Genomic DNA, 54,451 nt, shown 5'->3' on the forward strand with positions numbered 1-54,451 from the left:
CGGTTCGCGTTCGCATGCCAGCTGCAGTAACACTGGCCTCCACAGTGGTGCTGCTAGCAACAGGTGCATCAACGACGTTTGTCCCTGACCCAGTGCTAATCGCATCCCTACCCGTTAGTCTCAGAAGCTGCATTGGGTAAAAGAAAATATGACATTTTTCGAAGTTTCAAAAAAAAACAAAAAAAAACATTTTTCGAAGTTTCGAAAAAAAATAACCTACCTTCCTCCTCAGTGATAACAGGGGCCTCTTGAGAGCCCCAGGTCTTACAGATGTAATAGGAGCCAGCAGCGGCTCCTATCAGGCCAGCCGCGATGACAAATTCGCGTCTTCTCAGCTGGTTTAGAACAAAACTCATCTTTTAATTAATCGTCTCTTGTCTAGCTACTTCTTACATCTCCTACTGTCAGAAGGCTACTGAAGTGAAAGACTGTCTGAAACGGCTTTGCTATATGTCACCTATGATGTCACAATGTACAGATCTATGTTAGAATTATAAGGTTCTATCTCCATTTTTGGTCATTATTTTTATTTTTTTACATAATCGGATCCATTAGGTGTTTATTAATGCCTGTGTGGTGTTATTTTAAAAATGTTTAAAATAACGACGCGCACCATTAATCTCCTGTGAATGACAGTAGGCCTGTAAGGGTCTCTCTCTCTCTCTCTCGCTCTCGCTCTCGCTCTCGCTCTCGCTCTCGCTCTCGCTCTCTCTCTCTCTCTCTCTCTCGCTCTCGCTCTCTCTCTCTCTCTCTCTCTCTCTCTCTCTCTCTCTCTCTCTCTCTCTCTCTCTCTCTCTCTCTCTCTCTCTCTCTCTCTCTCTCTCTCTCTCTCTCTCTCTCTCTCTCTCTCTCTCTCTCTCTCTCTCTCTCTCTCTCTCTCTCTCTCTCTCTCTCTCTCTCTCTCTCTCTCACACTGCGTCTCCGTGCGGCTAGGTGGTGGGCCGAATGCGTTTATCGCGAAGTTTATCTTTTTCCATCTATAGAGTAAACGATCTCTTACATATGATATTAAGTAATTGATTTATTTGTTTGCAGCTGATTTTCACGAACTTATTTTTTAATAGTCTGTCTGCTCAGGCACATCGCTGGTCGCTCTAGTTGATAAACCAATCAGAATTCGAGTACGGCTTCATTAGGACCCCGAAATGTAAACACTGGCTGTTAACCCTAGCAACTGACTGGATGTTAACCCTAGCAACCGTGGGGAAATAAAGAGATGTGCTGAATTATGGAGTGTTGTATGCATTTCACAAACCGAACGGACAATATTATTATTATTATTATTATTATTATTATTATTATTATTTGTACATTGTTCTCTACAGTGGGTGATTCTTCACACTGCAGAAAGCCAAATTACCAAGTTACATTCCAGATGTGCCAGCTAATATTGGCTACCATAGACAATGCTATATAATAATAATAATAATAACTTTATTTGTATAGCGCTTTTCCTGCAAACGTTGCAGCTCAAAGTGCTTTAATCATTATATAATCTTAATTTAATTATTTTGTAACTTAAATGCAATATTAAAAGCATGGGTTTTTATAATCTTAATTTAATGATTTAGTAAAGATGGGTTTTTAGTCTTGACTTGAACATATTATCTGAGGTTGCATCCCTAATGTATATGCAGTATGCCAACATACGAAACATTGAAAGAGCCCACAAGAGAAGGGAAAAATCAGTACAGGAGGCTGCAGGTTTTTTATAGCAATATAAGTTATTTATAAGAACAAGATGATATAAACAAGCTAAGATATGACGTGAACATTATTAACAATATGATATAAACAAGCTAAGATATGACATGAACAAGATGTGAACAAGGCATCAATGGGTCAGGTTCAGCCCTGCCAGGTCAGGTCCAGAAGATGTGCAGTGCAGTCCAGGGCTGAGCATCTGGGGTTACCTGGGTAAACAGATTAGGAGAGTTTTAAATAAACTAGGCTATAACTTTGGAAGCATTACTACTTTTACTATTGTTGTGGGAACAGTGAGGAAGATAGACATTGGGGAAATGCTGGTCTACAGTCTGGGACCCTTTCCTGCAGCAATTGCGAACATAGATGGCTCTCTTGTGAAAACGGACAAAGCCAAATTAATGCACTTTCTAGAAGGATCAGTAAATCCACCAGCCACAGTTGAAATCCCTGATGGCTCAACCTGGGTGTGGGATGCAATGGCACTAGTACAGGCTATGAAACCTCAAGATACATTTGGAAGATTTGCCAACAGTGCACTAATGTACCTGATCAACACAGCCAAAGTGAGTAAATCTAAAGTGGTGCATTTTGTCCCTGACACCTACAAAACACTGAGTATAAAGAACGCAGAACGAGGTCGACGAGCAACAAAAGGATGTCAGTTGACAACAATATATTCAGCTGACCAGAAGACACCAAGACAATGGTCCAAGTTCTTGGCTTGTGGCCAAAACAAAGAAAATCTACAACAGTTTCTTTTTGAGACATGGTCCAAGTCCAGGAAAGACCAAATTCAAGACATCACTTTGATTGTTGGACATGGGTCTGAGTGTCATGTGATCAGAGTCAACAGCAGTGGCACAGAACTTGAGGTTTTACCACTGCTCACACTGTTCTCAATACAGGAGGAGGCAGACACCCGGCTGTTGCTTCACTGTGCACATGCCTCACAGTATAGCTCACATGTTGTGATCAGCAGTCCTGACACAGATGTGTTTGTACTGGCTATCGCTTTCTGTAAGGAAATAGGAGCAAACCTGTACTTCCACACAGGGAAAGGGACAAACAAACGCACCATACACGTACAGAGAATACACAGCCATCTTGGAGATGAAGTCTCTGATGCGCTAATTGGATTTCACTGTTTCACCGGCTGTGATACAGTGAGTGCACTGCACGGCAATGGAAAAGTGAAGGCCGTAAAAACACTCCTGTCCAACAAAGAGCATTGTGCTACTTTCCAAAAGTTGGGAACAGCTTTTCAACTGCCAACAGAGCTTTATGAGGAAATTGAGGCATTTACATGCGACCTCTACGACCACAAAGGCTGTAGGGATGTAAATGTAGCTAGGTGTCAAATGTTTAAGAGTAGGAAGTGCAATGACCGAAGTCTACCACCAAATAAGGATGCCTTGCACAAACATACTCAGCGGGCAAACTACCAGGCAGCCATATACAGGAGGTCCCTTGAGAGCCAGCCAGACATCCCTCCGCCAATGAGCCATGGCTGGAAGATAGAGGGAGATTTCTTTGAGATTGACTGGATGTCACTTCCCCCAGCCCCAGTCGCAGTTTTAGAGCTTGTATACTGCTCCTGCAAAAAAACAAAATGTGTGAAAGGGAGATGCACATGCAAATCTAACAACCTACCATGTACAGACATGTGTCTGTGTTTGCAATGCGAAAACACACTAGTGTTATAAATGTTCTCTAACACTTGAATCTTTGTCTAGTCTCGTCAATTATAGGCAAGGCAAGTGAAGATACACTTAGTCTGGGTTTTGTCTTACCAGCTCACCTCGTAAAAGTGAGACGATTGACAATATCAAAAACATGCTTGCACACAAGTTAATGTTACTGGTCCCAATTTGGCACAATTATTACTGAAATAATTGAGAATAGAGACATTGTTGACATACGTAAACTAGCTGTTGTAGCCTTTAAAGTTAGATAACTAGCTTGTTAATTAATTAGCTTCACAATCGTGGGTGACGTTAGTTCGGATTCTTCACTAAAATAGCATATAGAACATGTTTGTATTGACACAACATGACATGGACTTGTTCATTAATATGTGATATGAATTAGTATGACATGCAAATCTTACCTGAAACATTACTTGACAGTAAAGTTATCCGAAACAACTCAGTCTTCTCGTCTTTCCAGATAATAGTTGTTTACTTCCTAGTTCCGTATTTTGAAGGAATATCATTGGCAGACGTCAAGTCAGGTGACGCTTTAACGGGTTTTGATTGGTTAGCGGCATAGTAGCCCCAAGCATTCTCCTTATTAACTTATGGATCGTAAGTTTACTTTTCATAAAACGTCGATCGAAAATCGGCTGCCAACCGACGGAAACATGTTCCAAAAAAAACTATTTAGCTTATATGAAAAAATCAACTAGTCTGTAGTTGTAGATCGATCATTTCACAAACGGAAGCAGATAGACAGCTTCGGCCCACCGCCTAGGCAGGTACTTCCTGCCCTTCTCATCTCTCGAGGGAACAAACACACACAGGTTAAATAGACCAGTGGGATAACGAGTCTGATCACTGACACCTGTCCGATAGCCTACTCCCCCCCCCCCCTGCACGGGAGAGGAAATCGGCCACGACCATCTGCGCCCCCGGCCTATGAACCACCGTGAAGTTGAAGGGCTGCAACGCGAGGTACCACCGGGTGATCCTCACGTTGGTACTTGGTATCCTTCATGCGGTGGAGCCACTGCAGGGGAGCATGGTCGGAGTAGAGGGTGAACGAGCGCCCCAGCAGGTAGTACCGGAGGGCGCCGACCACCCACCGAATGGCCAGACACTCCTTCTCCACCGTGCTGTACCTGCCCTCCCGCTCCGACAACTTTCGGCTCAGGTACAGCACCGGACGGTCGGCTCCCTCCACCTGCTGGGTCAGCACCGCTCCCAGCCCCCTATCCGACGCGTCTGTCTGCAGAGAAAAAGGAATGTTAAAGTTAGGAGCATACAAGACTGTCTCCCCACACCATATCGCTGGTACCAGTGCAAGTAGGCCCTGGCTTGCAGCATCTCTCCAGCACGCTGAACAACATGGCCCAGCAGACAGGAAACGCTGCTGTGATTGGAACACACAGTGAGGAGGCGTGAGGAAGCCGAGTCTCCCAGTGTGTTGTGAGGGTCTGAAATCAAATACAATTTGACACAAACACACCTTCAATACTTTGGAGTCGGACAGCCATTTTACATTGCTAATTTACCACTCACATACTTCCTAATGTACAGAATCAACTCAATTGCTGTTAAGCTGTTAATCGTATCTGAAATGGATCATTTGAAATACAGGCATGTTCATTGCTCACCAGTCCAATGGTCCACAGGAAATGGGTTCCAAGAGACACAGCGGTGGCCTTTTTTCAACTTCTGAATGGCATTTGACACAAGGAAAGAGTTCTCCTTTTCACCCCTGGCAACAGCCAACACTGCCCGACTACTATACTATACTATACTACCATGTAGGACTAGATGAGGGATATCAACATCTAGTCCTACATAACAGATCTGAGGGAAAAGTAGAGTCAAAGATATATGAAGAAAGGAGATGAGATATCGTCAGTAAAACAAAGTTCAGCAGATATAATGATCTCGTTCAGCAGGGAAAATGGGTATAATAGAATAGAATAGTTTGTCAAAGGATACAGATGTCCCTGCGGACGAAAGCTGTGGAACTGCATGGAGGGTGCGGTTGGCCAAGGAGTCCCAGTGTGACTTCTCACTGAAATGTGGACAGCATCAATAAAACACATCTGCATGGGTAAAAATGTTTAAACTGAACCCTAAAAAAGGACAAATTAATTGATGCTGCTGCCTGGTATTCACGATCATACAACAAGACGTGTAACACTACACCGAGAGTAGGCCTGGGTGGTGGACAGGAGTTTAGCTGCAGGCGAGGGGCAGACAGACCTCATCAGCTCCCAGGGCTCTATGCCTAAACTCAACCCACTGGAGATGCAGGAAAGAAACGACAAAACATCAGCGAAAATAAGACAGACAGAGACAATGGACATACAAAGTGAACATCATTAATCAGCGATGTACAATGTGTTGCCTACGCCGACGACAATGGTGAGGTCACCCTCCTAGAGTGTGTGTGACTGTGGACACCTGCAGGGGTGCAAACTGGTGATGGCCCAAAAAGGTGTTATGCTATATTTAATGTGCTTTGTGTATAACGTGTTCAATTATGAGGATTGATGTATCTGGCTGATCCTATTTGCTGTAGATGGGTGGTTTAATGTGATGATCACACGATCGGTCGGTCATACTGTATCGCTTTTGGAAGTGCACTGATTGCGTGCCAGTCTCCTAATTTTAGTTACGTAGGCTATCCCTGGCATTTATTTAATTCTTGCTCTTGTAAGTGTGCCGGGTTGGTGCCAATTATTGACCTGTGCGCATTGTAATGAACAACTTGGCCTCTCCATGCTATAAAGTAACTTGCATTCAAATAATTTTAGCTCAGGCCTACTCGGGTCGACAAGGCCTTGTAATAAACCAGCTTCGCCTGTGTTTATTGTGTGCTGCATTCTGATAATTGTAGGTCTAGTCTTCATCGGTAGGCTCCGTGTCCAATTTAGCCTCTGCAACCTACTATGCATGTCAGTGTTGCATGACGAATACCATAGCATATCGGATTATATAGAATAGTTAATAATAATTGTGCCCCCCCATGCAGTTCATTGGCCCACCCTAAGACTGGGCCCTGGTGACAGGTCTGTGTACTCTGCCTTTGGTTTGGAACACTTACAAAGTGAGGTTATACTTAGCTGTAGCCAGGGGCGCCGCTAGGGGGTGGTAAGTTAGGACGATTCTAAGGCCCCAGCACTGACAGGGGCCCATGAGAATATATTTTTTAAATACATTATATTTATAAATAATATTATTATTATTATTATCATAAGGACGTTAATGTAGCCGACTTCAAATTATAATTCTATGTATTAAAAAAAGTCACAAAAGAAACAAACTGGAGTTTTGTTTCTCTATGTTTAACAAAATTGAGCCTTATTATTTACCCCTCTATTTATTCATTGCATGGTTCAGTCCACCGCGCGCGAGCTGCTAGACTAGACGCAGTGGTTCTCAAAGTGTGGGGCGCGCCCCCAGAAGGGGGCGCAATAGCAATACTGGTGGGGCGCGAGAGACTGGGGAGGTCAACAATTAACACTCAGGTGAACTCTTTGACTTGTTCTAATTGTAGCTTCATAATCTTCGGAATGGAGTCATTTCTGATGACTGTGCAGGAGCAGCACGCCACCAACGTGCTGATGGAGACGGTGTCGCGCTCCCTGGAGCTCCTGTCTGAGTCGGTGCAGCAGCTGGCCGAGACGCAGCAGGAGTTTGTGCGTGAGTCCCTGCAGCTCCAGAGAGAGACTGTGAACGTGCTCAGAGACTTTGCCAGCGGAGCCCTGAACCTCATGCACGACAAGCTCAATGGACGACCGGCGCTATAGCAACAGAGGGGGGCTGAAGTGACGGTGTAACAGGCAGCCGAAGTCAATATGGTGCCTAGTATCAGAGCTCTCCTTTAGGACAAATGCATTTAGTGATGTGAATTAAGGTTGTCAATGCTTTGATCGAAAATGTACCTTAGTATAACGTGATTGAATGACGGTTGCCTCTACAACGTGTTTGAAGATTGTAACTTATAGTTACATCGCCTCACTAATTGTGTTTGTCATAATCAGGCAAAATCTGATCAGTTTACATCAGATACCAAGCACGATCTTGACTTGTCACCTCCAAAGACTTATCTGCCCCCCCCCACCCCCTGGTGCTGGACTTCTATAATCCTTTTACACTGGGCACAAGATTGACGCTTGGTCAGTACTTTAGGTATTTCCAGGGGTTTGTGTTCTGAATTACTGTATGTAGGGGTCATCTTCCTGTCACCCTAACCAGTCCAAATAATAACTGTCACATAGGAAAACTAATAATTGGATTTTACCATTTCTAGAAAGACTTATGCGTGCAAAACGTATGCATCCATTTGTTTCGTCTGATCTCAGATGGTTAATGGGGTATAGTTGGTGACAGAGCAGCTTAAATTTTAAGGCACTTTGCCAGTTCAGTTTTGTTCTTTTAAGTGGCTTGTTGTATCATGTGAAAATATGATAAACCTGTTTCTGAGAGTTTTTTTTATTTAAAAAGACATTTTAAGTTAACTCTTGTATTAACTGTCCCGGTGTACTAATGTAAGGAGATTTCGGAGATGGTGTGGTACATGTAAATAAATTACATTGATTACCTTTGGGGATTTAGGTCCTAAGCTTGGGCAAGATATACTTGTTTGTTTTCCCTTCTAATGCAATACTTCAAACTAAATCTTCAGACTTTTCTGTTTTTATTTTGCACATTATTGAACATGAACATGAATGTGAAACCAAACAGAACTTCAAACTAAAGAACATTAAGCATGCAGTAATGCTGAAATTAGGCACAAATCACAAATTCAAACTCCTCTTTGAAACAAAACTACGCTCACACCCATGGGACTCAGTGGCTGAAGCTGTCGACCAGGTGTTTGGAGTCCCAGGGTCCTGCGCCATTGGAGAGGAACTGGTGGTTGACAACCATCTTGGCATTCTGATAGAGACTGGCTTCCAACTGAGGGAAGAAGGAACACATCACACAAAATTCACATTCATGCTGTCAACACAATCTTGGCCAGATGATATTCGGTAGCACATGATATGGCTACGATGTCGCCTATATGCAGTGCAGACAAATACAGGTCCACGGGTGCCAGGATATCTACTGATTCATGGCTCAACAACTCACCTTGGCACTGTGACAGGTTTGGAGGTTCAGTAGAGAACTTTGCCCACTCAGCTTTGCAATTTTGCAGAAGTTACAGTAGAGGGCTCTCTTGCACAGTCTGCTGGAGAAGCCAGGCCCACTCACAGTTGGGGAGCTAAGGGGCCAGAGAGAGCATTACGCCTACATAGAAAGCTCCCTCCACAATGAAATTATACATTTACATAATTTGTTTTTAAATGTTTGACATTTACCAGACGCTTTTATCCAAAGCAACTTACAAACGTGTCTAACAAGTAAGTGAATCACATCAGTCATCATAAGAACAAATCAATGCTAGGAGCAGGTGCTATTGGCAGTCACAATGCTAGAAGAAGGAAGGATCTTTTTTATATATACAGTAGAGGAACTGTACAGGGTAGTGGGGAGTGAAGAGGTCTTTACAGTCAAGATGGACAGGCAAGATGTAGTCTGAAGAGATGGGTCTTCAGTACCCATCAGACTTCATTGTAATAGTAGTATACCAAGTACGTAAAGTATGAAAGTAGTCATCGAGATCATCTATGTTTCATAAAAAATACTTAAATTGTTCCCATGTTACGAGCATCGTCTACCAGTAGCACCATTGACTTACCCATCGACAACAAAGCCTGTTGTGCTGTCCAGCACCTCGATGCTCAGGTCCCCGAGGCACCAGTTGATGCTGAGGTCTTTGCAGTGGCGAGAGCTGTGTTGAGGCGCCACCCCGTCACAACCGAGGAAGAATATCCTCTGTTTCCTAAAGGGTGGGACCAGCTGCTCCTCCCAGTCATCCCCCAGGCGATTGTTGATTGCGTCCGACACGTTGTCCGAGTTATAGCTGGAGTCACCTGAACGGACCAGTAAACCAGAACCAAGTTCTCAAAATTCCTTCTTAACCAGTTAAGGCCCCAATACAATTCTAGAACACTGCTGTAGATTGCTGAGAATTGTCAAGATAAAGATAAAATATTAGAACAAGCCTGAGAAAAGTATCACACACCAGTATTACACAGCACATTATTCAGGGAAAACAGACTAGATTGAGAAAGATTCGGTGACTATTTCAAAATGTACCAAAAGTCAGCATTAAGATTCTGGTTGTTGTGTTTGTATTATGGTTTGAAAACCAAAGCCGTCAACGGCTACTTACCGTAGAACATAGAACAGCCATTCCTGGCCGGGGGACGGGGGGGACTAGAGGCTTAATACCTCCCAGTGTCACTGGAGCACTGTCCGTCAGTCCTACAAGGGAGGGCGGCCTATGCTACTGTGATTGTAATGCATCCTTGGTTACTTACCTAGGACCACATTGATGATGTAGAGTGGCTCAATTAAGTGGCTCAGCAGCGCCCCCTGGACCCCGGTGACGGCCCAGCGGCAAAGTTTGTCACTGTCGGACATGCAGCAGACCCGGGCGGGCGCCCCACACACCCGGATGGAGGAGAGCCACAGGGATCAGAGAACCCTTAGCATGGCACTGCAGCATCAGGGAACTGTAGAGATTCAGGGAGTTCCTATGGGGACAGAGGATGCACACAATCACTCTCACTGGGTCACTCAATTAGATCACTAAATTAGTGAAATGTCCATCCAATACTTACACTTCTGAGTGGATGCAAGCAATTAAGATTTCCGCATTGGACACTCAACAACAGCAGCCAGTATGAAAATGCACACACTCACATGGAACCGCACTATGCTGCCCCTCTTGGGGTCTGGTTGGTGTAGAGGTGAAGGTAGGTTTTGGGCTTGAGCTGTAGCAGTTGGCTGTCTGAGTTTCTCTCGTAGATGGAGCGCTCCTTGCACTTTGGGTCATGGCTGAAGAACAGCAGAAGCTGCTTGTACAAGAACCTGAATAGAAATACAGGATCGGACACATCATTTGCTAGTCTCCAGTATTAATAGCTAAACAAACCAAACAAGTGAGTGAAGTGAGTAAGTAAGTCCAGACGATCCAACAAAACTCCTGTCAGGCTGATATACCTTTGGAGAGCCCGTCTGGCGATGACCATGGCATGGCAGTCATGCACCATGGTGCCACTGAAGCAGAGCCAGTCACTGCAGCTTGACTCGCCCGTGCCCAACGCCACAACGTTGTAGCGCACATAGGACTGGCCCCAAGTGTCACACAGCTCTGGAGAGGGAATAATGTGGGAGAATCACATCCATAAACTATTCACAATCTATAGACACATATATATATATATATATATATATATATATATATATATAACACACATGGACAACACATAAACTGTGTGTGCGTACATTAGACATGCTCATCAAAAATAGGTGTCATTTACAGTCGTTAACATATTTTTGTAGTGTATTATTATTGAATAGATTCCAGGGACGGAGTTGAAAAGGTGAGAAGGTCAACGAGAGTTGTGGAAACAGACCTTCTTGGGGGGTTCGGATGCATAAAAATAAAAAAAGACGTGATTTTGGATTAAAAATCGAAAAGGTGACTAGTTTGCATCCCTGAGATTCCCCAGTGAGCAGAGAGAAGACCTCACCTCTCTCCAGGACGAAGGCAGCCAGGCTGCTCTTGCAGCTGTGGAACTGGGAACACTCCCCCAGGAGGTCGTCAAACACGTTACTGGACACTGCTGCCATCCGATGCATGTGCCAGTCAGTGTAACCCACTAGAAAAGCAGATGCTTTCAGAGTCAGAAGATGAGATGTACTAACCCTGACTCTTGGCAGATCATGCAGTATGTAGGCTACAGTATGGAAGACTATTCAATCAAACTGTTAGAAAAGGCAAACAGGTTTATGCCCCATGTTATAATCCTCAAGCCTAGCTGTGAATGTTTCCACTGACTTCCATCACAAAATAACCTGTTCCCTTCTAAATACACTCACAAGTTGTTTAATATGAATTCAATATCAGTTTGATCATCAAGTGAGAGCACCTGGCCCCTAACCTCCACTCTTGGGGCTGCTCTGCAGGTTGTCTGACTGGTCCTGGAGCCCCAATTTTAGGAAGCTGTTGTCCAACTTGGGTGGGGATGTGCCAAGGAGGGAGAGGCCATCACTGTCGTCATCATCATCAGAGTCGTCCTCCTCCTCCTCCAGCATTGGGTCAGGCAGTATAAGGCTATGCAGGGGTTTGGCGAGGGAAGACCTCATGGGCCTATAGTCCTCTGGTAGCAGAGCCCCAGAAACGTCTGGGTTACTGGAATCAGTGTCACCACTTACACAGAAATGTCGTCCAAAAGCGCCGCTGCTGCTGCCCCTGTGCATAAGAGAGGCCGCCTTTCTAGGCAGCCGGCTACGTACAACATCTTCATCCACCATGATTAGTACCTGCAGTGAACACAGAGTGCATGGGAATTCATTTAACACATGCATCAGTTGTTAGAAAGAGATGCCATTCGTAAACTAAAGTAAAGGCTAAAGGATACATCTGAACGGTAGGCCATTGTGATGGTAGTCCGTGTTAAGACCTAGCATTGTAGTACCACTGCACTGGACTGGCATCTTATGAGATGCTTTCGTGGATTTTTTCAACATTTTCTGATACAACAACAACACTAGAACCGTGTGTATGATTATCTGCAAATGTCTCCCTCACATTAAAATGCTGCTGGCATCCCGAACGACATCTGTGGTTGAAGTATGGTGGAAGAAAAAAAAGCGCACGTGCAGTTTTGGCTAAACTAATTAGCTCGCTATCCTACTCAACCAGATTTTTTGTTGAAATATAATTAATTTCAATTGTTCTTTGTTTCACTCTATTCGACCATTATGTATGCCGGTTAGTCTCGTTGAGTTAAAATAAAATGTTCTGGTCTATATTTCAATTTGAGATAAAAGTTATAGGTAGCTAGCAGGTGGCGCTGTGCAGACTCATTTACTGTATGAGTGAAGTTCATTCCTTTACTGTATGAGTGAAGTTAAGGAGCTAATATATAACATTACTCTGTGTTGTAAGAATGATCTCTGTGAGAGATATTTATCGTGTTATCTTACCTGGCTTGTTAAGGGCTCATGATATGACAACGCAGGGATGTGACTGAACATAAGTTATACTGCACATACAGGGTCGCCGCTAAGGGGGTGGTAAGTTAGGACGATTCTAAGGGCCCAGCACTGACAGGGGCCCATGAGAATCTTTTTTAAAAATACATTATATTTATAAATAATATTATTATTATTATTATTATCATAAGGACGTTAATGTAGCCGACTTCAAATTATAATTCTATGTATAAAAAAAAGTCACAAAAGAAACAAACTGGAGTTTTGTTTCTCTATGTTTAACAAAATTGAGCCTTATTATTTACCCCTCTATTTATTCATTGCATGGTTCAGTACACAGAGTGCGAGCTGCTAGACTAGAGGAACGTTACCGCAAATAGTCTGACAAGGAGAGAGACGATGTCGTGAAAGCCAAAGCCAAAGTCAGGGTCTCAAAAGAGAAAAGTAAAAGTAAAGAACGAGGAGAGTGACAAAAAAGGGCGACAGCTAGTCACAAAGTAAAAAAAAGAAGAAGGGTAGGCCTATTCATTCACAGACCTTCTTTTGGGGCCCATAACATGTAGGCTATCTAGACAACAGTGGTTTAGTGATCTAATCACTGCGTGGATGATCTAGTTAGCTCGCTATAGCTAATTAACATTAACTTCAAGTAAAGTTAACTTACAGTGCACTGTCAGTATAATTTCAGTTAAATGTATGAGATGAGGGCAATTTTGGTCCAAATATAGGTTATTAGAGCTCAGTGAATTTGTATCCAGCAGCTATGCACTCTTGCTATAGCTAGCTAGCTAACTAGTATAATGTTACATGCTAATGACGTCATGCACAGATGCTTCAGGATCAGGACTCCTTCCCTCAACCCACCTCCCAGTTGAAGGAGAAGGAGGTGAGCAGTAGGATTTTGGGGTTAACATTAAGATTTTGAATATTTTAATGTATGGTGCATTACCATGCAAGCATTGAATACAACTTTAGCTAATATTCATATTTAGTTAATAGTTCTTCCAGTAATTGCAATAACATTGACCACTGGCATCTTAATAATATTGTTAGCTAGCTAGATAACATTTAAGTTAGCTAATCTGGTGTAATGTATGTATTACTATGTTAATACTATTATAGAACATATTATGAATTATGTACCTATGGATACTCCATGCCAGGGCCCTCTTCAAGCAAGGCAGCCAGAGAGGAGAGCAGAGGCCAAGAGGCAGAAGAAGAAGAGCAGAAGTAACAAAGGACAATGACAGCAGCACAGCAAGTTGGCTTTATCACTAGATTTCAAGGATCTTATTAAAGATTTTGCTACTAAGAAGGCCCAGCGTTTAGTTGATTTGATCTCTTTACTCCTATCTTGAATCGTTGTGCATTACTCTAGATATAGTTTTTAGCTCTCCAGGTATACTATTCCACAGTACTGCCGCAGTGTAAAAATGACATTTCTCCCATTTCACATTCAATTTCGCTGGCACCATGTCTGTGTTGCTCCCTCTTGTATAAGACACGTTTGTCTTTGTGTGAAACAAGCAATGCTGAGTCAGTAAATATCTCTCTGCTGTAATTCTTCATTGATCTAATCCTGACAGTATTATGGCCAACTGATCTTTACAAGATCTACATTTATTTAGACACAATACCACCCCATTAAAATTATATTTTTTACTTTTTGTGTGATTTATACTTTTATAATTGGGTTCAAATCTTCATTTAATTATACTTTAGTCCTTGTGTTGTTCAAGTCTTAATTTAATAAGTTAAAGAATGTTGAGATTTCTTTGCTGAATTGTTGATTCCTGTATTAACTGTAATTTTAAATTACATTTACAAAAGATGTCCATCATTGGATTTCTTGCAGTGCATCAATAGTTCATCAACTTCAACTGGGTTTAGGTTGATGGGTGGTTTAGGTGGGGGGGGGGGGGGGCCCAAAATGATATTCTGTCATGGGGCCCAGAATCTCTAGCGGCGCCCCTGCTTAGAAGAGTAGCCAAAGAGCCAAGGACCACTAGAAAAGAGCTCCAGAAAGACTTGGAGGCAGCAGGTACAACTGTGACAGAAAGGACAGTAGGCAATGCACTCCACCGCCATGGCCTCTGTGCACGCTCAGCCCGCAAAACGATAAGCACAAAGCACAGCCGTAATTCATAGACAAACGCCTACCTTTTAACCGAATCGCGGTAAATCCATTCCAATTATTGGATAAGCAGACGCCCTTCCAGATAAATCCAGATACAATTCCTGATTGGTATGCAAAACATATCAAATGTTTTGTTTTGCATAGCTGATATGCCAGATCGATGTCATGTGTCACCAATCAGTCAACGTGGATGAAAAATACTCCATCCATTCGTGTTACTGCATTCAGCTACTGAAGCTAAATTGTTTTGCAGCCAATTGGCTATTGCCAGAACTTCATCTGGGAGTAATGACTGTATTTTGAAGTTACAAACATAAGGCTTGGAGTTATTTGACTGCATCTCTGCGTTGATATCTGCCTGCAGCCTGGCCAGCTTCTCCTCATACTCCTACAGGGGACAGGGGGTCAACAACAACAACAACAACAACAACAACAACAACAACAGCTGGGGGGTATTCCATCAACGTCGCTAAAGATCAATCCAGGCTTATTTTGATAAATCCCACGAGATGTATACAAAAATCAAGCCTTATTGTGTTGAGTCTCGCGAGACAACAAAACAATCATGTTTTTGAGCTTGTAATAGAAGCCAGTTAAGAAGAAAAAATCTGCTTCCCAATAACCTTGCTTATCACTCGCTAGTTTAGCCAAGTTAAATAGCAAGATATCATATTGACCAGAGAAGCTTGAGCGATCAGAAATCAGACAGGTTGTCAATTGGAATCCAAGCTCTTAACAACCATCCGCCAACTATAAATAGCTACACTTGGCGGATGGCATCATTTGTAGATAAATAAATACTACTACTACCCGTGCCGTGCTATCAAAGATAAACCAAGGTTGAGCAAACACATCAGCTCACTACGTGCTCTTATCTCCCCTGCCGTCCTCTACCTCCCATCCTCTTCCTCCCCTGCCATCCTCTACCTCCCATCCTCTTCCTCCCCTGCCGTCCTCTTCCTCCCACAGCGTACTAAGTTGCTTATAGTACAGCGGCTAATCTGTCATATTATGAGAAATTGTGCACTTTTTGAAGAAAGCATGACATTTCTACCATAGCTAGTACATACCATAAGGTTACGGTAAATGTTTACCTTGACCTAATTGCATTTCTTGAATTCTGGCAATCTCAAAAGTATCACCAAATGAATGGGCATCCCTAACTTGGAAATGACACCTTAAGTGTTTTTCTACTCTGTTTGGTTCCAAAATTAAGCGTGTTTTAACATTAGGCCATCTTGAATTTGACCTCTCCCGGGCCTCTGGGGTCAAATCTGACTTCCCTCCACATCTGAAAATAATAAACCTTATAATATGTACTAACTATGGTAGAAATGTCATGCTTTGTTCAAAAAGTGCACAATTCTTGTGCTAAGCCGCTCCACTATTTATATAATTAGCAACTATAAACTTCAGCCGTCAGTTTGATTTACTACTACTACCCTCATTCACCTTCACTGGCTGCCGGTCAAGTCCCGCATCACATACAAAATCCTCCTCCTCACCTACAAATCCCTCCACGCCTGCGCCCCCCAGTACCTAACGGACCTCCTCTCCCAACATACCCCTTCCCGGAACCTGCGGTCCGCAGACATGGGCCTGCTGTCCACCCCCCGCACCAACCTAAGGACCTTTGGGGACAGAGCCTTCAGCGTGGCTGCACCTACCCTCTGGAACTCTCTCCCCATAGTGATCCGCAACGCCCCCACCCTGGACTCCTTCAAATCAGCCCTTAAAACCCACCTGTTCACCAAGGCCTTTGGCCCCTAGTCACTGTTTCTGGTTTGCTTGTCTATCTGACCATTCCCCTTTAGAATTGTAAAGCATCCTTGGGTTTTTGAAAGGCGCTATAGAAATCAAAGTTATTATTATTACTACTACTAATAATAATATACGCTATTTATCTATCCAAAATCTATCCATGTTTCATTATGGCCACTTGTATAAATAAAAGAACCCCAAATTGTTGTACCAAACAAATTGATTGATCAAGGTAAACAAGAGACTCGGATCAGAAGTTGTTTGTGCTGTTTATGCAGTACAAAATAGTTACACGGTATAATAAAAAAAACATCTATAATCTTCAGAATAATAACTTCAGGCATGATATTATGTAATAGCCCAGTTAGAAATGACAATGCATTGCAACATTAAACATCAGGACAAAGTTTAAAATCTGCATATCAGCTTTGAAAAAACATGATACAAAAAAGCACGCTCACATAGAATATGTCATTGTACAATCTTTAAATGACTGTAGCATATATGCTGTATATAGCAGACTGTATATATGTACTGTACATGCAATTTACAGCAGAACATGGGGCAATGTCAGAGAACATCTTAAAAGACACCCAGACAAATTCAACCACAAAGTTCAATTTAAGAGGCTTAAAAAAAAGACCTAGTCTGTATTGAAGAATTAATACAGATATTTTACCTTACCGTTACTTTTTAAAAGCAATTTTAGCTGTGTCTAAAAACCCATAGGGTGAGACAGTGTGAATCTCAAACATACATGACACATGACAAAACATGACAAAACAATCGTACACGTATGTACAAGTGCCAACATCTTCTTCCACCCCAACAGTCAAGCAAGTGATTTGTGCTACTAATATTCCCATCTAATAACATACTCACCAAACAATAACCAAGTGCAGTAATGTGGCACGGTAAACTGCTCTGTCACGTCCGGGTGTCAGATCTAGTTTCCTCCCCTAATGTCACAGAATGAAGATGACCTTCTCACTAGCGATAGGTTTGGTTTGACACTCGCAGCTTAAGACGCTGCACACACCTCGTCCGAGACATCCTGTGCAGTGTCGTAATTCCATTATGGAGGACAGGAGGAGACAGAAACAGCATGAAATTCAAAGGAGGATATGGACAGGTGTGACAGGGAAAGGACCACGTATGTGACCACTTAGGCGAGATGAGGAGTCCTGTGCCTCCCCCTCGACCAGAGAGTCTAGGGGAATGAGAAAAGGAGTAGGCATCCACCCTCACCCTCCCACCCTCTCTCCCTTCCACCCTCTCTCCCTTCCACCCTCTCACCCTCTTTTAGTGGTTTTCTCCCACATATTCTAGAGAAGAGAATGCTGGGCGGTGTTCACAGTTTCCTTTTCCACTGACACACACACACACACACACACACACACACACACACACACACACACACACACACACACACACACACACACACAGACACACAGACACAGACACAGACACAGACACACACACACACACACACACACACACACACACACACACACACACACACACACACACACCAAGCTGATTGAAAGAATGCAAAGCTGTCATCAAAGCTAAAGGTGGCTACTTTGAAGAATCTAAAATATAAAACATATTCTGGTTTGTTTAACACTTTTTTGTTTACTACACAATTCCATATGTGTTCTTTCATAGTGTTGATGTCTTCAGTATTAATCTACAATGTAGAAAATAATAAAAAATAAAGAAGTCTCAAAACGTTTGACTGGTAGACTTTGAGCAATATATGTTATCCATTTGTTTACACAAACACACAACCATAATAGGTCAGATATTGGCTTTGGGTGTTCTTGAACTGGTAGATAATTCCTGGAGATTTTGACAAACAAGGTCTTAAGCGGTAGTACGGTACCAGTATCAGTGGGGATAGACTGCCCCCTGCTGGTTCGGGACTTCTTGCTCTCGCTCCGTTGAACGTTCGAAAGGTTTGAACGTTCGAAAGGTTTAAACGTTCGAAAGGTTTAAATATCCTAACCGCCGTCATAATTCTGTTAGCTTCTCCGTGGTCTTGTGGTTACGTCCGAGGACACTAGTGGTTCTGGCCTATTTTAAGGTCGCAGATACGAGACGGCACTATGAACTCGAGTGCGACCTACAGGTATGTCAGAACCTTGATCTGGACCGTTGATCCATAACAATAAAGCCAGAATACACCGAGAAGCTACGTTTTTATATTTATTGACCGTGAACTGTCTTCTTAAAGCTACTTTATTGTGTTGTCAGCCATGTCATCTCAAGGTCGCCGGTTCGAATCCAGCCGCGGACAGAACGAGCCTGTCATCCCTGCTCTCTCTCACCCATCTTTCCTGTCAATATCTACTGCCTCTATCCCATTAAAGCAGAAATGCCCTAAACATTGCGTCCATAGTTACTAACTGACGCTATAGGAGTTAGAGCTATAGTCCTGATAGGTCATAGTCATAAACATGCTCACACTGATCGTTAGCCTAATGAATAATAGCCGGCTAGCATTAACGTCAGCAGAGTTTACCAGCGGTAAAGAAGTCGCATAATATATAAGACCCTGAGTAATTCCCTATTCTTTAGAGAAATAATACCTACATATGTGAACTCATTTATAGGCTAGCTCTCGGGTGATACGCACTCACCCCGCCCACGCCGTCTAAGTGCTATCCCTTATCACTTATCAGACCCCTGAAATGCCCCTCATGATCTTCATATGACGTGATATCCCTTCAATCCCTCAATGCACAATTTGCACTTGATCAAATAGGCTAAAGACTACAAAATAAATCAAATAGGCAGACAGATGAATTGAGAATCAAGGACCCCAATTGAAATAAGCCAGTGGCTTTCTTGGGTGTTTTATCCTTTTAGTTGACCTTGTATGTAATATGTACTTTCATGTACCTACTTCTGCAAATCTTCTAATAAAGTTTTCAATCAATCAATCAATCAATCAATCAAACACATCCACAGACCAAACGATAAGCACAAAGCACAGCCGTCATTCATAGACAAACGCCGCTACCTTTTAACCGAATCGCGGTAAATCCATTCCAATTATTTGGATAAGCAGACGCCCTTCCAGATACATCCAGATACACTTCCTGATTGGTATGCAAAACATATCAAATGTTTTGTTTTGCATAGCTGATATGCCAGATCGATGTCATGTGTCACCAATCAGTCAACGTGGATGAAAAATACTCCATCCATTCGTGTTACTGCATTCAGCTACTGAAGCTAAATTGTTTTGCAGCCAATTGGCTATTGCCAGAACTTCATCTAGGAGTAATGACTGTATTTTGAAGTTACAAACATAAGGCTTGGAGTTATTTAACTGCATCTCTGCGTTGTTATCTGCCTGCAGCCTGGCCAGCTTCTCCTCATACTCCTACAGGGGACAGGGGGTCAACAACAACAACAACAACAACAACAACAACAACAGCTGGGGGGTATTCCATCAACGTCGCTAAAAATCAATCCAGGCTTATTTTGATAAATCCCATGAGATGTATACAAAAATCAAGCCTTATTGTGTTGAGTCTCGCGAGACAACAAAACAATCAAGTTTTTGAGCTTGTAATAGAAGCCGGTTAAGAAGAAAAAATCTGCTTCCCAATAACCTTGCTTATCACTCGCTAGTTTAGCCAAGTTAAATAGCAAGATATCATATTGACCAGAGAAGCTTGAGCGATCATAAATCAGACAGGTTGTCAATTGGAATCCAAGCTCTTAACAACCATCCGCCAACTATAAATAGCTACACTTGGCGGATGGCATCATTTGTAGATAAATAAATACTACTACTACCCGTGCTGTGCTATCAAAGATAAACCAAGGTTGAGCAAACACATCAGCTCACTACGTGCTCTTATCTCCCCTGCCGTCCTCTACCTCCCATCCTCTTCCTCCCCTGCCATCCTCTACCTCCCATCCTCTTCCTCCCCTGCCGTCCTCTTCCTCCCACAGCGTACTAAGTTGCTTATAGTACAGCGGCTAATCTGTCATATTATGAGAAATTGTGCACTTTTTGAAGAAAGCATGACATTTCTACCATAGCTAGTACATACCATAAGGTTACGGTAAATGTTTACCTTGACCTAATTGCATTTCTTGAATTCTGGCAATCTCAAAAGTATCACCAAATGAATGGGCATCCCTAACTTGGAAATGACACCTTAAGTGTTTTTCTACTCTGTTTGGTTCCAAAATTAAGCGTGTTTTAACATTAGGCCATCTTGAATTTGACCTCTCCCGGGCCTCTGGGGTCAAATCTGACTTCCCTCCACATCTGAAAATAATAAACCTTATAATATGTACTAACTATGGTAGAAATGTCATGCTTTGTTCAAAAAGTGCACAATTCTTGTGCTAAGCCGCTCCACTATTTATATAATTAGCAACTATAAACTTCAGCCGTCAGTTTGATTTACTACTACTACCCTCATTCACCTTCACTGGCTGCCGGTCAAGTCCCGCATCACATACAAAATCCTCCTCCTCACCTACAAATCCCTCCACGCCTGCGCCCCCCAGTACCTAACGGACCTCCTCTCCCAACATACCCCTTCCCGGAACCTGCGGTCCGCAGACATGGGCCTGCTGTCCACCCCCCGCACCAACCTAAGGACCTTTGGGGACAGAGCCTTCAGCGTGGCTGCACCTACCCTCTGGAACTCTCTCCCCATAGTGATCCGCAACGCCCCCACCCTGGACTCCTTCAAATCAGCCCTTAAAACCCACCTGTTCACCAAGGCCTTTGGCCCCTAGTCACTGTTTCTGGTTTGCTTGTCTATCTGACCATTCCCCTTTAGAATTGTAAATCATCCTTGGGTTTTTGAAAGGCGCTATAGAAATCAAAGTTATTATTATTACTACTACTAATAATAATATACGCTATTTATCTATCCAAAATCTATCCATGTTTCATTATGGCCACTTGTATAAATAAAAGAACCCCAAATTGTTGTACCAAACAAATTGATTGATCAAGGTAAACAAGAGACTCGGATCAGAAGTTGTTTGTGCTGTTTATGCAGTACAAAATAGTTACACGGTATAATAAAAAAAACATCTATAATCTTCAGAATAATAACTTCAGGCATGATATTATGTAATAGCCCAGTTAGAAATGACAATGCATTGCAACATTAAACATCAGGACAAAGTTTAAAATCTGCATATCAGCTTTGAAAAAACATGATACAAAAACACATTCTCACATAGAATATGTCATTGTACAATCTTTAAATGACTGTAGCATATATGCTGTATATAGCAGACTGTATATATGTACTGTACATGCAATTTACAGCAGAACATGGGGCAATGTCAGAGAACATCTTAAAAGACACCCAGACAAATTCAACCACAAAGTTCAATTTAAGAGGCTTAAAAAAAAGACCTAGTCTGTATTGAAGAATTAATACAGATATTTTACCTTACCGTTACTTTTTAAAAGCAATTTAGGTGTGTCTAAAAACCCATAGGGTGAGACAGTGTGAATCTCAAACATACATGACACATGACAAAACATGACAAAACAATCGTACACGTATGTACAAGTGCCAACATCTTCTTCCACCCCAACAGTCAAGCAAGTGATTTGTGCTACTAATATTCCCATCTAATAAAATACTCACCAAACAATAACCAAGTGCACTAAAATAAGGCACGTGAATGAACAAGCTATATACAGTACCAGTCAAAAGTTTGGACACACTTTCCCATTCAACTGAATGGGGAAGTGTGTCCAAACTTTTGTCTCGTAAGTGCAAAGTAAAAAAAAAAGAATAAATAAAAAAAAAAAAAAGTAAGAAGGTATTGTACAGAATTGTACAGAATGTCACATATAAGGCACATGAGGTCGAGGATACTGCGATCACTCCGTTGACCAGAGAGAGATGGTGTTCAAACCCACTGCTTCCTCTGGGTACCTTTTCTAGCGCTTCTTTTGCGGCCTGAAGTCTGCTGCGCCTTGCTGGCGTTCTCGTCCCACTCGTAGCAGTGGTTCACCCTGGCGCAGCTCAGCTTGCACTCCAGCTCCGCCTTGGCCTCTGTGTAGTGCTCGATCAGGGACGTGATGCTGCTGAACTCCATATGGCAGTTCTAGGACAGAAGAAAACATTCCAAATCATGCACAGAAAAGCACACACAACAAAAAGCTCAGTTAGAAAGAAGCACACAGTTGTGAATGAAAACTGAAATGGTTGTCACGGGAGAAAGAGACATGTTTTCAACTATCGTTTGTGTCCACAAAGGCAACCCGTTGTGTCTTCACCTCCAGGACGTATTTGCCGCTGGTCGTGTTGTCGACGAGGTAGGTGACCAGGCCTGACGGGAGGCGGATGATGAGGGAGCCACAGCTGGGTCTCTTAGGGTGGGAACACAGGAGGTACGAGCCCAGGACGTCCTCGGCCAGCAGGGATGAGCTGCTGTCACTGCAACGTCAGGATAAAATGGTAAACGGACTGACTTATATATATAGCCAGGGGTGCACATAACTTTTTGGGGCCAGTGCTCAGAGGAGCACCTAGGGATGCTGCTTGGTGCTCCCCGAGCTCGCGAGTCACGACCCGTCCCACAGGATGGATGAAAAAGGGATGCATGGATAACGTATATTAGCAAAACGACATTTATTCATAAATAAAGATGAACGAACAAATGATTGTGTGCAAAACAAAATAAACAAATCAAAATCAAATGACTGCTCTTTAAGCATGAAAGTCTGTCAGACTCCTTTAAACACAATGAAATCAACTGACATCTCTTTAAGCACTGCTCTGTTCTGTAAACACTGAAATCAACTTTTCAACAAAAAGTTACAGCCTAAGCATTTACTTATGCTACAAGCTTAATCATCATCACTGCTCTCTTGACTGCTGTAAGTTATCACTGTCCTCAATTTCAACCATGGTATTGGTAGAGGATGTTGTAGGCCATCACTTTAAATAGCTCATTATTTTGATTGTGCAACAAAGTCTTTTTTTTCTTCTTTCTTCTAATAGAATTCCCAACCATATTCCCTGGGTCAGGGGTCGAGGTGCGATAATGAAGCTGTAAAACAAACGTCTGAACGTTTGAAAGCTTCAGAGAAAAGAAACGTGAAGTCCCTTGGTGTTGTTTTTCCTTTTAGCGACGAGTCGTTCGGGACTGAATTTTCACGTGTCGGCGTGATAACCGTGCGATACGCGATACGCGGAATGAAAGTACGAGTTACGATACTTTCCGAATGTTTTCGTGAGGGGAGTCGCCGTGGTCGTCGGGCCTTCGGCTGAGGGGACGGCAAATAGTTACTTACTTGGTGGGGCTTGCTTCTTGGACCCAGCTGTTGGTGCGCAAAAGCGCTGATCTGCCGCTGATCTGCCGCGCAGCATGCATTTTGGCGACGCATGCGCACTGGCGCACCAGTTATGTGCACCCCTGTATATAGCGCCTTATTCCAAAGCGCTTTACAATGGCCTCTCATTCACCTATTCACACACACATGGCGGCAAGCTACCATGCAAGGTGCCGGCCCGCTCATTGGAAGCAATTTGGGGTTCAATGTCTTGCCTAAGGACACCTCAACATGTGGTCAGCCGATCTACCTTGCGATCATTAGACGCCGGCTCTACCTCCTGCACCACAGCCACCCCCTACACAAGACAAGGGCGAAGGCTTGAAGTCTAGTGGCAGCTAGACCAGCGATACTCAACCCCCGGTCCTGGAGAGGTGGGGAGCGGTGGGTCAATGTTTTTGTCCCAGCCTAGTGAAAATCCATCGCACCAGATTTAACTAATCAACTGATCTTCAGAACCACCGCTGAGCTGGGACAAATGCCTGCAGTACCGCAGCTCTCCAGGACCAGGAGTGAGGATCCTTGCGCTATATACAGTATACTGTATATAGACTATGCTCAGCAATGAAGTGAATCAAATGAGTTCTCATCAAGCAAGAACATAAAGGACCTGGGCTGTGTTCGGATTGTATAGAAAAAAATGCAACCTTTTAGACTTTTGCTTGTGAGCAAAGGAAGGATTCTAGATGATCCAAACACAGCCGTGGTCTGGGTTCAGTGTACAGTCGTGAGCTTAGAATTATACGTTTCTATCTCCGTTTAGGGCAGTTCAGAGATATTGAGCGTCAAAGTTTTTACATTCCATTATGTTTTGTGAGATGGAACCTTTGTGTTTTATTAATTACTAACTCAAACATTTAAAAAATAACACCACACAGGCATTAATAAACACCCAATGGATCAGATTATGTAAAAAAACTAAATTTTGACCAAAAATGGAGATAGAACCTTATAATTCTAACGTCACGCAGTGTAAGTGTAAACACCAGAGAGGGTGGCACTCACGTGGCGATGCCAGCCCAGCACCACACCGCCTGCGCCAGGGCTTCTTCCGTCTCTGCCAGGCTCGGGGCCCGGGTTCTCCGCACCGGCGTTTTGTCCCGCCCCTTTGCTGTTTCACACACAAGGGAGATTTCCTTAGAATTCGAGTTTTCTGGGATTTTGAAGACCACAACATTCCAAAGAAGTCCCTCGGGGGATGGTATTATATTTCAAGAGGGATTGTTTGTTTTGGATGATCTCCAAGTGGAAGTCAACCTCAAGTGGAGAGTCACAGTGGATCAAATGCATAAAATGTACAAGAGTTGAGATGAACAAGGATATACAAGAGTGATAAAAAACAGTTTATAAAAGAGTCAAAAGTATGTTCATGCTCAAAACCGTGTGTCGTTAAACATGTGACCGGGTTACAGCACCCAGTCAAAAGTTTGGACATGAAAGTGTCCAAACTTTTTGACTGGTACTGTATGGTAACGGTGAAAAGCTTTCAACATCACCACAATATCGGAACCCCCACTGTGACAAAATAAGTGCCCATCACCTCGTCGACAACGACGGTGAACGGATAACACAGACTGAACACCACGACAGACGGTGAGTGAGGGGCGCCCCCCCCCTCCTCCCCCCATCACACGACACAGAGGGTTATGCTTTACCTCATCAACTGTTTGACTCTTGAGAGTGCTCTGTGCACACTTAGCCCACCTGGTGGAGAAGGGGAGCTCAGCTGATCCTGAACACGCCGTTGCTTGACGGGGGTGTACGTGAAGGAGCGATACGCCCCGGAGCGGATGCATTTATTGCGGATGGCTTTCTTGCGCACCAGGGAGGGGGAGGAGGAGGAGGGGGTGAAGACCTCCTCTTGGCCGCTCTTCGGTTCCCGCTCGGGGGGCGGGGGGGGAAAGACCTAGAGTAAAAGAAAGATATCTAATCAACAATCTATCTAACAACATGCCAACAACATCTGTTGTTGTGGATCTACTTTTAAACGGACTGCACTTATATAGCGCCTTATTCCAAAGTGCTTTACAATGGCCTCTCGTTCACACACTCACTCATTCACACACACACATTCACACACCAAATGGCGGCAAGCTACCATGGAAGGCACCGGCGCCGCTCATTGGGAGCAATTTGGGGTTCAGTGTCTTGCCCAAGGACACCTCGACATGTGGCCAGCCGGGGTTCGAACCGCAGATTTGTCGACCTTGCGATCATTAGACGCTGGCTCGACCTCCTATTGTTCTGTGATAGGCCTATCAGCTAGTTGTAATGACACAGCAGTACGTTGGTCAGTACTGGTTTATTCTTTTGTCCCTAAATACACCAATCAGCCGCAGAGTGATCATTTCCAAACAACCAAATCAATAGTGGAGAGCCATCCAGTGGATCCAATTACATCCAGCCAGTGACTCAGAGGGTAGGGTGGTCTAGTAGGGGTAGTGGTGGTCTAGTAGTGGATAGTGAGTCAGACTAGTGATCGGAAAGGTTGTGAGTTCAAATCCCGCCTGAAAAACACCACCACTAGTGTGCCCTTGAGTAAGGCACTTAGCCCTCAGTTACTCCAGGGGGAATGTCCTCTGTAATCTGTAATTGTAAATCTCTTAGGATTAAAAGCGTCTGCTAAATGGCTAACTCAGTGACCACTCGGTTAATACACTGCCAAGACCATACCAAGTCAGGTGGGTGTCCAGGGTCCATACCTTCTCCCCTGGTAGTAAGCCCTGTGTCGGGGCCCTTCTGAAGGACACGAGGGCGCTGACGCTGAGAGGGAAGCCGTGGTTGAGGAGGGAGGGGGCGCGGCGGGGGAGGGCTCCAGCACTCTCCTCCTGAGCCTCCTCTGGGTGCTTCTCTAGGTAGGAGAGCTGGAAACACCTGCACAGCAACAGGTTCAGGAACTGGGCCTAGGAGAGATCCCAACCCACAGAGACACAATTAAGACCAGCTAAAGCTACAGTACAACACTTCAACACACTGGCACTGACACCAGCACTGCCCCCCTTCCTTCACACTTTTTATTTTTAATGTCTGTGTAGTTTAGAATCATTTGTTTTCTTTCTTTTCTCTAGCACCATGACGGCTTGTGGCACTTATTCTTAAAGAAAGACTTACTCACGGTGATTGTGATCGTAACATTCTGTCACTTTAGGACAAATGTAATTATTGTAAGTCACTCTGGACACACTGGAAAGTAAAGTACGTAGCCTTGAGAACCGATGGTTTGAGCCTAATGGCCCATCGGAGCAGGAACCTATCTCCTGTTTCTGTAGCGTGAGGCGGCTTGAAGTACACCCCCTGGACATGACACTGGTATGTTGCAGGGTCCTACCCCCAATCCAACCCTTAATGCTAAGTGCCAAGCAGGGAGGCATCGGGTACCATTTCTATAGTCTTTGGTGTGACTCAAACCTCCCAATCTCAGGACGGACACTCTAACCGCAAGGCCACTGAGTTGTTTCTCTGGATAAGAGCGTCTGTTAAATTACGCGTAAAGACTAAAGATTGAATTGGTAATCATCTTGCAAGACAATGAAGCTACAATTGAAAATGTACTTTTGGACATGTTACACATTAGTCAAAGGGGCTGAGGCACAGAACAGCCATACATTACAGACCATCCACAGGTGAGTGCGGGCATGTGTGTGTGTGTGTGTGGGTGGGTGGGTGTGTATGTGTGTGTGTTCATACCGCTCTGGCATGCCTAGCCTTGAAGAGGTGGCAGTAGAGCTGGGCGTCAGGGCTGCCTGGGTTGTGGGAGACAAAGGCGAACTGGGCGTCAGACGGACGGGCGGTGGACAGGGAGACGCGGCGCAGGGCGTGGGCCATGAGGAGGGTCTGCAGACAAGGGAGAGAAACAGGACCGGAGTACAGGACCAATCAGTCAATGAAATGGTACTGTACTGTACTCCACAGGGAAAAGGAAGAGTTGAGTCCATTTTATTATCCCATTGGGAAATGTCCGAATCAGAATCGCTTTTATTACATCAATGTACGGGTACGAAGAGTACAATTCTTGGGTTCAGGTTCATTCAGACATTGGCATGGCAGCAGAAATACAAAATCAATAATAGCATAAGCAGGATATAAGTAAGTAAGTCAAACTTTATTTATATAGCGCCTTTCGTACATGAATGCAACTCAAAGCGCAACTATAAACAACAAAATCAATAAAAGAATAAGCAGGATATAAACAGTCGACAATCAACAATAGCTGTATATACAATAGCATCAATAATACATACAACAACACAAAACCCCCTCCTACAAAACACAGATACACAAAAGCTAAACCAAGTTTTCCTGAGTGTCCCTCAGGAACAGAATGTGTGCACAACCTTTGTTCCTGGAAAGAAGACACCAGTTCCTCAAACTAACTAACAATGACACGTGTACTTTGCACTTTATACTCACTAGGAAGTTTCCATTCTTACCGTCTCATCTTCATCATACATTTTCACCCCTTTGATGGAGAACTTCAGGGACACAGACCTCCTCCTCTTGCATGTTTGCTACAGTCGCAAAAGACAAACAGCGAAAGGGAGGCGTTACGCTTCACGCCTGGGGGCCCAATTTCATTTAAGCATCTGTAAGTGGCATGAGCAGTCAGGACTTGTTTTAATGTACTAGTGGAACAGGCAAAGCCATGCTGCTGCTACTTCACTCTCAAACCGAGGTGCATGAAATTGAGGAGCGTGAAGTGGAGAGGAAACCTCGTGTTTTAAACGCACTGCCTCGGTTTCATCCGCCGTATCCTTGCATCTACTTTTTTTGTTTGTTTTGTTTTTTTCTGAGTGGGGCAGTCCCATTCATATTTTTATTGACAGATATAGTAGAGATTTAGACAGGAAGGATGGGTGAGAGAGAGAGGAGGGATGACATGCAGGATATGTCAGCAGCCGGAATCGAACCGGGGACCCTGCAGTTACATGGTCAACGCTTAACCCGCTACGCCACCCAAGCGCCCAGGAAACATGGTGTTTTAAATGCACTGCCTCGGTTTCATCTGCCATATCCTTGCACCTACTTTGAGAGACTTGAGCTGTGTGTGCAGCTGCTGCATCTGATCGTCCAAACAGCAGTCGTCCACGGGAAAGGAGCCGACATACTTGATGAACAAGAGAGATTTAAAGTGTTAGACTATTAGATTATAGGCCCGTTTCCCCAGACACAGATTAAGCCTAATCCTAGACTAAATATATTGAAAGATAAGATGATTTAGTCCAGCACTAGGTTGTTAACCTGTGTCTGGGGGAACCATACCGATAAAGGTAATCATTGACTCATATAATATGGATAATATCAATGACTGTAAACAATATAAATGACTATGAGCTACGTTTTTTAGGCCTACCTCAGCTGTCCTTGTGACTGTGCTGTCGTCCTTGTTGACTGCTGACTCTCCCATCCTTTTCACTCGAGTTTCTTTGCGCCGCTGTTTTCCAATGAGTCCCCCTGAGTTCTGCAATAGCAGCCAGGCAGTAAAGTAAAGTGAAAGCACAGTTGTCATATCAACATTACATCCTCCTCAGTGGTAGAAGAAATCGGACCTTGATGGTTAAACAGGGCTGGAACCCTCAGTGCACCACCACCTGTGCCATACAAGTCCACACCTCTTTGCAGATTATTATTATTAAGTGTGCTTGCAGTAGCTTGCAGTAATATTATTATTATTATTATTAGTTTATTCTGATGCTTAATGAGACACATGTGAAGGCAGTGAAGGTTTAACTTTTAAGACACTTGTGAAGGCAGTGAAGCACACACTATGTTCTAAGACAACAGTGCAAACGCTTCTATGCTTTCCATGTTCAACATTTCAGGAAGAATCAAGGCTGTGAAAAACACCAGTCGAGTGTTTTCCCCAATATGAAAACAAACAAAGCAGCTGATCTGAGCACTCGATAACTTGACTGTGGTCAACGTGATAGTGTTTCAGCTGAGCATTTTGTGTAAACATATTGACATTAGCTTATAAGAGTTTGTGTGTGTGTGTGTGTGTGTATGTGTGTGTGTGTGTGTGTGTGTGTGTGTATGTGTGTGTGTGTGTGTCTTACATGATGGGCTGCAGGAAAAGGGAGGGCTCCAGTCCTGCCTGCAATAGAGCGGGAAGCCAGCAGAGAGCCGTCTGTAAGCCTGCGTTCAGCGCCACATACAACAGCTTACTCAACTCCTCTGGCGTGAACATGCTTCTGCTCTTCTCCTCTGGTCCGGATATGTTGATGCTCTTACTCAACTGCTCTGGTCTGGAGATACTCCTTTGCTGGATTATTTGCTGCAGCTGCTCGGGTTTGTGGGTGCAAATGGCATATATCCATACCTCCTGATTTAAACTTGCCCCCGCAGCTAACAACAACCGGACATATTCACTGAGACAGAGAGAGCGAGACACAGAGAGAGAGAGAGAGAGATGAGGGTAAAGGTAAGACTGGTGGAGTGCAAGGGAAGTGTGTGTGTGAGTAATCAATCCATGTCACTCATAGTGTGTGTGTGTGTGTGTGTGTGTGTGTGTGTGTATACCAGTTATCTCTGCGTCCGAGGGCGCAGGATAGGGGTGACTCCGAGCCAAAGCGGGAGTTAGAGTTCTGGCCGTCTGGGCTGAAGCCCTCTCTCAGCAGCAGCTCCACAGCGTGGCTATGTCCATTCTCCACAGCCAAGTACAACGGACTCACTGAAGCCACTCCACGGTCACATGCACGATCCGTCACAGTAATAAGCTTGGCTAGGATACTGCAAGGACAAAGACAAAAACACCCATCGACCCACCCACCCACACCACACACACACACACACACACACACACACACACACACACACACACACCCACACACATGTGAGAAGATGCCATGTTTCTTTGAGCAGGAGAAAATATGTTTCAAATGCATGTTTGCATACCTGATGTGTCCGAACTGCGCTGCGGCGTGGATGGGGAGCTGTGGTCATGCGCCATGGCAGGCTAGGTTTGCGTCAGCACCGTGGGTGAGGAGAACATCCACACAACCCTCATGCCCTCCTTGAGAGGCTACCATCAAGGGCGTAGCCAAGTCCAATGCCTGGGCATTAACATTCGCACCTACAACCAAGACATATATTAATATGCAATATATCACAGTATTTATAGGCAGTATATTGGCTCCCATAATATTTATATATATATATATATACTGTATATATATATATATATATATATATATATATATATATATATATATATATATACATACATACATAGCATTGGATGCTTATCTTTCATCTTTTTTGTCGTGTAAACAACTGTAATGATTATGCACATGAAAAATATAAACAACTCCACCAGTAAGCCATCACACACAAGCACCCATTTACAAAAAGCATACAGATGCAGAGCTGTGTACCTGCATCAATGAGGATTTGCAGGCATTCCTGCTGTCCGTACTGTGCAGCTACAAACAAGGGTGTGATCTTGTAGTCGTCGTCATCCACTTCAAGAATACACTTGCCCGCCAGGATACACACAATCTCCCTGTAACCCTGAGGAGAGAGTGGGAGTGAATTTCTGTGTGTGTGTGTGTGTGTGTGTGTGTGTGTGTGTGTGTGTGTGTATGTATGTATGTGTGAATGTGAGTGTGAGTGTGTGTGTGTGTGTGTGTGTGTGTGTGTGTACCTTGAAGGCAGCTTGGTGAAAGCAGGTCCATCTTGAAGCAGTGTGTGTTCCATTGACCTCTGCCCCCTTCCTGACCAGCAACTGTACAACCTCCTTATGCCCACCATCTATAGCTATTCACAAATATACACAATGACATTGAGTAATCAAGCCTCATAGGGTGTGTGTGTGTGTGTGTGTGTGTGTGTGTGTGTGTTACCTGTGTAGAGAGGACAGGACAGGTCAGTGGTTGGCTGGTTGAGGTTGGCACCTGCTCTGAGGAGGAGTCTGACCACTCCTAGGTGTCCATGTTGTGAGGCCAGGTACAGAGCAGACTCACCCTCGTGTGTTACAGAGGCAACATAGTCACAATGACCGCGGGAGGAACCTGCCGCTCAGAGTCAACGGAGAGAGGGAATCTTAGGTGAGAGTGCACAAGGTCTACAGTCACAACAATAGGGAAGATTGAGAGGGGGAGTAAATATCGTGGCATGTTTCAACTACCTAATTTGGCACCGTCCCCTTCATCCTCTCTATTTCACCAGAGCATAAATGGCTAAAGTGACAATGTAAATATTCAATTGTAACACCAAGCATGCAGACAGCCATCATCGCAAAGCTCTCCCACTCATTTCTCACCTGCAGCCCTGAGGAGCACACGTACACACGACGTTGCACCGAGCGTTCCAGCCACGGATGTCTCTAATGTCCACGCTGAGGCCCCTCTGGATCAGAGAACGCACCAGGCCCCGGTCACCTGTGCGCACTGCCGCAGCAATGCTGGAAACGGTGTCTGTGTACCACTCAGTGAAGTCCATCCTATCACCCTCAACCAAGTCTGAAATAAGAGAGGAGAGGTGGTGAGAGGAGGGTGGAGTGGAATTTAAGTAAGTACTAATTAGCCTGTATTACTTAAAACAAGATCAATTCAGTGCAAATATACAACTCCTGTAAAATGTATAAGGCACAAAAAAATATGGTGGGAAAAAAATAACAGTACTGCTTGACAGATCTGTCTCTGAACACTCAAGTCCATCCTATCACCCTCCTCAACCAAGTCTGAAATAAGAGAGGAGAGGTGGTGAGAGGAGGGTGGAGTGGAGAAAGAGGAGATGGAGAGAGAGAGAGAGAGAGCGATGACAGGAGGGTTCAGAGAAGCAAGGAATGCAGGCTATGATAAAACAGACAGGGGTAATGATGATCGCTCAATTATACGTTTCCACACTATTCGTAAACTGTGAACACCTCATGTCATGTCCAATTCAATTCTGCTATCTGACTGATATAAGAACTACTTGGTTAGGTAGCCAGATGGCGAGCAGGCTAGGTGTGCGGTTCAATGATTGTCGCTAGAGCTCAATACAACAAGGCAATCACGTCTCTCGTAGAAGGTGGCTTATAGCAATGCAATACTTATTTCAGAGTTGTAATAAAAAGGAATTCATGTTAAATCAACGTGGGTTTACCATATGAATCCAGTTATGCAAAGTGAAGTGTTTGCCAGTCCTGTTTATTTGGCAACATCAACAAAACAAAACACAGATGTAGCCGCCCACTTTCAACTACTTCCGTATAATGTCACATGGTAGTTTAGGACCAATACGGAACGGCGTCTGCTTAGACCCTCCCCTTTTTACCTAATATGAACTCCGGCAGGCAGGCGGGAATCTGCTTCCAACTTCAGCCCTAGTGTCACCCCTCACAATCCGGACAGACCAGGCAGGCACACGGGTTCACTTTCAAGCTGTTTTATTTATCTGAATGTGCAAACAAAATGATGGTTATCCACACTAGGAGCAACAAAGACCTGGTCTTTAAATTGAAACATAGTGAAACTGACTGATAGGGAGACTGTGACGAAATGGACAATGTAGGAATTGGATAAATCCAGAAGGTGGCAGTAGTGCAACGCGAAGGATGCAAGCTGCCGTTAAACCCAACAGAAGAAGAAGAAGAAGAAGAAGAAGAAGAAGGAGAAGAAGGAGGAACCGGATGTGAAACAAAGATGGTGGATCAGTAAACGTACACAGTGCTGAGACCGAAGACAACACGAGTCATTTATTAAGTTTATAACTGTGCCAGAGGGCAAACATTACAACATGTTCACTTATTACACAACGACTGGGAAAGCGACACTAGCTTGAACAACAACGGAGGCGCCGACCTGACGGTAGGAGTTGCAGTGTTGCTGTGAGGTAGCTTTGTTAGGTTTGTTAAAAAATAGCAAAATCCGCCACAAGAGTCTAATCATTCTTAAACTTTGTAATACCCTCATACCATTTTCATATCATTTAATAAACAGAGATTAATATATTCAATAAAGGTTTTTTTTATATTAACATTTTCCTTATTTTTACTTCATAAAGGGGTTTGGACATCAACATTGCATGTCACGTCATTGGGCCAATTGCTTTTGGTCCCTTGAAAAGGAGGGGGCCACGTATTAAAGAGCTGTAATTTCTAAACCCTTCCTCCAATTTGGATGTGAATACCCTCAAATTAAAGAGGGTATTTGAGAGTCATATTCATTCTATAACTGTAACGTGAATATGTTTTGGTAAACAGCTAAAATAACAACAATTCTGTCAGTCCAAATATATATATATATATATATATATATATATATATATATATATATATATATGCACCTAACAGTAGCTTGGCCACTGTTTTCCAATTCTGGTTAAAAAAAAAAGAAGAAAAAGTATAATGTTTTGATGAAATTCTGTCACTCTGTTTTAATATTTTGATCATCTGTGTTGGTAGGATTCCCTGCACTGTTAACTCTCCATCTGGGCAGTGAGATGGATGCTTCTGCTTATTCAGTGTCAGAGAGCCAGAGGACACACCTTGGGTCCTCTGATGCAGAGACAGAAGGACAGAACCACCGGAAGGACAATCTTATTAGTCTCCAGCCACCACCACTACCACCACCTCCCACCCACAGTAGGAACCATCACTCTCCTAACATTAAAGAAGAGTACGACACACCGTGGGATAGGTTTTTACGGGACTACATCAAAAACCAAAAGGCCAAAGATGAGATGCTCAGCACAAATGCCTCAGGGCAAGATGCACATGCTCTTAAAGAGGGGCATCGACTCTCTGAAGCACCGAATGACATGGATAGTGAAAGTAACGCCAGTTCAGAGGTCAAGACTAGAGGTCAAGAGGTCAAGATCGAAGAGTGCTATGGTAGGAATTCCTCTCAACAAAGGCCAACCACAGGCCGCGCTAGGGCGGACCAATCACATCCTGGATGTGAGTCAGGTGGTCACAAGAGCAGCTCAGTGATTGGATTACAGGAACAGCAGAGAAGGACAGCGGCAGGGCAAATCTCTGGGCAAATGAAACATGGTTGTGGTCATGACGACATGCGCCAGTGCTACGTCCAGTGTGGGAAGAAATTAAACATGGCGGATATTGTGACAATACAGCAGCAAATTAGAAGACGAGAGCAACACCATTGTGCTCCAACTGATCAGTAAGTCACACACAAGCTGTGAATCCTGTCCACAAGTATTGTGTTCAATAATTCACCATAGGGTGCCAGGTGTCAAGTATGCAAATGGTGGTCATTGAATTGATATGATGAATCATACTGCCAGTTACATGACTAATAAGTCGATTTGTAATTGAATTAGCTCAGTAACACATTTCAACAGCAGCTAAACAGTTGGTAATTAAAGGGCAGAACTATAAGCACATCTAATAGATGAATGTCATGTATGATATCGCAGCAAGCTAGCTTGAAAGGGAGCTGCCAGTCAAGCGTGCAAAGTCCACGCCCATACAGCCCTCGGAACTGTCTGACCAGGAAGTTGAGCCTAACAAGAAGCTTATTTCCATTTATTTTGTGTTAACATTTTTCCTGGAAACAAAATACAATTGGAACCATTTAATGTCTACTTTCCAGACCCTTTAATTACAACAAATACAATCAGTAATCCATGTCCATTTGCAGGACGTGTCCTGTCAGTCTAGAAGGGAGTTCAGTGAACTGTTTGTCTGTCATTTCTAATCGACCCTGCGTTGTTTGTGCCTCCAGTGTTTCTAGCCGCAGGTCCTCTTCAGCTCATGTAACCATGGTAACCATGTATGAACCAGAATGCACCGAGTCCCCCGGATCTGGCTGTGGTTCTCCAGCCCTGAAAAGCCCACAGTGGGGTCCAGAGATGGTGGCAGTGAAGCTGGAGGAAGAAGATGTAGAGGAGTATGGTGTGATGGTAAAAGAAGAGGATGGAGGAGACCAAATGAGAGAGGAGGGAGTGATGGTAAAAGAAGAGGACAGAGGAAGAGTGGAGATGAAAGACAGTGAGATGGATGGTAAGTCTTTGTTATTGGTGAGTGTAATTGCCCTGTTGTAAAGTCAGTGCTACCAGTGTATGGAAGCATATAGTGGACTTAATTCAAATGTTAATGCAATTTGAGATTGCAATTGCTTGTTCCACTTTTGCACGCATTCTTTCGGTCAATATTCTAAATCAAATGCAATCGTATGATTTGCATTTTAATTTTCATGTAGCTGGTATGCAAGTTCATTCTGAAAAAAGTTCATTCTGAACTGAAAATTACTATGCCATCCCACAATAGCATTTTCCACTTTGTCCTGCATTACTTGAGTCAATATGACAATTGTAATGCAATAATGTGATTAGCGTTTGCATTTCCATGTTCTAGTAAACACATCCGCTTCGTAGCTGACAACATTCAAATGTTGACCATTTCATGCAATAATGGTATTGCATGAAACACACACGCTTATAGGCTAATATATTAGAATATATTATTCAAATGATCCCATTCTCATATTCTACCGGCCTGTCAGTCATTCTCTGATGCTCATGACAGAATAGAACTAATAATTGAAAATGTAGCTGAATTCTCTGCGATCATGAATAATGATAATCAGACTACATGCACAATCACTTCACTTCTACTAATACGGCTGGTTAGCTTCCGGTCCAGCGCTGTTCCCCACCAGCTGTTTACAGGAGCTCCGCAAAGTGTAACGGACGTTACGGACAAGCTTTTTCACAGCGGACAGTCAACCAGCTGTTTTCAGTAGCATGTATTCTGTCAAATTAAATTATTAATATTATTTGCTTTAGCTCTCGACTTTGGAAGTACAGAATGCCTGAGAGCCTTATATTGCATTATATTTTGAATGGTCATCTGGTGCCTGAATATTGTGTAATCCTTTACATAAATAATGAAATTTCCACCATAAATTGATGCAGAAAAGGCACAAATTGGTGCATATCAATTCACCAGAATGCAAGAAATTAAGTGTTTGATGCCCGTGTGAGGATCCCCAGACAGCCCCGCTTCATGGGTCCCCCCGATGTCAAACGCCTGTGGTACCACCTCCGCCTCATTTTGAGCCAGGAAAAACCCTGTAAACATACCGTAACAAATACTTTGGCTAGCTAAGCAGGGCTTGACGCTTACCTTTTCCCCAGGTAGCACTGTGCTACCATGTTGAAAAATTTGGTAGCACACCAAGAATTTCAATAGCACAATGAAAATTGCCAATGAAAAAAGACAATTTTCGTATGACGACAACAAATGATCATAATCATAACATATAAAAATGATAATAACCGGCTCTTGGCCGTAATAAAAATGGAGACTCACACAATGTAAAGGGGAAGTAAGAATATTAATTTCAGTTGGCCCACGGTTCGGTATGAGTGAAGCAAGTGAAGTGACAAAGAAAAACTATGAATGGGGATTTTCTCTGTAAAGCCTGGTACACACATAAAGATAATCTGGCTGATTTCCCTCCTTCCGACCAAGGACAGCAAATGCCCGATTATCGGATGGCTCTAAAGATTATCCTACAAGATTATCCTGTGGTGTGAGGTGTTTTAAGATTCAATTTCTCACGACAATCTGCTCGGAAAGTGGTCGGGGCCGACAATCGTAAATATTAAACGTGTTCAATGTTTACGATCAAAAGTCCTCTTGTGTGTGGGCAACTCCCGACTCCTGACAACTCTCGAGCAGGGTTGCCAGATGGGCTAGTTTTTTTTTGTGGAATTAGTGGTTTTAGACTGTGGTTATCCTAGAGAGTGTCAATCCCATCTGGCAACCCTGCTCCCGAGTCCGATTGTGACGTGGATGGAATGTAGCCAATCAAGAAGCGAGCTGACTTCTTCTTTTCGTTCTTCAGCACTTTATTTGCCCTGTCGCACATGGCTGCCTCGTACAGGTTAATCAGGGTACTACGTTAGATCACGTTTGATCACGCAAGATTTCTGGCTTGGGGAACGAGACTCTAGACTGTCGTAACGACAGATCTTTATTAGGGATACACAATATGCATTTTTTCTAACCGATACCGATAACCGATGTTTACCCGCTTCCCTGTGGCCGATAACCGATATCATAAGCGATATGAGAACAGATATAATTTCACATTTGATAACCTGTAGTTCATGCACACCTGAAGGTAAGAAAGGCTGTCATCCAGGAAACCGGAAATAAATGCTGCTAACAGCTAGCGGCTAACAAAGCACAGCACTACGAAAGTTTCAACTGTATTTTAATAACATCACAACATGCTGATAGAACATCAACATGCTAAAAACACATAACTACACATAATTAGATGATCACACAGTCCTTGCTTTTGAACACGTCCTAAAACGAAAGTATATTTACAAGCCATGTAAACCGATAGCCGATTACCGATAGCCTCCGGACAACAATAACAATGAATCAATTCCTCAAAGTATACATATTAAGAGAGCTATTTATAGCGGTTTCACGTATGCGAGTGGTGTAGCCCATATATGCATTGTGCGCATATTATGTGCATATACGACACGCGTGAAGCATTTCTGCGACACGCGTTTCTGTTAACTGTTTTCGTTCCCTCATCGCTGTATTCAATGCCAAAATCATATTCCTTCCATACAGCGTGCTTGCAATGGTGAATCTTCAGGTGACTTATGAGATTCGTTGTGTTGTAACTCGTAGACCTTTGCCCTCCTTTCCGAACTTTTGCCGAACATGTATTGCAAATTGCAAACGCACTATCTGCCTCAGAAACTCAGAAAAATGTCCACACCGGGGAAGCCATGTTTCGCTCTCGTCTCTACACTGCGTGGCTGTACGCAGGCGCAGCATCATGAGCGTGACAACCGGAACTGGAAATATTTCTGGCTTCATATTATCGGCTCTATATCGGCTAAAATGTAATAAAACCGATAAATATTTAATAACATTAATTTCCCATAAATATCGGCGCTGATAATATCGTGCATCCCCAATCTTTATGTATGTGGTGTGCTGTATTGGGAATATCGGCGCACACCACACACACAATGGAATCAGTATCCTCATCCTCCTGGACCTCTCTGCTGCCTTCGACACTGTCTCCCACACCATCCTCCTCAACCGCCTCTCCACCCACCTGGGTGTCACTGGTACAGCCCTCTCCTGGTTCACATCATACCTCTCCAACAGGGAACAGTTTGTCTCCATCCACGGCTCAAGCTCCCCCCCAGCCCCAGTCAACCAAGGCGTCCCGCAAGGCTCTGTACTCGGACAGATCCTCCGTCGTCACGGCTTTAACTACCACTGCTACGCCGACGATACCCAAATCTACCTCAGCTCCACCCCATCCTCTCCGCTCCCCCCCCAGTCCCTCATCAACTGCCTGCTCGAAATAAAAACCTGGATGACATCTAACCTCCTTGTAGCACCCTATAATGTAATAATTTCCTGATAATGTAATAACACCTGATAATGTAATAAAATGTCCACTTAACTCCATCGAAAATGTAATAAAACCCAATAATGTAATAATTGACCAATAATGTAATAAAATAACCTGACTGATATTGTAATAACATTTTTACTGATAATGTAATACCTTATTACATTATTGGGAATTTCTTACACTTTCAGGTGGGTCTTTTTTGTTTTTAAACTGATAATGTAATACTTGACAGATAATGTAATACTATGTTCATTTTCAATCCAGAGTTCTACTTTTTTTTTTTTTTAAGAATCTAAGACTGTTGTATACACTGGATTTAAGAATCTAAGAATCTTATTTACACTGGATTTAAGAATCTAAGAATCTTATTAACACTGGATTTAAGAATCTAAGAATCTTATTTACACTGGATTTGAAATAACAGAATGACTACTGGGTTAAATGACAGACTTGCATATGTGCAGAGGAAGATGATGAAAGTGATATAATAACAATTTATGAGGGGATATGTAGGCCTATGTTTGTGTCAGGTGTCATGTAAGTGTGTATGTAGGTGTTGAATGAATGAATGCATATGTACAGTGGGTGCGGAAAGTATTCAGACCCCTTCAGTTTTCCCACATTTTGTTGTATTATAGAATCAATTTAAAATGGATTAAATTAAAATAATTTGCCATCAATCCACACACAATACCCCAGAATCACAACATGAAATCAAAAAATCTACAAAATTGTACTAAACGTAATGCTTTGTAGTAAAACCAAATAAACACATTTCCTGCAAAACACAATTATGGATACGAGAGAGATTATTTTTTACATTAAGGGATTATTTTTTGCCATTCGGTTATAGTCCAATTTTGTAGAGTGACTGGCATGATGTTGTCCCATCGGCTGTGCTTTTACCCCTCCACCATTCAACTTTTTTGTAAGTCTCCCCAGGCCTCAGGGTCACATTCCTGAGCAGTTTTGTTACTCTCCATTTTCTCAATGTTTTATGGCAACCTGATCTACACAGAGTCTCATTGACTACTATGCAAATTAGAAACCCTATAAAAACAAATATGTTCATTCCAAAAAACGTATGGAGTCATTTGTTGATGACATTTTTGCATTTTAGCTTTTACAGTGTCATAGCAAAGGGTCTGAATACTTTCTACATGGGGGGTTTCTAGTATTTCAATTTTAAAACGTTTACTAACATTAAAAAAAATAAAACTGATTTCCTGTTGTGATTCTGGGGTATTGTGTGTGGATTGATGGCAAATTATGTTAATTTAATCCATTTTAAATTGAGGTTATAATACAACAAAATGTGGAAAAACGGAAGGGGTCTGAATACTTTCCGCACCCACTGTATCCCCTCCTCAAATGAAGAGTTACCAAAGGTTTTGTTCATGTCCCTGAGTAATCTGCACATATGCAAGTCTGTCATTTAACCCAGTAGTCATTCTGTTATTTCAAATCCAGTGTAAATAAGATTCTTAGATTCTTAAATCCAGTGTATACAACAGTCTTAGATTCTTAAAAAACAAATTGTAGAACTCTGGATTGAAAATGAACATAGTATTACATTATCTGTCAAGTATTACATTATCAGTTTAAAAACAAAAAAGACCCACCTGAAAGTGTAATAAATTCCCAATAATGTAATAAGGTATTACATTATCAGTAAAAATGTTATTACAATATCAGTCAGGTTATTTTATTACATTATTACATTATTAAGTGAAGTGGACATTTTATTACATTATCAGGTGTTATTACATTATCAGGAAATTATTACATTATAGGGCGCTACACTCCTCAAACTCAACAGTAAGAAAACAGAGCTCATGGTTGTGGCACCCAAGGCGCTGCTACGGAAAGTTGGGGACTTCGACGGCTGCTCCATCTCCCCATCCTCCGAAGTCCGTAACCTGGGCGTCATCCTGGACTCCACCCTCTCCTTCCAGTCCCACATAAAATCCTTCACCAAATCCGCCTTCTTCCACCTCAGAAACATCTCCAGACTACGACCTTCCCTCACTGACTCCGTTGCTGAAACCCTCATTCACGCCTTCGTCACCTCCCGTCTGGACTATTGTAATGGAGTCCTGTTCGGGGTTCCCAACAAAGCCCTGGACAGGCTCCAGTACGTGCAGAACTCAGTTGCCAGGGTCCTCATCCACACCAAGCCCTGGCAGCACATCACCTCCACCCTCATTCACCTCCACTGGCTCCCGGTCAAGTCCTGCATCACTTACAAAATCCTCCTCCTCACCTACAAATCCCTCCACGCCTGCGCCCCCCAGTACCTAACTGACCTCCCCCAGCATACCCCTTCCCGGAGCCTGCGGTCCGCAGACATGGGCCTGCTATCCACCGCCCGCAGCAACCTACAGACCTTTGGGGACAGAGCCTTCAGCGTGGCCGCACCTACTCTCTGGAACTCTCTGGAACTCCCTCCCCACAGTGATCCGCAATGCCCCCAACCCTGGACTCGTTCAAATTAGCCCTCAAAACACATATGTTCTCCAAGGCCTTTGGCCCCTAGTACATTTTTCAGTTTTGCTTTGTTTGTTTTCTGTTCTGTCTGTCTGATCATTCCCTTGAATTGTAAAGCGTCCTTGGGTTTTTTGAAAGGCGCTATATAAATTAAAGTTATTATTATTATTATTATTATTATTATCTTTCGACGCAACATGGGCTAAAATTACAGGAATGCCATGTTGCCACGCTGGCACAAATATACTGTGCTAATAATGTTAGCGCCGCGCAGGCAGGCTTAGCATATTTATTTATTTGTATTCATTTAATCTTTATTTAACCAGAAGGTCCCTTGCGATTAAAATCAATTTTTCGAGGCAGACCTGGCCAACAGCACAACAGTTCAAGTACAAGTTTACACAATTGGAGAATAAAACATAATAAAAACAGACAAGGGACGAGAGATAAATATGATAGAAAATCCATTTTAGGAATAGCAACTGTCTACTAGCACTCTACTGTCACACAATTAATCAGAGTTTTGAACTCCCCCAGGGAGATGAGATTATTAACACTACAACAGCCATGGGTGGGGTCATTTGACCTAGTAAGTAAAAAAATAATTAAACTCACCTTTTCAGGACCCACCTTTCATGACTTTTCCTCGATGCGTTCTACCACCCAGTATCCTTACATTTTTAAAATCTACCTTGTATAAAGCTCTTTCTACAACAGGGTTTACCCAAGTTACATACGCAATAGTGATAGGATATTGTATGTCTATGTACAGACAATTATGAATGATAGACTGTACAGTAGGTCTCCCAGTTGAGTGTTGCACGCTATAGCTACCGCAGCAAAGTAATTGCAACAACCTACATTTGATTATGTCTGTAATCGTCAACGAATTTCCATGCAACATGGAACAAATACAATTCCATTTATAATACAGTATATCATGTAATCAAGTGTATTTTTGCAGCTTGATAATGTATTTGATAGTGAGTGTGTGTGTGTGTGTGTGTGTGTGTGTGTGTGTGTGTGTGTGTCTGACATGGGTTTCAAACGATTTCCCCGGTACCTCCCTGCTCCAACATGACAGGTTGTCGGGTCAACAAGGTTCGGGAAGTAAGCCTGTTCCGCTAGATAGTAAAGGTATGTAGATAGTATAGGTATGTAGATAGTACTGTATAGGCATGTAGATAGTATAGGCATGTAGATAGTATAGGTATACTTGATCTTGATGTATACCTTATCCAGTGTTTTTTCTCCTCTTGTTGCACATTTAACATGCTGATAGAACTTGGGTAGTACTACCTTCAGGTCAGCATCAATCAATCAGTGGCAGAGGAAATTCATTCGTGGCGGCCCGCCTTTAGCGCTTTGAATTGCCCCTGTTGTATCAAATGTGCTATACAAATCAACTTGCCTTGCCTAAACTTATATATTAAAGTTAAACTTGCCTATGTAACCCTGTATATGTTCCTATTTTTACAGACCAGCAGAGCTCCAACCCAGGTTCAGACAGCGAGCCCAGCTCCACCACATTAGGAAACCATAAACAACACAGGAGCTCAAGGCGGAAGAATCACCATAAAACACACCCACAGACTAATGCAGGAGTCCTGAAGAACCATCAGAGAATACACACTGGAGAGAAACCATACCACTGCTCCCAGTGTGGGAAGAGTTTCAGTGGAGCAGGAGACCTGAAGACGCACCAGAGAATACACACAGGAGAGAAACCATACCAGTGCTCCCAGTGTGGGAAGAGTTTCAGTCAAGCAGGAGACCTGAAGACGCACCAGAGATTACACAGAGGAGAGAAACCATACCAGTGCTCCCAGTGTGGGAAGAGTTTTAGTCGAGCAGAAACCCTAAAGCTACACCAGAGAATACACACAGGAGAGAAACCATACCAGTGCTCCCAGTGTGGGAAGAGTTTTAGTCGAGCAGAAAACCTAAAGATACACCAGAGAATACACACAGGAGAGAAACCATACCAGTGCTCCCAGTGTGGGAAGAGTTTCATTGATGCCGGTCACCTGAAGACGCACCAGAGAGTACACACAGGAGAGAAACCATACCAGTGCTCCCAGTGTGGGAAGAGTTTCAGTCAAGCAGGAGACCTGAAGAGGCACCAGAGATTACACAGAGGAGAGAAACCATACCAGTGCTCCCAGTGTGGGAAGAGTTTTAGTCGAGCAGAAAACCTAAAGCTACACCAGAGAATACACACAGGAGAGAAACCATACCACTGCTCCCAGTGTGGGAAGAGTTTCAGTGGAGCAGGAGACCTGAAGATGCACCAGAGAATACACACAGGAGAGAAACCATACCAGTGCTCCCAGTGTGGGAAGAGTTTCAGTCACGCAGGACACCTGAAGACGCACCAGAGAATACACACAGGAGAGAAACCATACCAGTGCTCCCAGTGTGGGAAGAGTTTCAGTCAAGCAGGAACCCTAAAGGATCATCAGAGAATACACACAGGAGAGAAACCATACCACTGCTCCCAGTGTGGGAAGAGTTTCAATCGAGCAGATAGCCTTAAGAAACATCAGAAAACACACACAGGAAGAGTTTCAAGCAGGCAGGAAACCTAAAGACATGCCAGAGAACACACACAGGAGAGAAACCGTACCAGATTTCAATCAAGAGTGAAAGGTGATTTGGTTCTATTTGTAAATATGCTTAACGTAGTCTTTCTATTTTTTAAGTAATTGTTTGATTAATGTGGATAGGCTCTTTGTCCATACAAAGCTTTTGCTGTGCATATAGTATGATATGCATTGTATTTTTATTTTTTTGCAGGGCTCCCCACATGGTTTGTTCTCATCTCTTACGTTGTGTACTGGATAAATCACTTTGAACAGTCACAAGCTTGCTTTTCCACCCTAACCCATGGTCTTTTGCTTTTGCTCTGCATTAAGTCCAATTACTGTTCAGGTTCCTGTGACTGTAGTTAGGGAGATTTACTTATATTTACATGTTTTATTTTATTTGATCTAACGCGACTTGCATTTACAAATAAATACATTTATCTAAGTAAGTGAATTGTCTATCAATCAGCATCACAAGACAAAAACATCTCTGCTCGGGCCAGGGGCCATTGGCAGTCATAATGCTGGAGGAAGGAAGATTTGTTTAATGATTACAGTAGAGAAACTGTACAGGGGGGTTTGGGCAGGGTCCCACACTAAGGCTTGTTAGTGCATTTTATGTTCGGACAAGTGAAATTCCTCCTGCAATTGTCTGACGAATGTAAAAACAAAAAGAAATCAATGTGATGGCAGCTGGTGTTTGGAGCTACAGGCGCAGAATATAAAGTGGTCAAATCGGTCGTCAAACTATTTATGACCTAAAAGTCAGATTTTCAGGGTTTTTTACAACACACAACAAAGTTTTGAAGTACCCGTTTTAAGTACATGTTTTAAAACAGTTTCACGATAATTATATACGTGTACTTGATCAGCAAAATAAGCTTTTATTCAGCCTGATTTCTCCCGGCTTGGGGGAGGGGGTGAATGGTTTCATTGTTTTGTCAAAAAAATCTACCTTTGCACTCGATCAAATGTCAGGACCCTCCTTTCATGACTTTTCCTAGATATGTGCGTTCTACCACCCAGCATCTTTACATTTTCAAAATCGAGTTAGTATTAAGCGATTTTGCAGTATTTCTGTGTGTGTCTGTGTATTTGCCTTGGAATTCGGCTGCCATCTTTTTCTCCAAGGCTGCAATTATCTTTTATATCAGCAGAGGTAGCAAGGGGACACACACTGTGCTCAAACTTCAGGCTTCAGTGCTGAATTAGATACAGTCGATAAGACTGATAAGTATGTAACATAATGTGTTTATATATAGGCTATATATAGCAATAGGGATACATAAGATATGCGTCTTTGAGCCTCGGAAAAGCGCTATATAAATTTAATGAATTATTATTATTATTATTATGTACATTTACATTTACATTTTTGGCATTTAGCAGACGCCTTATTCCAAAGCGACTTACAATCAATACATTTGAATACCAAGCATGTGAATCAGCAATCCACCATTCGTTGCAGGAAGAGTAATCTAGCTCGGGCCCGGGGCCACTGATAGAAGGAAAAACCTTCTCCCTATCGCCTTCTACTAAAAGTTCTTTTTTTTTTTTTTTTTTTTACTGGAGAAACTGAGAAACAGTACAAGGGGGGCAGTAGAAGTTCTTAGGGACACAGTAGAGGGGAAAGCGGGTGTCTTTAGGAGACGTAGTGGTGAGGGTCAGAAGATGTCTCAGGAGGAACAGTTAAGATGTAACCTGAAGAGATAGGTCTTCAGTCTACGACGGAAGATTGAGATGGGTAGTGACTCTGCCGTTCTGACAGCCGTGGGGAGCTCATTCCACCAGCGGGGAGCCAGTGTTGTGAAGAGACGTGATCGGGCAGCCCGACTGCTGTGTAGAGGAGGTGGGGCCAGTTATGTATATGTACAGACAGTTATGAAAATGATAAACTGTACAGTTTGTACTATCCAACTGTATAAACTGTACAGTTTGTACTATCCAGGTTCCATGCAATAGTGATGAGATATGATATGTGTAGCCTATGTACAGTTATGAATGATACACTGCACAGTATGTACCTATCAAGTTGTGTGGTGCATGCATAGCTACCGCAGCAAAGTAATTGCAGTAGTCTACGTTTGATTATGCATGTACTCACCAACGAATATTATATAACAAACTGATGTTTATAATATTGTATATAATGTGTTTTTTGTTTATCACTGTAGAACACGGTGCTAGACCACTGGACCACCTCAGGCCACCAGTAATAACCATAATTGTGGATTACTATTTACAATTAGTAGTCTCCTGATCTCGCTACATTTTGAGCGAGTCTGTAACTACTTTTGCTTCAGCCCATTCTTGCCTATAGACAACTGTACAATCATTCATAGTGAGTTTATTCACCCAATAAAGTAAAGATGAATAATACTGCCCTTCACCTTATTATCAGATGTTCAGTTATGATTAGACCTGTGTCGGCAATGATAATAATACACAACAGGCAAGACGGTTGTACCATAGATATACGGTACGCAGATTAATATTTGTAGATTCGTTTTCGAACATTAGATAGGCCTAGTTGATTTTGGCAACATTGTAGTAGCCAATTGCAGAGTGTATTAATTATGTTGTTTGTTTGAATCCTCACTGTGTTCATGTTATAATGTTTAGTGAACGAACAATTGTTGGGTGTTTGCCACAAATTGGAATTCTCTTGCTGTGAAATGTGTACATCAAATAACATGATGTCAGCGATCTACTAGAACTGGAGCGGGACGACTGCAATGTACCATATATATCTGCCATATCATACTGTTTTATATTGAAAAATATGATGGTAAATAAATACATGTCACACTAAACGAGCGTCGGAGACGGCGCGTCTCCGGGTTTGCAACGACTGGAGGATTTTGTCTCCGACCGCGAAAACTGGTCGGCGACAGCTAAATCGGGGTTAAAATCGTCTAGTGTGTACTCGGCTTTAGCAGTTGGTAAAAGAACAGGATTAAAACAAAAATATCAGCAATAACATCGTGCTCTGCAGCAAGCACAATTACAACCCAACTGAAGCCACAATACTGGGACCATTCGTGACTGACAGTCAGTCAAAATACTAGGTGAATATGTAATAAACTTGGATTTCATGCATTTCAAGTGGCATCTTTGTAATCATTACGATGTAGTCATGTCTAAGAGGCAGACAAGGCTTCCCTTTAACTCCCAGAGGCTACGACTATGTCGACTACGACTAGTTAGCTGGCTAGCTAACGCCCAGGCTCCACTATGGCCATCGAGCGTTGCGTCTGCGTTGCGTTGCGTCCGGAATTGCTGTCAGCCAGGGAACGTTGCTTTTGTAATCAATGAAAGGTGCTCCACTGCCTACGTTGCTTTTGTAATCAATGAAAGGTGCTCCACTGCCTACGTTGCGTCCACGTTGCGTTGCGGCCGATGGCTGCGTCCAAAGTAAAAATTCGGCAAAGTTTGATTTCTGATGGCGAACGCGAACGTATATTTACAATTGTATATTGGTTGTTGGTTATAATTGTATATTGGTTGTTTTCTGGTGTTGTTTTCTTGTTTTGCTCTGTTTGTAGTCTACACTTGATGTCTTTTTATCATCAGTTAAATCACCACAGCGGTTAATCCACTAGTAGAGAAGATACCAGATTGAAAATGCACGTAGCCAACTACTCTATAGCTCGTGCCTGGTCGCAGCTATTGCGAATTGTGAATCACCACAGGTGCTTGAAGCTTGTTGCAGAAATGGATGACGAACGGCTGATACCTGAGGTGGAAAAATCTATATTTTTATATGCGACAAATGACGGTGGAGCAGGTACAATGTCAAGTTAATGCAACGCCGATGGCGAGGTGACGCAACGCTGGTAGTGGAGCCAGCCTGTAATATTCTACAGTAGCTAGCTATCAAGATAACAATGACTGATGCCTTCTTCTGTTTACACAAACACAGCCCATTGTCATATGCATTCTTATCATTCCAATTGATAGGAGACATGCTGAAAATAAGGTATTGTCTTGTTTTACTTCTGTCTACAACTACTATTTCCTGCAACGACAACATGTAGGCTACAATTTCCTCAATCTCACGTAAGTCATGTATTATGTCATCACAATATGGCCTCTACCTCTACCTCTAGTAGCGGCACCATTAATTGGGACCTATGCTGTCTCTGCCAATGAGATGCTGATGAACCATTGCAAAGACCCAAAAATGAAGGACTTGTATCACTAGAAAGGGAAAAAAAGATTTCTTAGCTATTGCTAATGTTCTTCCTTCTTCTGTTAATGTTACAATTGATCAGTTGAATGACGGTTCAGGTATTGCAGCAACGCTTAAAACACATAATGCTATGTATCACAAACTCTGTAGAAGCTACTGTAGTAGTTGTCGTGTCAAAAGGGCTCCAAAGTATGACGTTGGCTCCTCCTTAGTAGTGAGTCCTAAAAAGCTTCGATCATGTCAACCCAAAGCCTGTGGCATTCATTGTGTCATATGTGAGGGGGAGATATGGATGACCTTCACAAGGCAGTAACATATAATGTTGATTCCGATCTGAAAAGCTGGGCAGAATCCTGTAAACTTCTTGGTAGATTAGTTACACAAGCTTCCGATGTGAACGCAGCAGGTGTGTACTACATGCCAAATGTTATCTCATGTTGCGATATGCAGCAAAACGCAGGGGAGGCTGGTTCATTAGGGGCAATTGGACAATGCCCCACCAAAGGGAGAAGAGAGAGATTTTTTTTCTATGACTTCTAGACAGTGTTGCTTCTGAATATCATAGTCCAATCAGCTAGTGTTCTGTGGAGTATATCATAGTCCAATCAGCTAGTGTTCTGTGGAGTATGTTCCAATCAGCTTCAAGTCCCGCCCCTTTCAGGGCAACTTTCAGTCTACTCGAAATTGCACTAGGCTGTTCTCGTAGACTTGCATGTAAAATCTATTTTGGTAACTTCAGGCCATTCGGTCATTTGTCTATGGGGTTTTGGGACATGCACAAAGAATCGTACGTGCTTACGTCATGTCATACGGCCGGCGTCACGTTCGTTCACCTGCTTCACCATGGCTAGTAATGTTCTGAACAACTCGGTTGAATCTTTAAAAGAAACACCGTTCAGCCGTCGTAGCAACCAGGAGAAATTAACAGTAAAGGAATTAGGACCACCCAGACCAAATTTAATTATAAAGCAAGTTTATAAGGCAGGGAAAATTGGAAAATCGTATAACCGAGGATTTACGAGGGGTTGGTATGAGAAGAAAACATGGCTAGCGGGATGTGAAGTAACAAATGCGTTGTTCTGCTTTCCACTACCGGACTTTGTAAACAAATTGAACAAATGGATTAGAAGGAGGCATCTTTTGTTCCCAACTTGATATTGCAACTGGACCTATTACCGAAGTCAAACTTGTGTAAGTAAGTGAATCATCTGTCCTTCAGTCATGATAGGAAAACCAAATCGATGCTGGGAGAAGGAATGGCAGACTGTATTCTGATTGTATCTTCTATGCTCTTTGTATGTTTCTATGCTCTTTGTATGTTTCTATGCTCTTTGTATGTGTCTTGGTGTAGGAGAAACGTAGGACCACGTTGGAAACAAGTGTTTCGGTACACGTTGACGTGTAGAAACTGTAGAGAGAAAATTGTAGAAATTGTAGAGAAAACTGGGGGGGTAGAGGTGATGAAGAGGTCTGTACAGGGGGGGGTAGAGGTGATGAAGAGGTCTGTACAGGGGGGTAGAGGTGATGAAGAGGTCTGTACAGGGGGGGTAGAGGTGATGAAGAGGTCTGTACAGGGGGTAGAGGTGATGAAGAGGTCTGTACAGGGGGGGTAGAGGGGATGAAGAGGTCTGTACAGAGGGGTAGAGGGGATGAAGAGGTCTGTACAGGGGGGTAGAGGGGATGAAGAGGTCTGTACAGGGGGGTAGAGGGTATGAAGAGGTCTGTACAGGGGGGTAGAGGGGATGAAGAGGTCTGTACAGGGGGGTAGAGGGGATGGAGAGGTCTGTAGAGGAGGGTAGAGGGGATGGAGAGGTCTGTAGAGGAGGGTAGAGGGGATGGAGAGGTCTGTACAGGGGGGGTAGAGGGGATGAAGAGGTCTGTACAGGGGGGTAGAGGGGATGAAGAGGTCTGTAGAGGAGGGTAGAGGGGATGAAGAGGTCTGTAGAGGAGGGTAGAGGGGATGAAGAGGTCTGTACAGGGGGTAGAGGGGATGGAGAGGTCTGTACAGGGGGTAGAGGGGATGGAGAGGTCTGTACAGGGGGGTAGAGGGGATGGAGAGGTCTGTACAGGGGGTAGAGGGGATGGAGAGGTCTGTACAGGGGGTAGAGGGGATGAAGAGGTCTGTACAGGGGGGTAGAGGGGATGGAGAGGTCTGTAGAGGTGGGTAGAGGGGATGGAGAGGTCTGTAGAGGTGGGTAGAGGGGATGAAGAGGTCTGTAGAGGTGGGTAGAGGGGATGAAGAGGTCTGTACAGGGGGGTAGAGGGGATGAAGAGGTCTGTACAGGGGGGTAGAGGGGATGGCGAGGTCTGTACAGGGGGGTAGAGCTATTCTCATGCTAAAATTGACTGTAAATCCAGATTTTAAAGTTGATATTCTTCCCCCATAACCTGTGCCCCACCCAAACATTTTAGCACCAGCCGCCACTGGCAAAACGGCAAGCATCTCATGACACTGCCAGGCCAGGGCGTCAGAAGGGGAAGCATCTACCAGTGAGTGGGGGACAACCTTTGACCATCTAACTATTGCACAAATTGTTGCTCTGGTTGAGGATTCAGTTCCTCCTTCACAATCTCCTATTACGGCAACTCTACAGGAACCTTATGAAAGAACACAGGTGTTTGTGTCTGATTATGAACCCCACACAACAACATTCAAGCAACATCTCCTCAGCTATCTGCCTGAATAGAGTGAACACCAGAAGGGGAGGGAAACCTACATCGCAAACAAGGAACAAGTGTCTAAGAGGAACAATTGGCTCAGGATGAGGCAATTCTGTTGATGAGGGCCGCCTTGGTTTTACACAAGTACTGCTTACAACGAGGCCACACATTTGACGGCTCCTTGACTGTCTCACAACATCTGTTGCTGAACCCTTACGAGTGTTCAATGATATCGTCCTCCATGGTCCAGAGTTCCTCAAACCCTGTGCAGCTAATACAGAAGATGCCAACCTGCAACCGAGAATAATAATAATAATAATAATAATAATAATAACTATATTTGTATAGTGCTTTTCCTGCAAATGTTGCAGCTCAAAGTGCTTTAATCATTATATAATCTTAATTTAATTATTTTGTAACTTAAATGCAATATTAAAAGGATGGGTTTTTATCATCTTAATTTAATTATTTAGTCAATATTAAAAAGATGGGTTTTTAGTCTTGACTTGAACATATTTGCTGAGGTTTCATCCCTAATGTAAACTGGCAGTGCATTCCACAATTTGGGTGCATAAAATGAGAATGCAGCCTCACCAAATCTCTTCTTTTGTACATGTGGTACACAGAGAAAACCAGCGTCAGAAGACCTGAGAGCTCTATTGGGCTGATATGCTAGCAGAAGGCCTGAGAGCTCTATTGGGCTGATATGCTAGCAAAAGACCTGAGAGCTCTATTGGGCTGATATGCTAGCAGAAGACCTGAGAGCTCTATTGGGCTGATATGCTAGCAAAAGGTCTTTCAGATATTCTGGTGCTATGCCAGTGAGAGCTTTATAAACAAGCAGAAGGATCTTGAAATCTATTCTGAACTAAACAGGAAGCCAGTGTAGAAAATAAAATAGGAGTTATATGAGGTTGTCTGCTTGTTTTGGTTTAAACTCTCGCTGCTGCATTTTGGACTAATTGCAGCTGGCCAATAGCTTTCTTCGTAAGACCAGAAAGGAGACTGTTACAATAGTTCAAACGTGTAATAACAAAAGCATGCATTAACACTTCTGCATCAGCTTGCCGGAGAAAATGTCTAACTTTTGCAATATTCCGTAGATGATAAAAAGCATTTCTAGTGATAGATTTGATGTGAGGCTCAAAGCTTAAGTCAGAATCTATATCAATATATATTATATTAATATATATATGAGAATGTCAATGTCAGAAGTACAATGCATTTGGCGGCACCCATCACACCTGCAAGACCGACGCAATACGTCACAGCAAGGACATTGACATTTGCCAATCGACCTGACCCAAAAGCCAAACGGAAAAAAAAAATGCACTATGCAAATTAGGGGTCCAGACACACCCAATCATGAATATAAGCATTCTAATGTGTTTCTAATAGTCAAAAAACATAAAATAGACACCAGGCTTGCATTTCTAGTTCATTTGGTTCAAAAGTTATAGCCGAAACCTTTTTCGGAGGGCGGCCATATTGATTTGGCCGCCATGGCGACCCCGATGGTCGTTGGCTCGGGCGCCCTGGCTAAATCATTAGAGCATAACTCTGAGCTACATCTGGGCCAAATCTGGTGCTTTTGCACAAATTTGCACAAAAATATCCCTAAGGCCCCAACTAACACACACATCACACACACACAGTAAGACCATGCACCTGACACACCAAACACACACACACAAGTGCACGCACACGCACACACACACACACACACACAGCAGAGTCTCTCCTGTACCTAGAGAGGCGATGCCTTTCTTCCTCAGGTAGACGTTGGCGAACACGTTCACCTCCACCTCCAGCAGAGCGCCCATCGCAGGGCTGCACTCCCAGTAGCCCTCCTACACACACACACACATACACACACGCACACACACACACACACACAACACCACCAGACACACACGTCATTCATTCTGTTGTCATATTCCACTATCACTTAGAACAGGAAAACGTTGTTATCATTAACAAAAAGCATACATGTAGGATATGATAACTTTGTTTCCATGTTGTATGTATGGTGCGGCATGCAAGGCCCCTAACTTTTATTTTATTTTATTTTTTTACCTTTATTGTACCAGGCGAGACAATTAAGAACAAAATTCTTATTTACAATGCCGGCCTGCAATAAGGGGAAAGGGGAGGGGGGCTGAAAGATAAAACATGTTAAAAACAAAGCACAATAAGCATTAAACACATGCATGTAACACAAACAATACAACAAAAGCACTAACAGACATCAATAATGGAATACAACAGTAAGCACAAAAAGCAGACAGGCAACACAAGACAATACAATACAACAAAACGCACTGGGACACAGCCAAAAAGCAGACAGGCAACACAAGACAATACAATACAACAAAACGCACTGGGACACAGCCAAGCAAACACAACAATAACCACTGAGACACGACCAATCAACACAGCGATACAACATGGACACTAAGACAGCCAGTAAACAAACCAATACAACGATACACACTGAGACACAGTCAAGCAAACATAAATACGGTACAACAATAACCACTGAGACACAGCCACCAAATACGTACAACAACAGCAATAAGCACTTACGAAACAGGCCAACAAACATTAGAAAACAGTATTAACATTAACACAGAAAAGCTTAAAAGCAGAGAATGAGCAGACATGAGCGTATGGGGGCATAAAAACAAGTGCAGGTGGACAGAGGGGGTGTGTAAAGGGAATGAATACAAGTGCTGCCCTACAGAGAAGAGAAGCATGTGCAGGAATCAGTGAGGGTGTCTGAAATAGTGAGTCTGAAGGCAGAGAGGGAGATGAGTTTATCCAGTTTGAGGGTTTTTTGCAGAGCATTCCAGTCAGAGGGGGCAGCAAACTGGAATGATGCACGGCCAAGGGAAGTGGTGGATTTGGGAATTTTTAGTTGGATGTGGAGTGAGGATCGGGTGTTGCGAGTGACAGGCAGAGGGTGAAGCAGGAGACACAGATAGGGGGGTGATAGGTGGAGGAGGGTTTTATAGATGACCACACCAATCTATCAGAAAACAGGTTCATACTACATACTACATACGCATGAAACCTCTATCCCATTTCAACCATGGAATTCGCCGACATCTAAAAACAACCTTGCGACCTAACACTGCCACCTAGCGACTCAATGTGAAACCTTGTTGATAATGTGCTAAACGGACCAGCTTCCTTCTTAGGTTATTTTGTCTGTAAAAAAAAATACAAATGTATGTAACAGACACAAAGAGACTCCTGAAGAAAAACCATTGTCTCAATACAAATACATGAATGAAAAAGAATGATCTCTGAAAGGCTCTCTGTCTGTCTCTGTCTCTGTCTCTGTCTCTGTCTCTCTCTCTCTCTCTCTCTCTCTCTCTCTCTCTCTCTCTCTCTCTCTCTCTCTCTCTCTCTCTCTCTCAGAGACTCACCGCAGCGGCTG

At 43.2% G+C, this 54,451-nt stretch overlaps 1 protein-coding gene and 2 pseudogenes across 3 annotated transcripts; all 3 read right to left on the reverse strand.

Moving 5' to 3' along the window:
- Positions 1 to 8,234: 8,234 nt before the first annotated feature.
- LOC308172969 (adenosine deaminase domain-containing protein 2-like) lies at positions 8,235 to 11,816 on the reverse strand (annotated as a pseudogene). The gene is made up of 8 exons: positions 11,444 to 11,816; positions 11,033 to 11,161; positions 10,500 to 10,650; positions 10,212 to 10,367; positions 9,815 to 10,030; positions 9,130 to 9,364; positions 8,520 to 8,652; positions 8,235 to 8,345 (listed from the first exon to the last, which is right to left on the reverse strand). The product of its transcript is annotated as an adenosine deaminase domain-containing protein 2-like (transcript).
- Positions 11,817 to 11,818: 2 nt separating this feature from the next.
- On the reverse strand, positions 11,819 to 29,141 carry LOC308172970 (SH2 domain-containing protein 5-like; the record flags this gene model as incomplete). Its single annotated transcript, XM_080547934.1, has 12 exons — positions 11,819 to 11,825; positions 14,973 to 15,025; positions 19,715 to 19,789; positions 22,315 to 22,506; positions 22,679 to 22,838; positions 24,743 to 24,848; positions 25,442 to 25,637; positions 26,440 to 26,640; positions 27,425 to 27,571; positions 28,168 to 28,242; positions 28,761 to 28,841; positions 29,088 to 29,141. The coding sequence occupies 12 exons, from the start codon at positions 29,139 to 29,141 to the stop codon at positions 11,819 to 11,821; spliced, it is 1,347 nt and encodes a 448-aa protein (XP_080404060.1).
- A 645-nt stretch (positions 29,142 to 29,786) lies between these two features.
- LOC308172971 (ankyrin repeat and SOCS box protein 3-like) lies at positions 29,787 to 32,173 on the reverse strand (annotated as a pseudogene). Its single transcript has 7 exons — positions 32,020 to 32,173; positions 31,576 to 31,743; positions 31,377 to 31,489; positions 31,108 to 31,231; positions 30,629 to 30,806; positions 30,254 to 30,463; positions 29,787 to 30,102 (listed from the first exon to the last, which is right to left on the reverse strand). The product of its transcript is annotated as an ankyrin repeat and SOCS box protein 3-like (transcript).
- Between the last annotated feature and the right edge of the window lie 22,278 nt (positions 32,174 to 54,451).

This window comes from Nansenia antarctica (genome assembly GCF_963989245.1).
Source record: "Nansenia antarctica genome assembly, chromosome: 18".
Lineage (NCBI taxonomy): Eukaryota > Metazoa > Chordata > Actinopteri > Argentiniformes > Microstomatidae > Nansenia > Nansenia antarctica.